Source organism: Girardinichthys multiradiatus, chromosome 24 (genome assembly GCF_021462225.1).
Source record: "Girardinichthys multiradiatus isolate DD_20200921_A chromosome 24, DD_fGirMul_XY1, whole genome shotgun sequence".
Taxonomy (NCBI): Eukaryota; Metazoa; Chordata; class Actinopteri; order Cyprinodontiformes; family Goodeidae; genus Girardinichthys; species Girardinichthys multiradiatus.
This window is the reverse complement of record NC_061816.1, coordinates 9,281,131-9,340,088: the sequence shown is the minus strand read 5'-3', so window position 1 is coordinate 9,340,088 and position 58,958 is coordinate 9,281,131. Positions and strand designations below refer to the sequence as shown.

General features: G+C 40.6%; 2 protein-coding genes across 3 annotated transcripts; both read right to left on the bottom strand.

Annotated features, from left to right (window-relative positions):
• Positions 1 to 42,261: 42,261 nt before the first annotated feature.
• On the bottom strand, positions 42,262 to 44,574 carry LOC124861626 (thymosin beta-12). The gene is made up of 3 exons (XM_047355500.1): positions 44,435 to 44,574; positions 43,231 to 43,343; positions 42,262 to 43,147 (listed from the first exon to the last, which is right to left on the bottom strand). The coding sequence occupies exons 2-3, from the start codon at positions 43,328 to 43,330 to the stop codon at positions 43,119 to 43,121; spliced, it is 129 nt and encodes a 42-aa protein (XP_047211456.1). The 5' UTR covers positions 43,331 to 43,343; positions 44,435 to 44,574; the 3' UTR covers positions 42,262 to 43,118.
• Positions 44,575 to 46,516: 1,942 nt separating this feature from the next.
• Positions 46,517 to 54,861, bottom strand: LOC124861610 (ribose-phosphate pyrophosphokinase 2). Of its 2 annotated transcripts, none has more exons than XM_047355474.1 (7): positions 54,549 to 54,861; positions 50,410 to 50,593; positions 50,081 to 50,179; positions 49,131 to 49,255; positions 48,777 to 48,950; positions 48,526 to 48,685; positions 46,517 to 47,416 (listed from the first exon to the last, which is right to left on the bottom strand). In XM_047355474.1, exons 1-7 carry the CDS (start codon positions 54,668 to 54,670, stop codon positions 47,324 to 47,326), a joined length of 957 nt encoding a protein of 318 aa, XP_047211430.1. In that variant the 5' UTR covers positions 54,671 to 54,861; the 3' UTR covers positions 46,517 to 47,323. The 2 variants fall into 2 exon arrangements, with proteins under 2 accessions (XP_047211430.1, XP_047211431.1); XM_047355475.1 differs by lacking the exon at positions 54,549 to 54,861 and adding an exon at positions 51,168 to 51,432.
• Positions 54,862 to 58,958: the final 4,097 nt, after the last annotated feature.

Genomic DNA, 58,958 nt, shown 5'->3' with positions numbered 1-58,958 from the left:
TGGCAAAAACAGTTTCCATCAGTGTGGAAACGTCAATGAAGCTTTTAGCAATGACATGTGTTTGTAAAAGGCTAAACGTGATGTTAGCTTGACCTCTACCAAGGGTTAATATGAGGAAGAAGCAGTTTGGTCAAAATAGAGAGGAGAAGGTAAACAAAAACTACAACAAGAAGGTTTGTCTTAAACATGGGTCTGTTGTTTGAAAGACTCCTAAAGTGGTTCCATGTTAGTTGTTGATAAGCGAGTTGAAGGACATTTCCTGTCTGTGTTTACTGTTGGCGAAGTGGTGATGTGGAGCTGCGGGGCAGCTCTTGGTGTGTTGGAAAGTGATGATAAAATGCTACAACGTGCAGAAAATATTGATCCGGAGGGATTTTCACTCTGTTGATGTATTGATAACCCAACAACAATCTTATTGATGTTTCTTTCTATACATATAACATGTTGTGAAAAAGTATCTGCGCCCTTTTTGTCATATTTAAAAGTTTTCCCTCATTAGCAAATATTAATATCAAACAAGAACCCGAGTCAATAAAAAAGCTGTTTTTAAATTAATAATTTAATTTCTTGAGGGAAAGGGATCTCCAACCCAACCCAACCCAACTCTATTTAAAAAATAAGTAATTGCTCCCTAAGCCTAATAACTGGTGGTGTCACATTTGGCAGCAACAGCAGCATTAAGCACCAGAATAACTGGCAATTAGTCTTTTACATCACTTTAGAGGAATTTTGGCCCACTCCTCTTTGCAGAATAGTCTTAATTTAGCCAGATTTGAAGCTTTATGAGCATGCCACAGCAAATCAGTCAGATTTAGGATGAGATTTTGATGGGCCATTTCAAACCCTGCACTTTGTGTTTGTGAGCCATTCAGAGGTGGACTTGCTGATTTGTTTTGGACTTTGTCTGCTGCATAAACCAAAATCATCAGTTTTATGTCAAGAACTGATGGTCAGACATTCTAATTCATGTTTTTTTCAAATAAGTCTTGGAGATCATGAAAATGCTTTCTAGGAAACATGACATGAGCCTAGCCCATTTCTTTTCTTGTTGTTGAATCATGAACTCTGACCTTAACTGAGGTAAGTGAAGCCTGCAGAGGTTCAGGTGTTTTTTGGGGCCTCCTGGACAAGTCTTCAATTTGCTCATGGTGCTGGACTCTCCTGCGCAGGTTCACCACAGTTCCACGTTTCTCTATTTGTGGTTAATGGTTATCTGAAGTCCTAAAGCCTTAGAAATGAATATGTAACCCTTTGCAGACTGAAGATTTCAGTGAATTTGTTTCTCACCTTTATTTGTTTCTCACCGTTTATTAATTTCTTTAAATCAGGGCATAATGTGCTGCTTTTTAATATATTTTAGCCTACTTCGTGTTAGCAGACAGCTCCTATCTGAGGTATTTCTTAATTCTACATGTGTTGCAATAATCACGCCTGCATGTGGCTAGCGAAATTTAACTCAGCTTTTCAAAACATGTAGGTAATCACAGGAAATTCTTGGAGGTTATTATTGTCTGATGATAAAATTTGTTTCATGATCTGAAACATTAAAGTGGGATAATGAAGCAAAAAGAAAGTCCATAAGAGGAAATTTTCCACAGCACTGTATGCCACCACAAAGAAGGAGCTCCCTGTTATCAACCTGATTTTAGTGGTTAAGTACTTAGATAAGAGTTGAAAAGTAGATTGTCTGGAGACTGGTGGCTGGTGTGTTAATGATCAGCGTGACAGAAGGATTTTTATCCACTCTGACCCAATTCTAAGGTATGAGGTCAGGATTTCTTTTATCTTGGTTCACAGTTGGTATCATATAAAGCTGTATTCTGAAGTAAAGATAAGGTTGGACCTCTTTTGCCATATAAGAAGACAGAGTTTGTACGAGTTTGTTTTGTTTCCAAAGCAGAACAAAAGTGAAGAGGTACTTTCTGTCTTGCATGTTTCATTTATAACTCTCTGCCTCTCTGGTAATTTCCTTTGGCTGATTGAGTCCAAATTCCAGATATCCCACAGTCAAAATTCATGGGCCTGTGGTGAGCACGGACAAGGCTTTTTATAATCCCTAACTGGACTACCTTTCTATTTCCCCCTCCTGTGCATTCCATCATTTCTTTGTCCTTCATTTCCTGTTACTCAGCTTCTCCTCGTTTCTTTCAGCTCCCCCACGTTGCTGCCTCCTCTCACCACCCCCTCTTTGCCAATTTACCAGCAACATTCCTCCCCTCCCCTCCTACATCCTCCATTTCTTTCCCTTGGCGGCTGTTCACCACTTTAGCTGTCTTGATGGACACACAATTTTAAACCTGGAAATCTAAATAACTGCGTCACAGATGGAGCTCAAGGTGCTAAAGGGTGAGAAATGAAGAGAGAGACAAAGCAATGAAAGAGAATGAACACACGTTTTCCCTGGACGCTTGTGATCGTGTGCATGCTCAAACAAATTCCTGATTGGTCATGTGGCAGAAACAGCCAACAGAGAGTGGGAGTGACCACATGTCTCTTTCACTCTTTGAGTAATCAATAAAGGAATGCAACAACATACTGTTTTCTGTAATTTCGGTCTCATATTTCAACGATGAGAGGAGTAAAACTCACAAGATGTGATGCAAAAGTTGCTTTAATCCTCACTTTGGATTCAGCATATTTTTCTACCCAGCATATTTTCTGTGAAAAGTATGTGCCCCTTAAAATATTTCTTATATTTTTGCTTTATTGCCCCACTTTAATTCTTGAGATCATCAAGCAAATTTTGATATCTGACAAAGATAAGAGTACCGTACAAACAAAATAAAGAGAGAAAAGCTATTCAAACCAGTCTGGCCTTATGTGAAAATATTACCACTGCTGTTGTTAAATCATGAATTAACCATGATTTAACCACATATTTTCAGTTTAATTTCACCAGCAAAACCCTTGCCTGATAATTGCTAGACCCATAGAATCAAGAAATCACTTGTAAAGGACCTGTCTCACAGCATGAAGTAGGGTAAAATATTTTAAAAGCGCTACATCATGCCCCAATCTAAAGAAATTCAAGAACAAATAAGAAATAAAGCCATTAACATCTATCATTGTAAAAAGGGGTTACCCCAGTGAGAGAGAGAGAGAGCAATTCTCCACAAACATAATCAGCAGACTCGGTCCTGGGAAAGCCTTGGGATTCAACAGCATGAGTTAGAGCCGAGACATGGCGTTGAAGCGGAGACACATCCAAAAGTTGCAGGACAGTGGTCCTCGAAGACCGGAGTTTGACACCTGTGAGCCAGAGATTGTCACCTTTAATAGGGATGTCTGGGTTTTATTCCTGGACCTGGGACCCTTTCATGGATGGATGATCAGATGGACAGACGGGTGGATGATGAACATAGTGCCTCGATGTGCAATGTGTCACTTCCTAAAGACAACATGGCAAAATGTCACCATTTTCTGATTTTTTTATGCAGTTAGATCATATAAAAACTGTTTTGTACCAGGCAAGTAATAACACATAACATACAAACACAACTGTTCTGTAAGTTTAATCACATTAATGACAAAGACCTACTGGATCGTTTTGGAGAACATATGAATATGTGCAAGGCCCAGTTGTTCAAAGAGGCAATTAAATGGACCATCTTGCACAAACAATAACACCCCCCAAGCATTTTACATTGTTTAGCATCAGAAATGTAAGCTTTTACTTTTGCCCAGTACCGTCAATGAGCAACACTCTTTCTCAACCTTTCTAATGCTTTCAGCTAAAGATTTAGATATCTGCATACCCACCAAACATTCAGTGAGCAGTTGCTCATTTGGCTCCGAACACGGATTAGACAAAAGAAAAAACCCTCAGAGAGCTGCCAGTAAAACAAGTCTGAACAAATTTACTGTCACTTCTCAGATCAGAGGGATGCTTGCATATTTAACAGTCAAGTTTACTCTTGAGTAGAAAGTCTGTGAAGAAATAATAAAAGCACAACAACGTAAGCATCCATCATAGATACCCCTGGCTATATTCATTAAACATGGAATATAATTTAGGTCTGCAATTGTGCATTGAAAAGGTATTTGCACCCTTACAGATTTTTTCTGGTTTTGCTTTTTTCACACTTTAGATCATATAATTTTAATAATTTATAACAAAAAGAACCAGAGTGAATACTAAAAGCAGTGAAATAATTATTTCATTTAACCAAACCAACTTGGGGGTGTGTGATAATATTATAAACCCCTTTTTAAATTATAATAAAACAGTGACTAACTATAGTTTTAGTTCACCAGAAATACTCAGGCATCATAAATCAAAATCAGCATAAATAGAACCTGTCTGACAATACGAAGTAGGCTAATTTCTTTAGATTTAGATATTTTTTCAGTTTTAGTGCTCTTGGTCAGGCACAAGACTACAGAAAAGGGATGGAGGCATTGGGATCTCAAAAAGCAAAACATCATGTCCTGATCTGAAGAAATTTACCAGACAACAAACAAAATCACTGACACCTTCAATCTGGAGCTGAATTGAAAGCTATTTCTAAGGCTTTGGGATTGCTGTGAAACAATGTGGGGACTGTTGATCACAAATGGAGAAAACATTACTAGTAGTGACCATCCTACCAAAGTTACCCTTAGATCACATCGACAACTCATCCAGAAGATCATAAACCTACAACAACAGGAAAGCTCTGCAGGCCTCACTTGCCTCATTTAAGGTCAGCGTTCATGATTCACGGCTGCCAAAAACAAACACAAAGACCCTCCTCACAATGGCCAAAAAAATGTCCTGATGATCCAAGATCATTGAGAAAATACTCTGTGGACTGACGAGACAAAATTTAGCTTTTTAGAAGATGTGCATCTCCTTACATCTGGTGTAAAACTAACACATAATTTCAGAAAACAAACCATCATACCAAAACTGATGGAACCATAAATTCTGCTCTCTAACAAACAATCCTGAGAAAGAATGCCCTACCATTAGTTTATTATCTTAATCTTAAACCCTCTTGGGTTATACACCAGGAAATAACCCAAAGCACACCAGCAACTCCACTTCTAAATTATAAAAAAAACACTGAAAAATAACATAATAAATGTTGTTCAAGTGGCCTAGTCAATGTTAAGACTTAAATCCAATAAATGTGCTGTATGACTTTAAACAAGCCATTCAGAAACCCTCCAGTGCAGCAGAATTAAAATATATTTCCAAAAGCCCTGCGTTTCTACAGATGGCTAACTTCTGCAGCATGCTAGGAAGTGGAGGAGGTGGTCAGTCAGCTGTATTCTGAGGATTAAAGTCCTTTTTACACTTTGGGGGGGGGCATCTGAAGACACAGGGCAGGTTGTGCTCTTTAAGCCCCCCTTTGTGCTTTGAACTGTGAGCTTTTTAGCTGATCTGAGGTAAACCACAACACTCCATCTCACTTCCTGTCTTTGAGCCAAAATGTCTAATTTCAAAAAGGGAACTTAAAAGCAAGAAAAACACTCACTCTGTGCCGGATCACAGTTTTTACGGAAGTTGCACTGAACAGGAAGCTGCTGTGTGGCCCCCTGTCAAGAAGTGAGAACTATGTTTTAGTTGAACAGCAACATTCACCTGATTTGTTGAAATGATAAAAACATTTTCTGGTTTTGCTTTGAGTTGATCTGATTCACATTTTAAATAAGCAACTTTATTTCCACAAACAAAGAGTTACTGCAGGCCTCTTTCTGCTGAAGAACCTTAAAAGACGAAGGTGCATTTTATCTCTGTTTAACGACGAGCAAATGCCCATTTTAGGGCCTCAATCTACACAAAACAAAAATGTGCATAAGTGCTCACTCTGATACTGACAGTCTGTGAAACGTAGCAGCTGTGGCCAGCGGTGGATAAGGGGGAAACATCTCCACGTGCCGCAGAGGTTCAGAGTCTGGCACCTCTGACGAAGTTACATAACGGCAAACATGTGAAGTAAAAATGGCAAAAGAGGTGAAGATAGAGGTGAGAACAACATAAGGGGTGAAGGAGGGAAATAAACCTGATGATGTAATGCATTTCGTAGTAAGGGACGGAGATCGAGGCTGCAAACCCACAATCTACGTTTTTTTCCCATTCTGTCATTCCCCAGAAAGACGGGGAGAGGGATAGCTGAAACGTAGGCCTCAGATTTCAGCAGATGTTGCCTTATTTGGCATCCCAGGAAGCAGGGGGAGAAGGAAGGAAGGAGGCAACGAGGACCAAAATTCCACATCAGGTTTTTATCAAAGCAAGACTGATTTGGAGTCAGCACCAGCCACTCAAGCTCTGAAAGCTGAACAATATCTGAAGGCTTTCAGAGCTGGAGTTTTGAGCTGCTTCTCTTCCCGTAGAAGATTCTTTGTGTGTCTCTGAGTTGGTGTGTGGACCTCAAAGCACAAATGGTTCATTTTGACACATAGAGGCACATTGAGCTGCTAACATCTGACAAAACAACTAACAGGAAGCCTAACAGACACCTCCTTGTCTGCTCCTCGCTCGCCTTTTTGCAGAAATAGCCGCCCCCGCTGTTATCAAGCCGGGGTCATGCTTCCTGCCTTTCTGCAAACTTGAATTAACTTACAAGGGATTCTGAGTAGAATGACGAAGCTCCAATAAGCCCCGCCTTTCTCTTTCTTTCCCCGCCCACCTGTTTAAGCAGCAGGAAGTCAGCTCTCCCACTTCCTCCTCGTTTAGGTGCAAATGCAGAAGTGTGGAGGCTTCGAGCTGGGGAAAGGTCGCTCTCAGTTCTCTATCTGAAGCTTCTCGCTGTCACCTTCCTCTTTGAAAAAGAAAACATGCTCTGAAGGGGCATTTTATGGCAGTCAAATAATCTCTACACCTCATGCAAAAAGGGCAAAGGTACAACAGTTCATATTGTAGGTTTAATGTTGGAGCTTTTGAGCAATATCCTCATGCATGGCAGCATGTAAGGCACTATGTTCATGGTGCATTATCCTGCTGGAAGTAGCCATCAAAAGATGGGTACTGGTCATAAAGCAATAAACATGGTTATTGCTAAGGGGGACCAAAGTTTGCCAAGAATATAACCCCCACATCATGACAACACCACCACCAGCATGAACCCCACTAGCAAGAGTAATCCATGCTTTCATGCTGTTTACTCCAAAGTCTGACCATACCATCTGAATGTTACTGCTGAAATCATCAGTCCAGCAGACGTTTGGTCATACTTTGGTGACTGTGTGAATTGTAGCCTTAGTTTCCTGTTTTGTGCTGACAGGAGTGGCCCCCATTGTGGTCTTCTGTCGCTGTAACCCATCTGCTTCAAAGTTCAATGTTTTTTTCCTCCAGTGGTGTTGTTCTGCTTACCTTGGTTGTAACAATTGCCTTTCTATCAGCTCCAACCAGTGTATCCATTCTACTCTGACCTCTGCCATCATTTTCATCCATAAAGCTGCCTCTCCTAAGATATTTTCTCTTCTTTGGAGCATTAGCTGTAAACCTGAAAGATGGTTGTGTGTGAAAATCCCAGTAGATCAGCAGTTTCTGATATACTGGGACTAACCCATCCGCCACCAACAACCATGCCATGCAGGTGAACAAGTGGACCTAATAAAGTGGCTAGTGAGTGTACTTATATTGATGTGAAAGAAAACATTTAACTACCAGGATCGTACGGCCTCAAAAGTTTCAAAGATCTTCAGAAAACCAAAGAATCATTGGTCAGGTCAAGGCATGGGGGTTCCAGTTACAAAACCGCTAAAGTTTTTTGAATGTATGGAGCATAGAGAAACCCAGAACTTCCCCTCCCCCACCTGTTGCTTCACTCTGCTCTTCAGCTGGCTGAAAGAAAGCTATTACACTTTTCCCTCGCATTACAACAAAGACTAATTCAGCTGTTTGGAAATAGGTAACACTCTATTTAATCAGAAGTTGCCAAGCTATGAGAGGCATGAGTCTGACTCCAGGCTGGCTGCTGGAACAGGGAGCCTGACTAACTACCTTTCTAATATAGGCTTGTATAAATAGGCAAAATATAATTGCATTGGTGGAATTAATGAGCTTATTGCATCATCTTTAAGCATACAAAAAGCAGAACAATGCCAACAAGATGTTATATGTCTTAATAAACTCACAAATCTGGCCTAGAAATTCAGCAAGAATACTGAATACTGGGTCTTCCGGATTGGCTATGAAGTGAGTGGTTTTAATCCATCTCCACAGGTTTAGATTCAATTTTGCAGGTGTGGTTGTTCCACACAAATATACATCTACAATAAATCTCCATTTTTATTTTTGTTTGTGTGCTAACAGTGGCCAGAGCATTAAAGTTGGCCCTGCAGAGGACAGTGAGGGAAGCTGAGAAGGTCACGGGAGCATTCCCTCCAGCTGTCTCGGATCTGCTTTAGAACCGCTTCAGGAACATGGCTCTGAACATGGCTCTGAACACTGAAACAAACAGTACCTCAACATCAACAGCAGAACCACCAGAATGCTACACAGCTCTCCGATGGAAACTATTAGATATTCAACAAAATCCCAGTAAATTGATCTGAATTAGGTTAAACAGAATATGTGAATATGCATGGAAATAAATGTTTGTAGGGCAAACTGTTCGATAATGTCGTTGTCTTAATAAACACAACACATACCCTCCCACATGCCTGAAACAATGGAAGCCCTCTGTGCCCAACACAGAGATCCTTCAGCTGAGGGACATTGTGGCAGGCAGAAAAAAGTCCCTCTTGGTTTGGTAACATACTGTCCTTGCACTGGGCAGGTTATCTGGCTGGTTTCAGTGTAACAGAGGAAAGGGACAGCCCACATTCTTTGGAGCTGACATCATGTGTGAAGGCCTTTATGCGCCGTTTATACACTAAAAAGTGCTAATCGGAGATGGATACTGGGTCACTGCTTACCATCTGTTGCCCTCAGGACCACTAAGTGATACTTACAAAAATGTGTGAGGTTTATTTAACTCTCTTTCTCTCTTTGTGTGTGTGTATCTATATCTATATCTATATCTATATCTATATCTACCTATATCTATCTATATCTATATCTATATCTATATCTACCTATATCTATCTATATCTATATCTATATCTATATCTATCTATATCTATATCTATATCTACCTATATCTATCTATATCTATATCTATATCTATCTATATCTATATCTATATCTATATCTATCTATATCTATCTATATCTATATCTATATCTATATCTATATCTATATCTACCTATATCTATCTATATCTATATCTATATCTATATCTACCTATATCTATCTATATCTATATCTATATCTATATCTACCTATATCTATCTATATCTATATCTATATCTATATCTACCTATATCTATCTATATCTATATCTATATCTATATCTATATCTACCTATATCTATCTATATCTATATCTATATCTATCTATATCTATATCTATATCTATATCTATCTATATCTATCTATATCTATATCTATATCTATATCTATCTATATCTATATCTATATCTATATCTACCTATATCTATCTATATCTATATCTATATCTATATCTACCTATATCTATCTATATCTATATCTATATCTATATCTATATCTACCTATATCTATCTATATCTATATCTATATCTATATCTACCTATATCTATCTATATCTATCTATATCTATATCTATATCTATATCTATATCTACCTATATCTATCTATATCTATATCTATATCTATATCTATATCTATATCTACCTATATCTATCTATATCTATATCTATCTATATCTATATCTATATCTATATCTATCTATATCTATATCTATATCTATATCTATATCTATATCTACCTATATCTATCTATATCTATATCTATATCTATCTATATCTAAATCTATATCTATATCTATATCTATATCTATATCTATATCTATATCTATATATAGATATAGATAGATATCTATATCTATATATATATCTATATCTAAATCTATATCTATATCTATATCTATATCTATATCTATATCTAAATCTATATCTATATCTATATCTATATCTATATCTATATCTAGATATAGAGATAGATATCTATATCTATATATATATATATGCTGAAAAATGAATAAAAACGGAAGTTAAGAGCTTGTAAAATTTTTATGTACATGTAACATGTATTTCTGGTGAGTAACAATTTAGGACACCCCCACATTTATTCACTTAGAATGGTGAAAATCAACCACGGGCATAAATAATTAGAAAATTACTAATAATTTCTGGAGGACAAGTGAAGGACAAAATAAATACAGGCCTGAATGTCCAGATCTGGCTGTCCAGGCAGGTTCACCCCGAAAGCAGACTACAAGATGATAAAGAAGTCTCCAAAGGCCTTAATGTGTCAATCAAGGACCTACAGCAGACGTATAATTGTTAATTTGAATTATTTTTGACAAAAAATCCTAGGACATGTGTGGGATAAACCAACTGCAGCATTCTAGGAAAACAACTGTAAAGCATGGAGGTGGAAGTGTCATGGTTTGGGGATGGTTTGCCGCAGCAGAACTTGTCCAGCTCACCATGATAGAATCCACTATGAATTTTAGCGTGTTTTAGAGGATGTTTGAGGAGAATGTGAGACTATCTGTGAGAAAAATTAAAGCTGAGGATGAATTGGACCCTGCAATACGACAATGACCCAAAACATACCAGTAAATCTACCAAGAACTGGCTTAGAATCAAGAAATGTGAGGTTCTGGGACTTGAAACAAACTGAACATGCAAGAAACCTGATTAAAAAATCTCACTGCGAAAAGTCAGAAGTAGGACAAACTTTCCTCAGAGCCATGTCAGAAATTTGTTGATAGCTACAAGAAGCATCCTAACTTCATTAGGATGCTTCTTGTTAAATCACTTATTTTCCAGAGATCACAAAAGAAAATCTAGTAGACATCAAAATGGAGATATTTCTTGTTCAGGAACTGAATATTTTTCGGGTTGTCCATTCTTTTCAAATGGCTATTGATTCAAATGTACAGACAATACTACCAGAGATTACTTATTTTTCCAGGAACAATGTTTATTATTTTCCCTGACTTACATCTGGGACACGCACTCACCTTATCATGTCACCCTGGAACACAGATTAAAGACCTGATTAAAAAATTCATGCCCTGCAAATGAGAGCATGTCCATTCTTCTCCAAATATGGCAGTATGCTGGCACTTGGCAAAACACAAAAAAACAAAGTTGAGGTAAGAGCTGCAGATTTGAGATTGTGTGTGTGAGCTGCACATGAACGAACAAGGAATTTTCAACGGCCCGCATCATGAAAATATGAGAAAAGATTTCTGAACCCAGGTGGATTCTTGGAGCGAGGACAGCTCAGACGTTGCGAAGTCTTTGGGGCACCTCCTGTGCAGCTTGTTTTCGCTCACAAAGATGTCTTCACAGAGATTTATCCAAGCGGCCTGGGAAGTCTCATGCATATGCATGTTTACCCTCTTACTTTACCTGTCACGGTTAATTCATCATCCAGCTATAGACACACACACATTTACATGGACACAAATACAAAAGCATGGTCACTAATGAGCAGCAATGTCCACAGATCAGAGAGGGGTTGGTGGGTTCCTTCAAAATAATAAAGCCCCCTTCTTGCAGCAGCTGTTTTTGCTTTTAACAGCTTCTATGCAGAGCTGTTAAAAGCAAGAGATCTTCAACAATTCCTCTTTGCACAATCTCTCAATTATCCAGAGTCCTGGGTCCTCCATGATGCTCTTCTCTCTCTTAAGTTCATCTTATGGGTTTTTCTGTAGTATTTAGGTCTGGGGACTGAGATGGCCATGAAAGTAGGTTAGTTTCACGTGTGATGAATTATTTAAACAAATGTTTTGGATCAATATCCTGATCAAAGACCCAAATGACAACCTATTTACAGTTTTCTGGCGGAACCCACAGATGTCCTGGCAAGTCAGTTAATTTAATATGATGCCCTCTACTGGGTTCCCAGGGTCAATGGAAGAGAACCAGCCCCACAGCATCATTGATCCTCTACCGTACCTAACAGTAGGCATCGGGGGCTTTTCCACATATTCCTTCTTTATTTTGCGCCTGACCCACCTTAAGTGTTTGTTCACAAAAAGCTCCATATCCCTCCATCGGTTCGCACTGATCACTTGTATGTAAGCAAACATAATATCAGTCCTGCAGTGGAAAATATCTTCTATTTTGCATCATCAGAATAACCAAATATATAAAACTAAATGGACCCCTGTGACAAAAAGGATATTTTAATGGATATGAAATGTTTTTACATTTTCATTGTGACATTGCCAATTTCCTAAGAAAATGTTGTTATATAGAAGACTTTAGGTATACCTAAAGATGTAGTTTGCCTAAAGAATATTAGTTTGACAGTAACTCTACTTCTGTGTAGAAAAATTTTAAATCTGTCGAATTAGGGTCGTCTAATAAATCGCAAATCTGTCATTAACGCAATATCACTGAATGCAATATCAATAACGCGAAAACTGCTTGGACTGCAATAATTATCTGCCAATTACATAAGTGTCATGCCTTCAGGCTCTCTTTGCCATTAATATATGTGGGGATGTTTGTTGTTTAATGGAGTCTAAGCTGTTTTACGGGGACAATAACAACCATTTTTGATCATATCTCCAATATGGGAAAGTGTTGGCAAGTAGCTCTTGACTTATAGTTATTTTTTGCCTTACCTGAATCATATGTTCTCTTGTCTTTCATATTTTGAAAAGTACTAGACTATTGCTTGTAAGTTTCTGGTTATTCTGATCAACATATTAAAACTTCAGTCGCATTTGTTTTATTGGAACTGTTCTAAAAATTGTGGCAGCTGTGATTTTTATAAAAACAATTATTACTAATAAGGATTTTTGTCACCACTGTGTTCAAATTAACGGTTGGCTTTTTCTCTTTTTTTAATGTGGGATTATACTACTGCAATAAAAAAATATTTATTTTAAGGTTTTTCTAGCTTTACATTGTGAGCAAATAAGTGTGAAGGGCTCTTTGATGCCATAAAGAGTTGAAATGTTGTGCAATTAAAAACTGCATCCTGTTATTACTGCTTTCAGGTGACATTTTGAGGCAAACTTGTAGCGCTTTTTGATAACGGCCAAAGGAGCAGCTGCCCAGGGTGGCCTCAGAAAGGGGGCACACAAGCACCAGATAATTAAAATAATATAACTTATCTTTCAAAGGTTTTTATTGCTTTTACACATGTCCAGTGTAGTAGTCCACTGCTTGCTGCTGGGAACAAAGAGACAAAGCTATGTGGTTTATGAGAGACTGTATTGCATCCGATAATTTGCTGTATTTTAATTGGTTGAATTGCAGCAAAGGGAGGGGCATAACCCACTGGCTGGATGCAAGCATTGTTCCTGCTTTTAAAAACTTTGAAATATTTTTTTAAATATCCTAATCAACAATTTAATAAGCAATAATGTTACTTGTTTAATATATTTTTACCCACTTATTTACTAGCATGTGCTTTATTTGTTTACCTGCCTATGCTAGTTGTACATTAACAGTATTTTATGTGCTGTTAATGTTTGTTGCTATCATTTTTTAGATGTCTCCTATTGTGGGGATTTAAACAATAAAGTTGAGCTGTTTCTGTTGCAGGTGGAGCAATGCAGCTGGTGTCTGGCACAATTTAACATGCATACATGTTATACAGGTCATAAAAAACAGGATGCAGGATCTCTCTGCCAGCATATTTGACATTTCTTTTGAGGACTGTAATGATGCAGCCACAAACATCTGACCAAACGGAGCTGACACAGCTTCACTGAAAATGTTGGCACATTGTTTTAAGTGGTAGGGAAAAAAAACCGCAGGGAAAAACTGTCCTTCTGCTGAAAGCATATAAACACAAAGAATGAGGAGCATGGAGAGAAAGAATCTATTAAACAATTTTACTACTAAATCCCCCCCACTGTTTAACAGATGCTGCACAGGCGGACTGCAAAAAAAAAATCTTCTTTCATAGCATCTCAAACATTCAGAGACTTAAACATCACCTTACAATACCCACACAATGTGTGTGATGACATAAGTGCAACAGCAGCGATTGCAGTAATTCCCATCTGCTCCCTGGGCTCAGTCTAATGTCTGAGGGATGTACAGTGGGAGCCACTGGCCTGGAGGAGGAGGAATGTTCACAATTAGAGCTGGTCAAGCTGGACGTCTCAGAGAGCAATATCTGAAAGAACAAAGGAAGAGATATCTTCAGGGCCAATCTGAATAAAACAGGTTTTAAATGTGGTGTATCTGTGTAGGGTTTGTCTGCCCTCGCAGTACCTCTATATGAATGCAGGGATTACATAATATGAGGCCTGATTGGCTGCTTCAAAGCATGATAACTGCTCTGGCCTCCATGGATGCATCACAGTGGATTAGGGGGAATATTGAAAAGTTGCACTGAGGGCAGACGGTCTGTCTGGCTACGGGCTTTCCCTGTCGCACAGGGCTGCATTGACATTAATTCTCAAATAAATAAAGTGAAAGCATAATGGGGATGAAGCAAGGACATTTTTGAAGGTATAAAATACAAACAAAACAGTGAATATGACAGAAGTTTCTTGCAAAAGCCTTCATACTGTCACGTAACAATCATAAATTTGCATTGGACAACACAAAGGTGGAAGGAAAAAGTCTGAAAAGTGGGGCATGCATTTTTATTCAGCCTCATTTACTCTGATACCCTTAAATAAAATCTGGATTGCATTACAAGGCCTCAGAGCTTTGGTAGATAGAGAGCATATGTGAACAGCATTATGAAGGACCAAGGAACAAAATGGTGATGGGTAAAGGTGTAGGTACAGAGAGTTTGGCTATAAAAAATATCCCAAGCTCTAAACATCTCACGGAGGACATCCTCTAAATTGACAGGTGAAGCATTACTCACAGAAACTTCCCAGAGGTCTATTGTAACTCTGGAAGAGCTGTAGAGATCCACACCTCAGGTGGGAGCATATGTTGATGGGATAACCATCATTCATGCATTCTAAAAATCTGATCTTTATGGAAAAGTGACAAAAAGAAAGCAATAAGAAGTCCTGTAGGGAACAGCGAACATGTGGATGAAGGTGATCTGGTCAGATGAACCTAAAATCAAACTTTTTGGCCTTTATGCAAAACACTATGAACAGACCATCCATCCCCAGTGGGGTGAAACATGGTGGTGGCAGCATCATGCTATGGGGATGCTTTGCTTTAACAGGGACATGGAAGCTAATCAGAGTTGATGGGAAGAAGGATGGAGCTAAATCCAGGACAATCCTGGAAGAAAACCTGTTAGAGGCTTCAAACCATTTGAGCAGGACAACGCCCATAAACATACAGTTGGAGACATACAACAAAAGACTTGCAGCTGTAATTGCAGCAAAAGGTCGCTCTACAAACTGTTGACTCAGGGTTGTGCATATAAATGCACAACACAGCTTTCAGGTTTGTGTTTGTGCAAAAAGTGAAAAACCATCCAACATTTCCTTCCGCTTTAAAAACAAATATCCTCTGTGTTGTACTATCTCATCAAATTCCAGTAACATCCACTGAATTTCAACAGGCTCGATTACTTTTGCAGGGAACTGTATATAAAGTTCACATGCTCGGGTTTTTTAGCATTTCTAAAGGCTTCAGCATTTCAGCAGACAAAATTTTCAAAACTCAGGACTCTGTTTTGCACCCCGGATCCAGGAAAAGTGGCACCTTTTCAGGGAATTTCTGATGAGTCTCAGCCGCAAGCATAAAGAAGACAACAAACCTACGGGGCAGGCCCGAGCAGGCTTGACCTGTCTTACACTGCGACTCACACACCCACTCCTAACCAGTGCAACACAAGCTGAGCACAAACCCTCTTTTCCCATGGGTCTGAGGCAAATCAGTGGATCAGCTAGTTTGGGTCGTAGCCATTGATTTTCTCAAGCCATCTGCTCAGATTTGGCTCTGGCAAACATTTCCATGACAACGCGGTGTTAAAAATTAGTCTTGTTTAAGTCTGCCTTCTGCTCATGTGCTGGATGTAAATCAACAATTCCACGAAGAAAAACATAAACACATAAGCAATAATAAGTCTCAGGAAATCTTTAGAATAAAAACCCCACCAAACCAATCTCAGATTAAAGAAAACCATATTTCAGTGTGATTCAGATTTAGAGGAAGTGTACACAGGGGTTCTGAATGTGCAAACTCAGGCCAAACAAACAAAACTGAACATCCCCGTTGCCTCTCATGTTCCCATAAAAACAAGCCTCTCAACTTTTCTCTGTGAACAGATCCGCTTTCCTGTGACCTTTTCTCTTCCATTTTAACTACCAGTTTTCAATTCCTCAGAGCTTCGTGCAGACAATGTGCCATTGCTTAAAAAGCATCTGACATCTGACTAGTTTTGTAAGATAAGGTGTTGTTTAAAAGATTGCGAAACACTCTGTAAGATGCACAGACAATGAACAGCAGGGGTGAGGTGTGTCTCCTGTTCAATTGCAAGCAGAACTAATAGTGGGCTTCAGTAACATATTGTAATATTGTTACAGGAGATACAAATCCAACAGCTCCCAGTGTTAGCTGCCATTGAGCTTCTTCACAGTCCGGGCTTCTTCTGAACTTTCAAGCTACAATATTATTATTATTATTATTATTATTATTATTATTATTATTATTGGTGATGCTGCAGAGAGCGTAGACCTGGCTGAAGTTTTCATAAGCAAACAGTAGATGGCATGACCAAAGGCATCAACAAGCCTTGGGTTGAATGTTTTCATGCTAAGTTAATTTCCTGCTAGAAAGCCTTGCAAAGACCCTCTAGTAGAAGATTAACTTGATAAAGGTGAAGAACATTTGCAAACTTACCAAACCATGGCCAACTGACAGGCGGTGCAAGGAGAGTATTAATCAGGTAAGAATCCAGGTAGCTCATGGTAACTCTGGAGGTGCTTTAGATATCCAAAACTCGGGAGGGTGAGTGTTGACATAATAAGTGTTTGTCATGCACTTAAAAAGCTGGCCATTAAGGAAGAAGCAAGTCACAGGAAGCCCAGTTTGCTGTTTACTTCATTTCATCCAGAGGACACAGGAACCATGTAGAAGAAGGTGCTTTGGAAAACCTTTAAGCCTACATGCACAACGCCATAACAGTTAACACAGCACATCATCCTGCACACACCATCCCCCAAGGTGGTGGCAACACAAAGTTTTCAATGTGCCACAATCTTTTCATTTGGCTGCTTTATGCCACTAAAACAGAAAAAGAGAAAACGCAAAGAAAAGACGAACACATGCTTGTCAATTGGCACTGCATAGATTGAAGAATGCAGTTTTATTATGCGTTATGTTATAACTCAGAAGCTGCCATTTTCAAGTTCGAAGTTGGAAAAGTTGGCTGAAACTTCCCTAAAAACACTGGAAATAGAGTGGAAAGACTAATAGCAGGCCTGTCCTCAAAATCCAGCACGACTACCTTGCTACAATAGCTTTTTATGTGCAATACTGACAATTTGCATCTTGCTAAACCAGTCAAATAATATATAACATGCTTAGTGGACATACTGCTAAAGTGTTTGAAAGTACAAAAATCAAGAGAAATCCATTTTTTGTTAGCTTATGTTGGTAATAGTTAGGATTTTGATCTTGGAGTTGAACCAATTTAAGATGGGTTTGATTTTCTTCACCCAATCCAAGTTTTTCAACTTTAGCACTTGTTTCTGGGTTACCATTATCTACCACATAACAGTTAATACCTTAATATGTACCTTAAAAATAAACAATGTAAACATTTCTTCTGAGCTTCATAAAAGGAAGCCCGAGAACCAGCAGTGGTACTTGGGGAACCAGGGAAGCGAACGTGAAAGCTTTCCATCTATAAACTGTAACTGCATGTGTTTCCCCTCACAATATCTTTTTTATGTCCTTGCTGTAACACCGGCCTGTTAATGCAGCCTCTATGTCAGTGGGTGAGGGACTCAGATAAATAAAAACTATGGGTGATCTGTGTCAGCCTCATCTCAGGAAGTAAAAACGTTACGTTATATACCCTTGAGGCACCTCAACCCTCATTACTGTGACTGTCTTTCTGACTGTCAGTCGTTAGTTATACACGATCCCTCCAAAGGCTGCACACACACAGGGAAATAAACGTATATGCCTGACAGGACCTGTATGTCTGCCTGAAGAATCTGGCTACAACCTTCTCAGTATGCTCATCATCGTTTCAGGTTGGATTGGTTTACCATAGTGTGCTGGTGTGTTTTCTTTCACACGCTGGTGGCTGTCTGTGGAGTCAGAACAAACCTGCCCAATAGGTTCAGCTATTATACAAGGTGCTTTCAAGAATTATTGACACACCCAGAATATATAACTAAGTGATGTTGTTGGAGTAGCATAATTTCACAGTCTAACAAGCTTTAAGGGCTGTTCAAAGAGAATCACGACCACATCATTGCAGGTCCTCCACCATATTTAAAAGTGGGCATTGAGGGGTTATCTAATTATTCATCAGAATCATTCAGAATACTGCTGAAAAGCTCAATCTTTGTCACATCTGACCAAAACAAGACACAGCTTCAGTTAAAAGGCCTTTATCCTTTATTTCAGAGCTAGAAAACCTATGAATCTTAAAAACATGTAATATAAATAAAACTAAGTCGACCTCTCTGAGCAGGGAGCGAACGACCAGACCAACTGTCAATGTTGTCTATGAGCATAAAGTTTTTAAGGTGAGAAAACTGGTTGAACCACTTTGGGAAACATTGGCTGTAACACAATAATTTGCTGCCGTCAAATGAAGGTGAGAACATTTGACTGCAGATACCAACTGGATATTTTAACTTTCCAAAAAACCACGATGTGTAGGATTACCTTGAAGTGATGTCATAGAGCCTCAGGAAGTGCTGTTGTATGAAAACTATCTGATGACTAAGTTATACGGTTTGAGTCGTAAGACAGATGGGGTGCTAGGAATATCACTGTGGCAGCTACATCACTGACATTAAAGCCTATGGGTATCAAATTATAATGTCTACCTGAATATCTGCCAGAATTGCTGTGTTTTCTCACAGCAATTCCCCCAATTACCCCATGAGGAAAATTACAGGTAGACTGGGTTTACCACAAAGGGCTTTTAAATACATCTGTTGGTTGATGGTTTGTAAGCTCCCCAGGCTACAGATCTCAGGGAACATTTTTCCTCACTTCCTTCTCCTCACTGCCATATACATCTTAATATTGAAAAGTCAAATTTGACACAAAAACTATACTATCACTGCTATTACCTTAGCTGGTGTAATGCATTGATGCAATTCTGCCTTTGTCATGTCTCTGAAATGTTTCGGCTGTGTTCTCAGCTGACTTGTGTAAAACAAACTGCTGATATATTTCCTTAAAAATTATACATTTGTCATACATACATTTGTGGTGTGATGGTTGTGCTGGACAGAAAATGATTTTTTTCTGGCATCGCTCCCACAACTGTTGATGTAGCGTCAACTGGTCGTTATGGAGACCCAAAACTGCAACTTACTGCAAATCAGTGAGCATTGTGATTTTTTTTAGCCCTTTTGCCATTGCCATCATGTAGTGTCATTGTTGCTACAAGCCCCAGTTGTCCTACTTATCGGCACGTAGCCTGCCTCTGAGACCCACTGAACCATACCACCCTTCTGGCAAATAGCCACTCCTGTCACCCAGTATGGCAGAGCGCTGAAATGGCACGCTTGTGCAAAAATGACAACCCATTTTGCCGTGGCGTTCATGCCCTTGTGCGAAGTGATTAGTTTGTGATGGCTAGGAGGAGCCTGTGAGCCTGCATGACTGGTGGGAGTAGGAATGTTCGAGGCCGTCAGTTTCCAATTGTCTTCATATCAGATGATAAAAAAGAATACAGATGCTACATTGTTGGAAAACTTGAGGTTTGGCTGGATCCGCATCTAATCTCATCAAGCTGTTAACTCAGAGGAATGATTAAAACTGTTTGTCTTCACTGACTCAGACAGTGTCAACACACTTATTCAATGTCTGATCATATTTTCTTCATCAGGACCAGGCTTGTTTGTCACAAACTCACATATAAACATCCCAAAAATAAGCATAGGTATTTATAATATTTGACTTAAAGTGGAGGTTAATTACTTCAGGCAGGATCAGGCAATAAACCCTTTTTAACCCGCAGCTTGTACCAGTTTGGGAAAAGGAAGAGTATAAAAACCACAATACCCTCCCACACTAAATTAGACAGGTAGATTAGATATGAAAGAGTACTTGCACCATCACAGATTTCTGTTGTTTCAGGTTTTTGTCACTTAAATGTTTTCGATCAAACAAATGGTAATATTGTAGAAAGATATCTAGAGTAAATACAAAATGCGGATTTAAAATATCGATTTCATCTATTAATGACTAAAAGCTATCCACACCAATCTGGCTGTGTGTGAAACTGGTTTTAGCTATAACTGACATGAATCATTTGCATTAACATATATTCAGTCATTTCCATTGCAGTGGAGGAGTTGTAGCCCATTCTTCTTTGCTTAATTGTTTTATTTGAGCCAAATTGGAGGGTTTCTCAGCAAAACCACAGTCTGTTTAAGGTCATGTGACAACATCTTAATTGGATGTAGTCTACACTTTGACTAGGCCATTTTAAAACCTTAATTTCTTTTTTCCCATTCAGATGTGGACTTGCTGTTGTGCTTTGGATCATTGTCCTGCTCCATTACTGTTTGAACTCAAGCGGCCACAAGCTGACCATCAAACTACTACCACCATGTTTGACATTGTGAAATAGTGTGTGTGCACCGGATTTAACCGGACACACACCTCCCAAAGAGCTCCACTTTTGTCAAGTTAGTCCACAGAATATTTTCCCAAAGGTTTTGGGGATCAACTAGATGTTTTTTTTTTTGGTTAATGTGAGACAGATCGTTGTGTTCTTTGCAGTCAGTTGTGGATTTGGTCTTGTAACTGTTGTATTAATCTCTTGGATTAGTTGTTAATGCTCTCTTGGAGTAATTTTTGTAGGTCAACCACTTCTAGAAGGTTCTGGAAACCCTAAAGCCTTAGAAATTGCTTTTTAACCCATTCCAGTTTGATAGGTGTCAGTGACTTTGTTCCTGACAACCACATATTTTAGTCTACTTCATGTTGTCAGATAGGTTCTGTTTGAGTGATTTCTTGATTCTACAGCTCTGGTAGTAATCAAGAATGGGCACGGCCAGTGAAGTTGAGCCACAAATTTGGTTAATCACAATTAATTCATGATTTAGTGAGAGTCAGTTATTAAATCAGGTTGGTTTGGGCCGCCTTTTTTTCCATAAAAAATTACATAAGTGCTTGATAACCGTATTATTATTGTTTTTAATCAGGTTATCTTTATCTGAAAGAGAAGATATGTACAAGTGGTAAAATGCTCTTTCACAGTACTTTATATGTTATATTTAAAGAGAGAAAATAAAATGTTCAGCTCTCCAACCCACGGTTACAGCAATTTATCCCATCAGAAAATTGGCTTTACCAAATATATGACCTCAAGTATAATTTAATCCAAAAGACTATCTGGGCCACTGTTGGTCCTTAATTGCAAGAATGTAGCCGTAATGAAAGTGTGTCCACGAGGCATTCAGATGAAAAAAAGAAGTATTTCAGCAATGAAAAGAGGGCGTGTTGGCTCAAGTACTGGTAAAGCAATGAAACACAATCCATGCAATTTGCTTGGAAAAAAATGCAGCAGATCCCTGACATATTTAAAGGACAATGAAATGCCAAAACACAGCTGTTTGCAATATGAGGCAGGTTTTTACAACATGGAGATATAAATGGCTTTCCTGACTGACAGGAGCTGCAGCCTACAAAAAAAAAAATTTTTTTTTGCATTATTTAACCATACTTGAGGGCAGTTATGCCAGTTTGAATAGAGTTGGAATCAAACGTTTATATCTTTTTTCACAATATTTAATAGGAGAAATAACTTAAATGACTTCTACTTAGTCACCTTTATTTTCTAAACTAATAATTTTATATTGGACTTAAACTGCAGGAACTTTGAGTTGTCATTAATACCTGCTAAGTGGGTTCTTTTAATGCATTCAGGAGCCAGATCTACCAAACAAAGCTGATTATGCATATTACAGCAATACATTTGTATTTTTTGGTCTTTGCCTGTAAAGATTTTAATGATTTACACTTTTGAGAAATCCTAATAGTTTATACAATATTTTTATCTCAGTTATCCCGCCTGAATTAGAGTCCGCGTTTAAGACGACTCCCAAAAAGCCTGCTATCTCATGATTGGACAATTTCAGGAAGCCTGCAAAATGTTTTCCAGCACTACTGTCTGTATTTTGAGAGCATATTGTACTTTTAATAGACTGCTATATAAAGAGAACATGTTACATGTCAGAGAACTGTGTACTAGGTAGTCAACATGAACTTTAAGCTCACCAAATTCAGATTTACTATACATTTACAGTCACATGTTTCCTTTATAAAACAGTTTCTAGACTGTATTAATGAATGGATAAATATAATAAAGTTTAAACTTGTAAAAGTATCTAAGTGCATTGAGTTTTTTTAACTTTTTCATCATGTTACAACCACAAACTTGCATGTGTTTAAGATGGATTTTATGTGGTGCACGAACACAAAGCAGTGCCTGATTGAGAAGTGGAAGGAAACTTATATGTGGTGTTCCAAGATTTTCCAGATAAAATAAATCAAACGAAATAAAAACAGAAAAAAGCATGCCTGTGTGTAACTTAATCTCTGTATAAATTCAGATGTTCTCTGAGGATTTTTGGACAACATTATTAGACAAACAGCAATGGGTTAATCCTTGAAGAAAGACTGTTAGAGTCTGCAAAAGACTTGAGGCTGGGTCAGAGGTTCCCCTTCCAGCCAGAGCTACAACATAATGGTTAGCATCAAAGCATATCCATGTGTTATAATGACCTAGTCAAAGTCCAGGTCCAAATCCAATTAAAAATCTGTTGCAAATCTTGAAAATTGCTGCTCAAAGATGCTCACCATCCAATCTGAGAGAATTTTACCTATTTTGCAATAAGAATGGGCAAATGTTTCCCTCTCTAGATGTACAAAGCTGGAAGAGACAAAATCCAAATCATCTGCAGTTGTAACTGCAGTGAAAAGTTATTTTTGTTGGTCTAAAAAGTATTGAGGGGTTCTGAATACACTTGGCCTGCAAGATGTTTCAGATTTTCCAAACATTTGAAGATAATGTATCCCGTTCCTTCATATTTATAATTATGTATCACTTGATGTTGATCTATTACATAGAATCTGAATAAAATATGTTAATTTTGTGAATGTAACATGTTAAAGAATTCATGTACTTGCAATATTTTTTCAGTTTCTGTATCGGATATGAGTTGTAGCCAGTTGACAGCTGGAGATAATCAGAAGTTCCCCCCACAAACCTGCCGAGACAAGTTGGAACAAACAGAAGAATGATGGATGGATGCATGGATGGATGGATGGATGAATGGATGGATGGATGGATGGATGGATGGATAACATATTGGTTGAAAACCATCATTTTAAAGTGTGTGTCATACTCTTAGCCACAGAGTAGTATGCAACGAAAGCCAGAAAACACACATTATATTCTTTCTGAAGCATTAGGAATCCCATACAACGCTATCAGCCGCACAGTTTTTTTTAGCTACCAGTACTGTGGGTCCTTTTTTATTTGAGGATTTGTTTTGGAAAGACAGAAATCGAGGGAGGGCCTCTTTCTGGGAAATAACCCCACTCTGACCTCTGAGGAGGAGCAACAAGAGGGGGAGGGTCAATGAAGGCGGGGAAAGAAGAGGATTCTTTATTATTCCCACTAAAATGTCCCCCTGTTTTTTCTTATGTTAATCCATGCCTGTTTTGTCAAAAAATTTCCCATCGACTCTCTGGCCAAAGTTGTGCTCATCCCAAGCCACAGCTTGGAGGAATACTCACGCTTGATCAAATGAAAACAAGGTCATGATCGAGTGGGATTCACTCGGTTGGCTCTTGCTTGTGAATATTTTGACTGCAGCTAAGAGCCAATTTCATGTAATATACACATCCTCAAACTCCTCAAATTTTTAAACAACATTCCTACAAAAGAAATCACCTAAGTCCTGAAGGAATTTGCTTCCCTGTTCCTTAAAACAACCTTTTGGAGCAACCATCATTAATAACACTCCTATGTTATTCTCGCAGCATGCTCTGGCAGCCCCGTTAGCATTCCCTCCCTTAAATTTTCTTGCCTACGTCTTGCAGAGACCAGGCTTCATCCGTGTGATAATCATCAATGTGAAAGATGGTCTCCAACTCATGCTTTCCAGGCCAATCCAAACATTTACATTCTGATGAGGGCTCTTTCAGAAGATCAGCCTGGTATGTGTTTGTTTGCTTCTTTATTGGACCTCTTCATTTTTATTGCACACAGACCCACACTGCTCATACTAATAAATGCAACAGTAAAAAAAATCTCTGAGTTTTGTTCTCCTGCAGAAATAGCTGACATTTAATGCTTCATTGGATTTTGTTGTTTGTAGTTAAGGATGGTGTAGTTATCCTCTCCATCATGTGGTTTTAGTTTAATAATTTGTGTGTTAAAAGGTTGAATTGTAGTTTTTAAATGCTTCAGGGCGGTACAACTGGTTTTAGCTTAACTCCAGGACTGGGCTTTTTCAGGGGATGAAATACAGTCCCGGTGAGACATTTATATCCAGTCATTATGGGAAAAGATATCATTAGTGTCGGGAATTTAAACAAGCATCTCCATTTATTTTTGTAAAGTAGAATTGGATGCTTAACTTTGAATTTGTTGTAAATTTTCACCAGTCAGAGTTAAAATTGCAATACAGTCTCAGATATAAACATATACCCCACTTTTATTTAGATAAACGTCTTCTACCTAGTTTTACAGAAACTGCAGACTATAGGTTTGCTAGTTGATACACTCAGTGACCAAGCTAACTATTATTAGCAATAGAAGCCAATAACTGTATTTATCTGCATTTTACTGCAGCATTATGTTCACTAAATGCAGTTGTATAGCACTGTGTGCCGATTTAATGAAATCAAAACTGTAAAAAGCACAAAAACATTTGTTTTTGTTCTCCTATCACTACATTTTATTCATACGGCAGCCATATTGGATGTGGAGGCTGGGGTTGGCAAGGGACCTCTGTTAACTTCAGCTGAACTTTCAGGTATTTTTTCCTTTTATGAAACTACGAACTTTCTACTTTTGAGTATAAACTGAACACAAAATTGAACCGCACCTCCCGACCAACCAGGCAGACCAACCTTAACACAGCTCACTGAGAAAGTCCCTATCCTACTTTTTTGTCATTCAGTACCATAGAATTTGGAAAACTTTTGCTCTGGTACTTGCTCTAAAAAGCTTGAACAACTATTATGACCGATTTCGTTCCTCTGAGAGAGACAGTTCGAGCAAACTGTTTGAAATTAGAACACAGTTGGGAGTTCCAGCAAGGCAAATGTTCAAAACACATATTAAACCTGATTTTGGAAAGGATAAACCAGGCCAAAATTCAGCTTTTGGGATGGTTCTGATCACATTGAAAATTCACTGAAAATGCTTAAAAGATAAGTCCATGCCAAAAAACCAACCACTTTAAATTAACGCCGTCAGATATTCAGTCAGAATAGTGCCAGGCCCTTCCTTGGGGCCACAAAAAGGTGTCTTAGCATATTTGCAACTTTCTTGGGGACATTTGTTCAAATATCAGTTGGAGCGCAGGAATATATTTGATCCTCCATGCATAATTTTGACTTAACTCACTTTTGATTCTGGATAAGAAAAAAATTCACAATAACTCAAGCTTCTGCTCCCAGTTCTGTGTTTAACACGCTGCTTTCATTACATTCGGGTCATTTTAGAAAGGGAAGCATGTCTTAATTTAGCGACCCTTAGAGACAAATGGCAACATAAGGCTGGGGTAAATAAGGCGGTTACAGCACAGCACTTACGCTATGATTGTGGTCGCACCCAGCTTGGCGGCGTGCCTACCCTTAAGCGCGGGGAGATTTTTAAGGGGCAAAACATGGCACTGGGGAATAATGGGGGCGCGGGTGCCGTTTGGAGCTTGGCCCATCGTCATAGCTGCCAGAGCTGCTCATGTGCCTGATCGACAGACAAAGAGGCCAAGTCGGTGCTCATCTGGGCAGGAGTCCAGTCCAACTTGGGACGGTAGAGGATTGTGGAGGGGGGTGGGAGAGAATGTAGGCACACGTCTGACCAAAGCTTTTATGTAAGAAGGGGGCCTCAACGGACAAAAAGACACAGGGACCGGCTGTTTCTCTGGAGGGGCACTCTGGCATCTGGGATTCTTTTCACAAAGCAACGGCTCAGTGTTGCAAAGTGAGCAACTGGGGAAGTGAGGCTTGCAGGAAGTGCAAGTCAAGCAGCACTGGCCACGTGTACTTCATAAAATCATGGATCCTCTTTACACCCTCATTGTTAATCATGTGTAACTTCGGCACAATTTTCCCCTCATGCATGGCTTGTTTTCATAGGAAGTTTCATCTACAACAAGCAAGCCTTCTGCCCTCAAACTTCCATAATTCATTAACTGAGAACAAAACAGTTACACCTTTGATACTCACTTGGCAAAAGGGAGTGCAGCTGAGGCAAAGACTCGCACCCGAAAACAGGAAGAGAAATAACCTCCTTCACTTCCTTGTATGCTCATGCCAGAAGAAAACCTGCAAGCGCAAACATAACTTTACTGTGCTGTACTACAGCTTCAAGAGCAGTCACCCACTGTACTTTTGTGTTCACAATCTACAGGACACCTTTTACAGTATGTATACCCCACCCCGTAAGCCTTTTCCCATTAGTTTTTCCAATGTCACTACAATGTATTTCATTAGGATTTAATCTAAAAAAAAGAGATTTTAAGTAAATAAAATCAAGGGCAACCACATGCCTTCAGAAGTTATCTTCTTCCACAGCAAGTGTGTGAAAGAAGATGCTCTGATCAGATGAGAACTTTTTGGCCTACATTTAAAATACTAAATATGGCAGAAAAATCACACCCTGAGAACACCATTTCCTCTGTGAAAGATGACGATGACAGCATCGTGCAGTGAGGATGTTTTTCTTAAGCTAACCTCAGGACAATTCTAGAAGAATACCTGTTAGTGGCAGCAAAATACTTGAGATAGGGTCAGAAGTCCTCCCTCCAGATGGACAAAAAGCTTAAACATTCAACAAGAGCTGCAAAGAAATGGTTTGATGAAATATTTTAAGCCTTTATTTCTTTTAATTTTGATGATTATGGCTTGCAGAGAATGAAAACCCACAATTTAGTGTCTCAGAAAAAGAAATATTACATAAAAACAATAAAAATGATATTATAAAAAGAAATGTCAGGCTTCTGAAGAGTATTCATTTCTATGCTCTTCATAAATGCTTGGGGCTCCTTGTGCATTAATTACTGCAGCAATGCAGTGTGGCATGGAGGAGTCTGTGGTTAGCCTGTGGTTCTGCTGAGGTGTAATAGAGGCCCAGATTGCTTTCATAGCGACCTTCAGGTCATCTGGATCATTGGTTCTGGTGTCTGTCATTTTCCTCTTGACAATCCTCCACAGATTCTCTGTGGGGTTCAGATCTGGCCAGTTTGATGGCCAATCTAGCACAGCAACACCATGTTTATTGAACCAGCTTTTGGTACCTTCGACAGTGTGGGCCAGCACCAAGTCCTGATGGAAAATTAAATCAGCTTCTCCATAAAACTTGTCAGCAGAAGGAAGCATGAGTTTCTCTAAACTTTCATGGAAGATAGCTGCGTTGACTGTGGACTTCAGAAAACTCAGTGGACCAGAACCAGCACATGACATGTTTATCCCTGTTGCAGCTCTTCCTACCACACTTTTTGTTACACTCAACGTTCTATGAATACAGCACTCTGAACAACCAGCTTCTTCAGCAATGACCTAACTAATTAGGGTGTGACACCATGGGTTTCCAATATTTTACTTTTTCACAATATTCTAATTTTCTCAGACACTGAATATTGGGTTTTCTTTATAAGTAAGCCATAATTATCAAAATTACAAGAAACAAAGGCTTAAATTATTTCACTCTATCTGTAATGGGTCTATATAATATATGAGTTTTACTTTCTGAAATGAGTGAAAACAAATATTCAACTATTTTACCTTATTCAAAGTTTTCGACATCTAGGTGTATTTATCCGAATGGACCAGACAAAATCCAGACCTAACTCAGTTGTATTAAATGGCAAAAAATGCAATGAGGTTTGAGGTCAGAATATGAAACGCGTGAAAAAGGTCAAAGTATGAATACTGTATGTTCACTTGAAGAAAATCATGTCTTATCTTTATTAATTGGGTGTTGACCTGCATTCCTCACACACTATCAGAGAGTCAGTCTGGGACTATACATGATTCAGTACAAAGGACACTGTGTCTGTGGCCGTTACTTTTACAATGACAAAGCAGTAAACAGTTGGCCTGAAACGTGCAAGACGATCAAACAAGCAACAGGCTGCACAGAAAGCCAAGCTGAAACCATTATCATACCAGTTTCCCCTCTAATATTTGAAATGTGTTTACTCTTTAGACAGGCTCAAAATCGTGTTTGTTTCCGTATCAAATCATGGTGCAACTTCCCTGTTCTCATCAGCAGTAAAATAACTTTTTATATGACTTCTTGTAAGATTTAAAATAAGCAGTGGTGTATTGAACAGGCTGATTCTGATCATTTGCTTCCAGAAATATTAAGTGAGAAGAATTGAAGCCCTTCTCCTTTTGAGCTGACTGAGAACACAAAAGGCCTTTTCATAAACCACATGCCGAGTGTTGAAAGGCCTGCTGGGGCATTCAGGAGGCCAGAGAAACTGAGCTTCAATCTTGGCTGCAGTCAAGACTGATGGCAGTCAAATTTTAATCTCTAGATCAGTTTTCTGAACTCTTATAAGGGTAATAAATCTCATGGTTATGTTGATTTCTGTTGGGAAGCACAGCAAGGTCAAAGGTTAGGCAATGATCCAAGAGGTCTGAATAATTCAAAAGCTTTTAATTCCCACGCTGATCAAGGCAGTAATCTCCTTAGAGATTCCACAGGGCATGGAAGCCACTTTTACAGCTTTTTCAAAAGCCATGCAAGATATCCTTATTGAAGTCAGGTGAAGAGGATAGTAGCTCATACTCATATAACTATTAATAGTTGTATAATCTGCGTTTCTGTCCGGAAGGAGATTTCTAAAAAGAAAAAAAAAAAAAAAAAGCTAAGTGAGACACAACAAAATTCAACGCATGCCAGAGAAACTGATGAATCCAGGTTTTTGAAAAGATCAGGTTTATGTGTGTTACTGTATGCATAATAAGCCTTTTTGTTAAAAAGATAAATGTACAAAAACAAGCAGTATTAATGGAATACAATAAAATAAAAAATTGTTTGTACAATAAGTAGTGGAGGCGATTGTGCTAAAGTGACAATGATTGCAAGTATTTACAACAGAGGTTATTATACGTGTTTGAACAGTCTGGCAGCGGTGGGGATGAAGGACCTGCGGTAGCGCTCCTTCCTGCACTGAGGGTGTCTGGGTTGGCCTCTAAAGGAGCTGCTACAGTAAGTTACAGTAACTGTTTTTTATGTTTTCTAACTGCTTATTTAGGCTCAAATATATGTTTTTATTGTCCAATTCTCAGATTTTCATTGTGATGTGCAGTACAAAAAAGATATTCAGATTAAGACTCCATTTACATACAATGGATTATGACCCCTGATCAAACCGTCTGCTGCTGGATACGATTTGCTGCAGTCGTAAATCCAGATTTTTTTTTTTGTCAAAGTCTAAAGGTTGCTTATAGAATATTACTTTAAATCACTAGTAGACAGTGTGGGTAGACAGTAGACAGTGTTTGATCAATACAAAATGCCTATGGGTAGATAGAGTATCCGAGGTTTTTGGGAACAATCAGACCAAAACCGCAAATGTACTAAACAGGAACAGAAATGATCAACAATTGACAAAAATAGTGTTTTTGTTGGTAACTAATAGCAGCTGTAGTAATTATTCTGGCAGCATAAACATACTGAGGATAATCTTTGTGAACGTTTATTGAATTTAGCAGGGAAACTATTGCTAACAGGGCTGCACGGTGCGCAGTTGGTAGCACTGTTGCCTTGTGGCAAGAAGGTCCTGGGTTCGATTCCCGGCCGGGGGTCTTTCTGCATGGAGTTTGCATGTTCTCCCCGTGCACGCGTGGGTTCTCACCGGGTACTCCGGCTTCCTCCCACAGTCCAAAGACATGACCTGTTAGGTTAATTGGTCACTCTAAATTGCCCTTAGGTGTGTGCTTGGTTGTTTGTGTGTTGCCCTGCGATTGACTGGCGACCTGTCCAGGGTGTACCCCGCCTCTCGCCAATAGACTGCTGGAGATAAGCACCAGCTCCTCCGTGACCCACTATGGAATAAGTGGTAGAAAATGACTGACTATTGCTAAAAGCCTACAGGTGATGACATGAGGACCTGTGTTTATGACTCCAGTCTACTTGTTTTGTAAGTATGCTACATAGCTGCTGTTGACACTGTCTAGCTACCATTGGCCCTGGATGACTCACTACCATGAAGACAAGTGTTATCACCTCCAACTTGACCTTGCCAACAAGCTAAACACAATGCCAAACAAATAGGAGTCTGGATTTTAAGGAGAGTTTGGTCTCGTTAACTGAAAACACATTTCAAACATCTGTCTGCACTTCTCCCAACATTTAGCATGGGTCATGAAAGTGTATTGTGATAACAGGCTTGTACATTTCAGACACCAAGTTCTCTAGGTTAAAATTTCCTCATTATGATGTAAGATAATGAGGAAGTTTTAATCTAGAGAACAATAAAATGGTGTGAGCAGTGAGTTAGACTACCTTGAATAGTGATGAGTAACATTAACCCCGGGCCTTCAAACAATTAATTGCATATCTTTCATGCTTTTCATGTGTGCAATAATAAATACTCCTTTAGGCCATGTACAGAGGAGAACAGAGAGGTACTGTTAGCAAGTAGGAAGGCACTGGCATTAATTTATCACTGCAACTCCACCCTGATAACAGAAAGAAACTGGCAACTCTACTGAGAAACAGTTCATTCCTGGTTTAATGTGTAAACAGCAGCAGCAGCATGAGGCAAGACCCCTGCAGTGTTCTGTGATTACAGCATGTGAGGATCTGCTGAAATCAGGACAAAGCAAAAGCAAACATAAACAAAAAAATATGCAGGTTCCTTTCCAAATCTAAATTATCAACCTGCACTTGCAGGGGTTGGACAATGAAACTGAAACACCTGTCATTTTAGTGTGGGAGGTTTCATGGCTAAATCGGACCAGCCTGGTGGCCAGTCTTCATTGATTGCACATTGCACCAGTAAGAGCAGAGTGTGAAGGTTCAATTAGCAGGGTAAGAGCACAGTTTTGCTCAAAATATTGAAATGCACACATTATGGGTGACATACCAGAGTTCAAAAGAGGACTAATTGTTGGTGCACGTCTTGCTGACGCATCTGTGACCAAGACAGCAAGTCTTTGTGATGTATCAAGAGCCACGGTATCCAGGGTAATGTCAGCATACCACCAAGAAGGACGAACCACATCTAACAGGATTAACTGTGGACGCAAGAGGAAGCTCTCTGAAAGGGATGTTTGGGTTCTAACCCGGATGGTATCCAAAAAACATAAAACCACGGCTGTCCAAATCACGGCAGAAGTAAATGTGCACCTCAACTCTCCTGTTTCCACCAGAACTGTCAATATACACGGCCGGGCTGCTATAGCCAAACCTTTGGTCACTCATGCCAATGCCAAACGTTGGTTTCAATGGTGCAAGGAGCGCAAATCTTGGGCTGTGGACAATGTGAAACATGTATTGTTCTCTGATGAGTCCACCTTTACTGTTTTCCCCACATCCGGGAGAGTTACGGTGTGGAGAAGCCCCGAAGAAGCGTACCACCCACACTGTTGCATGCCCAGAGTGAAGCATGGGGGTGGATCAGTGATGGTTTGGGATGCCATATCATGGCATTCCCTTGGCCCAATACCTGTGCTAGATGGGCAAGTCACTGCCAAGGACTACCAAACCATTCTTGAGGACCATGTGCATCCAATGGTTCAAACATTGTATCCTGAAAGCGGTGCCGTATATCAGGATGACAATGCACCAATACACACAGCAAGACTGGTGAAAGATTGGTTTGATGAACATGAAAGTGAAGTTGAACATCTCCCATGGCCTGCACAGTCACCAGATCAAAATATTATTGAGCCACTTTGGGGTGTTTTGGAGGAGCGAGTCAGGAAACATTTTCCTCCACCAGTATCACGTAGTGACCTGGCAACTATCCTGCAAGAAGAATGGCTTAAAATCCCTCTGACCACTGTGCAGGACTTGTATATGTCATTCCCAAGATGCATTGACGCTGTATTGGCTGCAAAAAGAGGCCCTACACCATACTAATAAATTATTGTGGTCTAAAACCAGGTGTTTCAGTTTCATTGTCCAACCCCTGTGTGCAACACAAACATTCTGAGCTAAAATGTGTCCTGAGGTGTTTCACCTGCATAGGCAAAGCTCCAAGAAGACCATACAGAAGATCAGAGTTTTAATTTCATTTGATCCTGCAAGGTGTAGCAGACTGAGACACATTTGAAAGTCCATTCACCATCCCTTCAATCTGTCCATCCATCATTTCATTGAATCCATGCATCCATCAGCTGAAACATCCATCCATCCACCCAACTGCTTAACTGGGTGCATCCATCCATCCATCCTCCTTCTGGCCTTCTATGAGATGTAGATGTAGGACACCCGCCGAGTCAACAAAAGTTCAAAAATTTACAAAAAAAAGAACAATGGCATTCCTGGTAAACAGAAGGATCTGATAAGGGGTGAAGTAACCCAACTGGTTTTAAACTACTGGGGAGGTGATCAGACCCCAAAGAACCAGGTCCAGAACCAGAGCCTTAATAAACAGAATGCTTGACAGCCGAATGGTAACTTGAACTGGGCCAACTAAGGTAGAATGGACACAGAATGCGTACAAAGGGATCTGGGAGGAATACATGAATATAACGGAACAGAAAAGGGAACAGTAAAAGATATAACTCACAACAAAAATTATTAACCTAATGCAAGGGAACCATTAGGACATCTCCAACCATCCATTTAATCTACTATCTTCTGAATATATCCACTCATTGATCCATCAATTCATCCTCTCAAGTCAGTGTGGTTTACTTTAATTATGTCATACCAGTTCACAGCAATATACACCGAGGACAAAAATGCGTTAAAGCAAACAGGTCCAACTCTGCTAAACAGTCCAACCCTGTGTCCTCCCAATGAAATTCAGATTTCTTAAAGACTAATTTGAACAAAACATAAATAGTAAATGCTAGTAAATGCTAAAATGCCCAGCACAAGTTAGCCAGAAAAATCCATCACAGCAACCCACACCTTGTCCCTCTTAACTTACACCCTGCAGTATGTACATTATCTTGTTGTGAAGTAGGGAGAATGTCTTACAACAGTCCTGTTAGGCTCCAAAACCTAAAAACCAAAAGAAGATCCAAAGCAAGACTCCCGCTTGTCATAATATCTTTAAATTAATTGCGCTCAGTGTTGTTCCACACAACACACCATTCCAGTTTGAACATGAACTCTCAAATGCTTGCTATGACATGCCAAGAAGATGGGTGTGTAAGATAACCAAAACCCCTCGAACCAAGCAAAATGACCATTATGTTGTCAGTAAATCTAAACTACACTGACAGGAGTTCCTACGTGTTTCTAGATTGAAGTCAAATTTTCCTATTTGTAACACGAATGGATTTGACACTTTTAACCGAAGGCACAAGTTACTACACAGAGCCATTTGAGACGTCTGGGCAGTGAGCAAGTTGGAGAAGGCAGACATGTTCAAAAGATACATACATGTGCATCCCAAATGAGAATATAAGCAAAAAGTGAATTAATCTCAATAATTTAATTGAAAAATGTATATTATTTATAAAATCCATAAATTATTTATAGATTTAAAAACAACAGCGTGATATATACAGGTCCTTCTCAAAATATTAGCATATTGTGATAAAGTTCATTATTTTCCATAATGTCATGATGAAAATTTAACATTCATATATTTTAGATTCATTGCACACTAACTGAAATATTTCAGGTCTTTTATTGTCTTAATACAGATGATTTTGACATACAGCTCATGAAAACCCAAAATTACTATCTCACAAAATTAGCATATCATTAAAAGGGTCTCTAAACGAGCTATGAACCTAATCATCTGAATCAACGAGTTAACTCTAAACACCTGCAAAAGATTCCTGAGGCCTTTAAAACTCCCAGCCTGGTTCATCACTCAAAACCCCAATCATGGGTAAGACTGCCGACCTGACTGCTGTCCAGAAGGCCACTATTGACACCCTCAAGCAAGAGGGTAAGACACAGAAAGAAATTTCTGAACGAATAGGCTGTTCCCAGAGTGCTGTATCAAGGCACCTCAGTGGGAAGTCTGTGGGAAGGAAAAAGTGTGGCAGAAAACGCTGCACAACGAGAAGAGGTGACCGGACCCTGAGGAAGATTGTGGAGAAGGGCCGATTCCACACCTTGGGGGACCTGCGGAAGCAGTGGACTGAGTCTGGAGTAGAAACATCCAGAGCCACCGTGCACAGGCGTGTGCAGGAAATGGGCTACAGGTGCCGCATTCCCCAGTCCTGGGCTACAGAGAAGCAGCACTGGACTGTTGCTCAGTGGTCCAAAGTACTTTTTTCGGATGAAAGCAAATTCTGCATGTCATTCGGAAATCAAGGTGCCAGAGTCTGGAGGAAGACTGGGGAGAAGGAAATGCCAAAATGCCAGAAGTCCAGTGTCAAGTACCCACAGTCAGTGATGGTCTGGGGTGCCGTGTCAGCTGCTGGTGTTGGTCCACTGTGTTTTATCAAGGGCAGGGTCAATGCAGCTAGCTATCAGGAGATTTTGGAGCACTTCATGCTTCCATCTGCTGAAAAGCTTTATGGAGATGAAGATTTCATTTTTCAGCACAACCTGGCACCTGCTCACAGTGCCAAAACCACTGGTAAACGGTTTACTGACCATGGTATCACTGTGCTCAATTGGCCTGCCAACTCTCCTGACCTGAACCCCATAGAGAATCTGTGGGATATTGTGAAGAGAACGTTGAGAGACTCAAGACCCAACACTCTGGATGAGCTAAAGGCCGCTATTGAAGCATCCTGGGCCTCCATAAGACCTCAGCAGTGCCACAGGCTGATTGCCTCCATGCCACGCCGCATTGAAGCAGTCATTTCTGCAAAAGGATTCCCGACCAAGTATTGAGTGCATAACTGTACATGATTATTTGAAGGTTGACGTTTTTTGTATTAAAAACACTTTTCTTTTATTGGTCAGATGAAATATGCTAATTTTGTGAGATAGGAATTTTGGGTTTTCATGAGCTGTATGCCAAAATCATCCGTATTAAGACAATAAAAGACCTGAAATATTTCAGTTAGTGTGCAATGAATCTAAAATATATGAATGTTAAATTTTCATCATGACATTATGGAAAATAATGAACTTTATCACAATATGCTAATATTTTGAGAAGGACCTGTATATGAGCTTGCTTATATACAACACTCTGTAAAAGGCTAGCTTCTTTAGCAGTGACCTTTTGTGGCTGACCTTCCTTGTAGAAGGTGCCAACAACTGTGAATTTTGGAACTGAATTACTGATAAACCTAACTTTCATATGAGAGTACAATTTACTGAAATGCATAAGGTAATCCATCAAAAAAGGCCTAAAACTGCTGCCTTTCAAGGCATAAGGCTAGGACATTAACTGTCATCACACAACACTGGGGACCTTTGAGGAAATCCTCTTTTTTTCTCCTCATTTCTCAGTGGAAATCACTCTTCATTACGAAGCACCAGCCAGTGGGGGTGCATCTAAAGCTGTGCGGGTGCTTTGTCAAAAGACGAGTTTAAATGTGTCTTTGCAGGGTTTCCATTGACCGTCTGCTTCACACTGATGCATGACACTCTCTGGTTGATTAGGAAAACCTGAATAAGGTCATGGGATGGCAAAGCTTGTTATTACCTACGGGTAGTAATTAAGCAGCTCTCTCCTGGGATTACTCGGGTAATTAACACTCACGATCAACATTCCTGCAGCCAGGGAATCAGCCCTGAAAAGAATGCTGCTGCACTCTTTGTCCACCTTGTATTTCAAAAAGCTGAGATGTTTTTTTGTATTGTTTGTGTTTATTTTTCTGGAAAGTGCTTCACAAACACCTTAAGCGTGCCAGAAAGCATTCACGCTTAGCCTGTAAATCTCGTTAGTCCGTTATTGTGCAGATTGGTCCCAGTTTTGCTCCCAGTTTTGTTCTGACTAGGCTCTGGAACTTGAACTTGTGAACAACATTTTTTCTACTGTTGAAACATATGTCAAGATCTTAAAATAAACAAAACACATTTGTAAATTTAAACCTAATTCTTCTGTTTTTGCTTATAGTCACAGTTATGTTTCAGATCATGAGGCAAAAGGTTGAACTCAGAAACAAAACTACCAAAACTAATCTGAGTCAGTAGAAAAGCAGTTTTTAAAGTATGATTTTATTTATCGAGGGTGAAAAGCTGTTCCTATGGGAAAAATTATGAATTAAATGTGATTTAAAACAGTAAAAATCTGGACTGTAATCCAACTGAGATGCTGTTGCATGGCCTTAAACAGGCTGTTCATGTTAAAAGCCCTCCAATGTGACTGAATTAAAACAATTCTGCAAAGAAGAGTTGGTAAAAAATCCTCCACAAGGATGTGACAGACCCATTGCTAATTATTGCAAACCATGAAGGCTGTTGTTTTGTTCGTCCTTATAAATGAGATCATCATTTGAACAACTGGATTTGCTCTGGTTATCTTTGTCAGATATTAAAATATGTTTTGGTGATCTCACAAATTTAAGTATGACAAAAACCATTTGACAGCATTGAATGTGCTTGTGTGAAAAAAAAAAAGTACCAATGTGAAGTTCCTCCAGTTGAGTTTAAGCAGACATCCCCCTCTGTCTAGTGTGGTAAACAGAAAGCAAAAGTTGTATCTGCTGCAGCAGCATCTGCAGCGAGGAGGAAGAGGAGGCCCTGATCTGTGGCTGTGGGACGGCATCAAGGCTGTCGCTCAGTGTGAGCCCTCAGGAGAGCAGTCACTAAGAGATCTGCCTGTTTGAACCTTACAGGTCCAATGAGGCGATGCACACACATCAGCTCATGTGCTCAACCTTCTCATATGCAGCTTGGCCAGCCCCAGGGGTAAAACCAACTCCTTTTGTTCATCATCATTCTTGAGAGTTGATATTTTTCTCTCAACAAGTCAGAGTGAGTCAGGGTGACACGTGATGAGCTCTGCTGTCTCTGCAGCTGCATCGATTCCTGTGCAATGCTTTGGCTAATGCATTTACAAGCAATGGGGAATATTGTTCAGACGACATTGATCGGGGTTCCACCTGGGGCCAGACTAATAGAGCATGTCCAGGATAATCAAGCCCAGCTATAGACATGCAGCTCTGTCTGAAACATGGGCTCACATCTGCTTTTTGCTCGGTTAATTCTTACTATTACAGCCAGGCTTCAGTTTACCAGTTTGATGTTGAAATCAGCCATCGCGCAACTGTTCAACAGAATTTCAACAGCCCACAAGATCTGATGTAATTGCTATTTATGCAACTCCATTTAGTGCTCCATTTAAAGATGAAGAGGGGATATCTAGCTGTTTCTCTGCTTCCTCTATGCCTTCTTGCAGCTAAAAACTGCTCTCAGAGAGTGTTTTTCTCACCTGTTAATTCATGTCAGAACAATTTGTGTCCTTGTTCAAACAAGCAGCAGTAAAAGGCAGTTCCTGCTTTGCTGTAAAGTCCGGATGTGGAGCGACACTTATCTGTAAACACCTTGCACAAAAAAGGACACAACTGGCGAAACGTTCTGCAGACCTGTTTTATTGCAGGAGACACTGCATTTGATTCCAGAAACGGCTGATTTAAGAATCCATGAATTGGTGGTGCACTTTTATATTGTTGTGTTGGAGCTGAAAAGGATTAAAACAAAGCCTTCTTGGTCATTAACGGTTTCGTTCTCCTTGAAGTGTTTGACATCTTGTCATGTTGCAACCACAAAACTTGAATGTATTTTATTTGGATTTTATGTGATAGACAAACATAACGTAGCTCCATAATTGTAAAGTGGAAAGAAAATGAAAAGAATAACATGAATAAAATCCAAAGCAAACAACTGCCTTTAGAGTTCAGCTAATAAAATAAATAAGTCATGTGGCGGCTAGTTTAATCTCAGTATCAACGAAGGCCTCGTAGGTTGATTAGACCTGCCTGTTCTCCTAAACCAACAGGTGCAAAAATAGGCAAGGCCCATGGTAATTCTGGAGGAGCTGCTGAGATCCACAGCTCGGGTATCCCTTTATGGAAGAGTCGCAGGCGGAAAGTCTTAAGAGGTCCTGTTTTAAATGTGCTACAAGCCATGTTGGGGGACATGGTAAACATGTGGAAGAAGGTGTTCTGGTCAGGTGAGACCAAATTTGAACTTATCTGCCTATGTACATAAACTCCCACCCAGCTTCCCACAGGGAAGGATCAAGGATGGATCTTAAATCAGGACAATCCTGGAAGAAAGCCTAAGACTAGGGCGGAGGTTCACCTTCCAGAAGGACAACAACCCTAAGCACACTGCCAAAGCTACAATAGACAAAGCTACAATAGAATGGTTCAGATCAAAGCATATTCACGTGTTACAATGGCCTAGTCAAAGTCCTGACCTAATTCATACCAATAATATGCGGCAAGACATGAAAATTAATGTTCACAGACACTTTCCATCCAATCTGACTGAGCTTGATGTTCAAAGCTCATGACATACCCTAAAAGACAGCAGCTGTAGGGTGATTGTACAGCTCAGTGGGGCTAGATCAAATACATGACACACCTCTCAGATTTTTATTCTGTCTTCATCTTACCTTTTCTCTGTTATTCACTACTTTGAGTGTGTCTAGTTGAATCACAACAAAATAGGAAACAACTCCAAGAATACCTTTCCAAGGCAAAATAAAAACCATGGGCCTTTTTTCCTGATGTTTTTCCTAACTTAATGAAAAATTACCTCCAGCTCTGGTTTCAACCATGTGACTTTGTGGGAGTCCCAGTCTGCTTAAATTTCAGTCTAAAGTCTCAAGCTGAACTCATATGCTAAACATCACCATATGTCGACTAAAAAAACCACACCAGTGGGGAGCAGCTGGGTTTGATGACCTCTAACACAGCAACGGATAAAGATAGGACAAATGCTGCACAGTGGCCTCTCTTTGTGTCTTTTTTTCACGCTATAGGTCCAACGACAGCAACAGACAGAGTGAGGAAATATACTTAAAACATTATGCCAAAAATAATGGCACAAACATTCATTTCCTATTAAGCCTGCTTGTATCTCTGTAAGCCATACTGGGTGGCAAAACGGGGGAGGATACTATTAATGGTAATGGCCAGGTGTTAGCATGCAGTCAGAAAACAAATGTAGCTCCTGAACAGGCGGTTGCCATGGAAATCCACAGCAGACGCAGTGTTTGTCTTTGTCAGAGAGGGATGGATAATGAATCTGAATGCAGTCCTGGTGGAAACAAGAGGAAGAGTCAGGGGATTGTTTTTAGAGATGAGGGTCACTTCATGAAGCTATACGAAAGATGGTCCTAAAAATACAAAGGATGAATATGCCGACTGTTTATCCAGTGGATAAGTGAAGTCTGTCGTACCTCTTATGATCAATTTGGATGGGATTTTCTTAATCACATTAAGATCGAAGCTATTTTGTATTCCCGAGATGGTCAAACCTTAGAGTAGTCAGGCGTGTAAAATATCTCGACATACTCGGTTATTTATTTTCATATTTCAAAATAATAAGGTTTGTGTACCTATGATATGTTTAATATTTCATTATCTCAAGACAGTGACACTTATTTGTAAATTAATCATCATGTTATCTTGAGATATCACGATGATTTTAGCTGTTTTGGCCCAGGACAACTCATTGGCAGTATAAATCCTGATTTATTGCCCTAGCAACACCTGCTAACAGCCAGTATGGCTGTCGTAACTTATAAAGCCAATAGTGGTCATGCATTTAAATTCATTTTCATTAAATTATCTCAAGATAAATAATTATTTTCTTTATATGTCAAGATAACATCTGTCTTGTCATAACAATTTAAATCTCTTGTTTTAAGTTAATGACCCTTCTTTCTGGTTTAATTATCTTGATTTTCTCAAGCTAATTAGCTATTTTGTTCTGTGTAAACTTGCTACCAGCTTAACTGTCCTGTAGATTTATTCTCTACATTTTTAAATAATGGCGGTATTTTGTTATAACAGTTAAACATATTATCTTTAGGTAAAGGTGCTTATTTCTTGATATAAAAAAATCTGTTCTTGAACTATTTTGGCAAAGGAAAATGTGTTATTAGCATGAATGTCAATGGTTTAATAGCAGACAACTGCAGCCATGTTTTAAAATGTATTTTTATGAAGTTATCTTAATAAAAAGAGTTATTTATGTCCATATTTTAGAGTGGCACGGAATGTTTTAATGATAATTATTTAGGTATCACATTATATTGGGATAATGACCATTAATTATCTCGCCTCTGATCTCTTTTACTATTATTTCTGGATTTAAGAGAAGACAAATCTCTCAAGATAATCAGATAAAGACTTGTGACATAATTAGCTCCATTATCATAGGTTGAGACAAATAATGTATCTTGAGATGACATGAAAATATATTTATAAGCATATCCTTTAAAAGAGATTCATCCAGAGGATGCTGAAATAATTAAGTATACCCAGCAAAAAATGTTCTTCACTTTGAGACAAACTAAGACATTTGTGGTCAAACAAAGTATTTTCAGTGTCAGCTTCTGTCTTATAAGAGCTGAAAGACAAAGATCCACCATCCATTAGCCGCCTGGAAATGGAGCTGCATTAGTGGAAGACTTCCCCTCAGAAACTGTTGATTGATCATGCCAGTAATAAAGAAATGCCTTCACTGGAGAAACCAGATGGACAAATACATCTAAATATAGACAAAACAGCAAAACGTGCTGCATTCATAATCTCCTGGGTGTTTAAAACACGCCAGCAGGACAGGGAGACCAGCATCCAAACAACCCCAGGCAGGCGGTGACTCAGCAGCAGCTGTTGCTATGGGTTACCAGGCAGGACACGCGTGGGGAACGGCTCAATGCTGACACATCTGACCCCCCCCCCAAACCACCTTCCTGCAGCGACTCCACCCTATCAGCTGCTACACATTTCAATCCACTTTCTCTGGAAGGCCGAGGAGAGGGGAGGGTCTAATCCAACCCAAGAGTGAGGGCCTAGCCTGGCCCTATCAGCACTTTCCCACCAACCTGCACAGCTATGCCACCCTTTCCTCCCCCATTGAGACTAATGCGTTATTAGGAGCAGCTGATTTAACAGTAATCCGCTTACAGTAACATCGAAGATTTGTTGACTAGCTTGTTTTCTAAGATCAAATGTAGTTTAAGGGATAAAAGCCATTGTGTACATTGACCAGGTCTTTAGTCTGGATTTTACTTCATGGTGTTGACAGTATCACCACTACAATCAGGCCATTTTCTCTTCTAGAGCCTAGTAATTTTAACACAACACCCAGTAAATGATACCAATATAGAGTAACTCTTAAAGCAATGCCATGCTAATGACATTAAACCTTGTAGCAGGGAGCTAATTTAGGACAAATGCCGAGTTAATCTCCTGCCGAGGCAATGCCCAGCATGCATTCTAGGTCAGGTGAGGATATAACGGCCAGTAGGCTAATGCCAACAGGTATGCCATGCAGCAGTCTTGTTTAATACAGGGGCACCAAACTCCAGCCCCGAGACCTGCAACTCTGATATGCTTAAGTAGGCCTCTGGAGAACTGAAGGGCCACCTGATGGTAGCCGACCATTTGATTCAGGTCTTGGAGAAAGAATTAATTGAAACACTACAGGATAGTAGCCCTTAGGAATAAAACTGGGCACCCCTGGTTGACGAGTTTAGTTAGCACCAATGTAACCTTCTAGCTGAAGCAAAGCAGCTTTAGCTAGAGGGTTTACACTTGTTTAGCTTCACTTAACCGCTCACAGTGAATCATGCAAGTGGGTTTGTGTGATGTAGCCAGAAGGAGCAGTCGAGAGTTCATTTTAGTAACAAATTCTTTTTATTACAACATTTCATGGTTTTCCATTATCTGGCAATGGTTTGTGGTAGAGTAACATGGCCGCTGGGAAATTTACAAAACTCCATAAGAAGTTTGATTAACAGTTCAAAGCAAACACACAGAACCAGTTACCCAAACAATTTCCTCAAGCGAGACAATTCAGAGAGATTGCAACACAAGAGCTACCCTGAATCACCCACAAAGACAAAAGGGGCCAAAGTATGTTACAATTGAACCATAAGTTATGTCCTTTTGAGCATCTCCTAGACCAAGATGGAATCCGTTATTTTAATTTGTGTATACATACAAAAACAAAAATTGTGACAGTATCAATTTTTGGGCATTACATTTTGGCCAGAGTTTGAACAAAGTTGTGCATTTCCGAAAATTAGAAGACGAACAAGAAAAAATATATATATAAAAACCCAAAACGACGCCTCAGCTTTGGCGCAAAAGCAGCCACACAGAATGCTAGGTGGTGAAGGTGGTGGTGAAGGTGCAACGATGATGAGCTTCCTGGAACGCAGGCCACGCTCCCCGTCCCTCAACCTGCAGGTCAGCGTTGGCAGTCTAGGTGGCGTTAGAAACGTGGACCAAATCAGGGCCCTGTCCCCCCCTCCTCTGTTACAGGCTGACAGAAAGATGCATGTAGGTGGGAACCGGAGGGGGATGAGGCTGAAGAAGGCATCATCCGTCCACATGGCTGTGCAGCTTGGTTATAGTCGTCGATTCATAATTTCGGTTACAGAGTTATACAGCTAAAAGAAGTGACTGAAAACAAGGCAATGCAGGAGGAGAATGGGGTGTACAGTGCATGGTGGGAATGGAGGGGCTTCATGATGATGCCTTCTCCTGTTCAATGGCTGTAGAAGACAAAATAAGGAGATTTGGTCAGCCTTTTCTGGTGGGAAGCCCTAAAAATCACGAGTCAGAAGCTAGAACTTACTCTCTTTCGTTGGCAGGGGGTTTTTCTCCTGCGTCTCTGTCTTCTTCAGCTTGGACTTGTCGAAGCTGGTCACCTCTGAGATGTCAGGCTTGTCACTCATTGTTGCAGTTAGTCTTAAAGAAAAGAACAAATAAACGGGAGGGGCAGAAAAGGTGAATTTACAGCAAGTGCAAAAAAATCTGAATGGAGAAGTAGTTGGTTGTATGTCAATGACGCATTTTCAAATTCAACCAAAGCATCCAGTCTACCGTGGCGTTTTATCAGGAAGAGGGGTGGGGGTGGGGCGTTGCCGTAAAAAAAAAAAAAATCTCAGCCAGCAAATATTTTCTCAGTTCTCTCCCTGTAATGTGCACGAAAACGGACCGCCTCCTTTTGTTCGCCTGCGGTTCAGAAGAGCCCGATGTGACCCGCATGCATCCCCGCTGCCCTGCACACACAGCTCCGGGATGTTGCATCAGAGAGAGGGGGGGGGATACGCACAAGGACAACGGTGCCAGTCCAAGCCCACAATTTACATAACAACGGGAGTTCCCATGCAGGGTAGACTGGGGGAATATATAGGAGCGTGGAGAGGCATGCCTCATATTTTTAAATAAAGTTAAATTAAAGAGCTTTAACATTTAATGTCAAGAGCCAGGCTGGCTGCTGTGCAACATCCGCAAATTCACATATCACGTACTTCTGCCTTTGGCTCGCAGTCTGAAAGAACCACCGCCCAGATTTACATTCAGCTCCGTCACCTTAGGCTTAAAAACACAACTTCAGCTTTACTTTTCCGCCTTGGGTTTTATAACGAAAGCTAAAAACACGCCCGCCCCCCAAAACAGGATTCATAAAAAGAACAAAAACCTGCAGGGGTGAAAAGAAGCGGCTTGATAACGGGGCTGAGCGCGTGCAGCTCACGCGCACGCCAACAACAAAGAAAAGCGGCGGGTGTACGCGCGAGACAAAGCGCTCATTAAGCTTTGTTATATTACGCCACAAGGACGATATTTTACACATCTACATAAAAAAATAAAAATAAAAAAAAAAACGTGTGGAAAACCACGTTTATCAAAAATGTTTCCATTTAAATCCCGCTGTAAATTTCCAAAAATCATTCCACTGCATCGTCACCACATTCCAACATTAATCCCACTGCTTAACGCCCAGAGAGCTGCTGGAACAACATAAAAACTAAAACTATCCGATGAGAGGTGCTTACCGATGTGCTGGCTCACAGATGAGACTTCTCTGCTCGGTGGGTTGCAGCAGTAGTGCTGGGGTCTTTGCGCAAGCCTCTCATATAGTCAGAAATATGCTAATGACGTCTGACATCACCAGTCCCCCCCCCCCCGTCATTCACTCGCTGTCGCCCCCTGCTGGAGAAATGTGGAAAACGCACTCCCCCAAAAGGTCCAAAAACGAAAGCAAAGAGAATAAAAGAATTTTAGTCTGTGGATTTGTTGCGTGTTAAATTTAAATGTGACCCAAACTTCTTCATGCGACGCATGCGCACTTTATTGTATCAGTTACACTGAGGTAACTTGTCAGTGTCCTAAAATAATTGTTTGAAATGTGTTCTTCCTGATTCCTGCACGTTTGGCTCCTCTTCCTGTTAATACACAAACACTGGGCGCCCCCTGGTGGCAATGCAACCTGCCTTCTCACCAATTGTGTGCAAACTTTACACCCATGAAACTATTTTAATTTATTCAAAAACTGGGTGGGGATGCAAAAGATTTAAGAAGGCTTAACCAAAACGTAAACCCAAAAACATCCCTGAGGTTTATTTGTGTATTCCCCAGAAACCTTTTTTGCTTGTACCTGCCTTATGTGGCCAATCAAACGTTAATTGGATTTAGACTCAACTCACCCATCATAGAAGCTATTTGGGTTGAGCTCCAGTTGGAAGTGATCTCCCCTCGTTTGGAGATCAGTTGTTCTCAATCAGACTTTTATTAAAAAGGGGGAAATCAAGTTCCAGATTTGAAAAATATGCTAGTTGAAGAGCTGCATTTTAAAAGTACTACTTCTAAAACATGAGGTACAGCCTCTTATATGTGAGAAAGAAGTAGTTTGATAACATCAGATCAGTGTTAATAAGAAATAGGTTCTAGAGGAGGAATTTCAATAAACTAGGGAAACCTTCAAGGGAACAGGGTTCATATACAGACTGGGAAAATCTGAAAAACGATTTAAATATTTTCCAGTTTGGACCAATAAAATAAAATTAGGATAGGTTCTTTCCATCCATCCAACCCATGTCATGTTTAAGGCCTGTCCGCTGTAGAAATATCCATCTGTTGTCTTCTAATTATCTGAGATTAGGTTGCTGCAGTAACAGGTCCAGGGACGAAACCCACACATCCCTCTTTATCTTATTCCCATGGTTTCCCTGGCCCTGAACGGATATATAAGTTCCTGTTGCATGTTTTGGGTCTGCTCTGGGGTCTCCTCCCAGTGCCAGAAATGACCTCCAAAGGGAGACATCCAAGGTGCATGATGATCGAATCCTCCCCAACTGACTTCTATTGATGTAAGAGCAGCAGCTCTCCTCTGAGCTCCTCACACTATGCTCCTGTTCCCTCCCAACAACATACAGCCATAAACTTATAGTAAACTTTTGTGTTTACGTTTAAAAATGTGCTAAAAAGAACCGAGATCTGATGATGTGTAGGAACCAGAAGTAAATGACTAAACAAATACGTTTGAGGAGGATATGGTCATTGTTTAGCCACAGAACACAGTAGATCAACCTTCAACTATAATATAAAGGCAAATAAACAGTATTTAATTGTGTGTGCAGTAACTGGCAAATGTAGGTAGGAAGTGAATTTGCCGTTATTCATTCCTACTGTACTTGTTTCTGAGCTGCAACATTCAACCTTTATGTGAAATACTCATTGTTGGAAACTCGTTGTCTTGAAATTAACATTGCACGAGGACTCTGCCGTCCAGTTCTGTCCTTCCCTGCGGATTTCCAGTCTTTTTCCTGAAAAAGTGTCGTCTCTGCTGCCTTTCGTGTCTCAAACCCCATCTACAATGTTAGCAAGCTCTGCACCGGTGGCGACCCAATTTCCTAGCAGGTAACAAACGCTATCCAGGTGCTTGCAGGACAGTTTTACACGTTCTGTTGCCTGGATTATTCTTCTATCAAGAACTTTCCTGCATCTGGTGCCCTTTTAATGCAAATATGTCTGCAAACTTCCATGCAGCTGCAAATTCATAAAATATTCCTAAAAGGCTGATTTATCTTCTGTCCGGTAGGTCTTATTTGAAAGAGAAAAGCAGACTCAATCCGGGATCAGTTTGCAATTTTCAGAGCTTTATTAAAAGAAACAGCTTTTCCTGTGGCACATTTAAAAAAAAAATAATCTAAACATTTCTTTCTTATAATTAATTACCTTTAAAGCCACTTTCAGGCACACTGTGAAACCTGCCTTTACTGAACAACTGTAATAATGTCACCACTTTACAATAAATCATGCCTGGATTCTTAACACTATTAAAATAAAACCAAAGCTTTGGGCTCCATTACTTCTCATGACCTTTTTCAACGAGTAGGCGAAGCACCTACTACACCTTGTGTTAGTTTTGGAAACAATTTTAGCACAATTAGAAGGATTAGACCAGAGGAAAGTCATGCATTAGTTGTGGCTCATGAATAGGAAATTGATGACAGAATATCAAGTTAAAAGGTTAGAAAGATACAATCAGGAGGTGCTAAAGCAAACACTTTAGATACAGGATGCACACGGTTTGAAATACCTTTAAACCTAAAATGTTTGCATCACCTGATGGAGAGGAATGCATCGACTGAAACTGGATTTAACGAGGTAAAAGTAAGACATGATGTGGAATAATGGACCGCTTGGTTAAAGTGAAGGTCAGTCCCAGATGCAGCTGAAAAAGAAAACTAAGAGGAAACAGAATGAACTCATAAATACAAACTTGGTCTTGTTAGCTGGGTGAAAATGTCAGTGACGATGTGTGGGCGTGACCTTTAAGGAGTCACTCGAGCAAGGCCGATCGGAGCCTTGCTGCAGGACGCAAGAGGCCGGAAAGCAGCGGCCGAGTGGGAGGAGGAGGAGACGGGTGGGCTTCCTCTTCCTCACAGAGGTACGTGGCTGAAGAGATATGAAACCGATTCACCGTTGTGGGTCCTCCTGATCGCCTCGGCCAGGATCATGGAGATGTCGATGACCTGGTGGGACACGACAAGAAAGCTGGTGTGTTTTTAAACGGCTCCCTTCTGCTCTGCACACAGGTGATCATCTCATGAAGCGTCAAGCTGTTCAATGAAGCAGGAACTGGGCTGCTGCTGCAGTTTCATTGAGCTTGTTCCTTTAAACCTGATTTTACAACCTCCTCAAAACATGATTATTTCCTTCTAAAAGAAGTAAGTATTAGGGCCAGGAGCCACAGAAACAGTGGCCCCCGGGGCCATCAATCCCTCATCAGATGGCCCTGTGTGGCGACAGCCAGTCTGAGCTTCTTCCTCCACTGCATCTCTCTTTTTTATTTATTCATTTATTCAAGTAGATAAACACAAAACAATGTTGGTTCTGGGTTAAAAAAAAAACTCTAAATGCCATCAGCTGCTTGTTTTGGTTCCTCCACTGACATGTTCACTGAGGTTAGGCAGTAGGTTTTAAAACCTAAACACCCTCAGTCAGAAATCTGAAACCAGATATTTATTCACACGGTATAAAAAGACACAAAACCAGTTTATTCTCACCCCGTCTCATTAAATCAAGCTAAACCTCTCCTGTTTTAGGTCATTTAGCATTACCAAAATTACCAAGATTTCTAATTGCTTTCTTTTAAATTCAGAAGCTATCACACACTAAGACTACTCTGCTTTTAAACAATTTGGGAAAATCCAGACGGTGATGTCATAGCTTTGTACACTTCTGATAGGCTAATGGGAAGGCCATGATGAAAGGGGGAAGCTTTGAATCCTGAGAACAACATCTCCACTGTGAAGTACAGAGGTGGCAGCATCATGTTGTGTAGGTGCTACGCTGAAGGAGGGACTGGTGCACTTCACAAAGAGATGTCACCACTAGTAAAGACTATTATGTGGAAATATTGAAGGAACATCTCAAAAAAAAAAAAAATCAGCCAGGAAGTTAAAGCTTGGACTTAAATGGGTCTTCTAAATGGGCAATGACCCTAATTATGGCACAACATTACAACAAGGTTGATGTTTTGGAGTGGCCGTCACAAAGCTCTGATCTCAGTCCTACGGAAATGTAGATAAACCTCAGAATTTCCTGAATGGTTGGGAAAAAAACAACAACAAATCTCCACCTGTATTTTTGGGCACGCCTTCATCTTCTCCTCCTGTGGGATGGTGTTGGTCACCACCACGGCCTCGAACGGGGCGTTGTTGATGCGAGAGATGGCCGGGCCTGAGAATATGCCGTGTGTGAGGATGGCGTAGACCTTGGTGGCGCCGGCGTCGATCAACCTGACGGAGGGATATGAGAAGACCAGCTTTAAGACACATCTGGGGGGGCAAGCTGTGAACATCTGCAGCAAAGGATTTCAAGGGTCCTAACTTGTCGGCGGCGTGGCAGATGGTGCCGCACGTGTCAGCCATGTCGTCTACCATGATGGCCACGCGGTCCTTGACGTCCCCGACCAGAACCATACGGTCCACTTCGTTAGCCTTCTTCCTCTCCTTGTGGATGAGGGCAAAGTCCACGTTCAGACGGTCTGCGATGGACGTCACACTGAGACAACAAAAGAAAAGAGACGGAATGACCATTTAAGTTCACAAACCTCTACTGTAGACTGAGGTTTTAATAGTTAATGTTAAGAAATGATTTGCATCAGCTGTAACTACTCGACAAGCAGCAGTTTATCTGACATACCTGCCCTTTGACCCCGGGTATCTTATCGAGTTGGCTTACCGCTTTGCTCCGCCAGCATCTGGAGACACGATGATGCAATCCTTCCACTCAGGAATGTTTTCTTTGATCCACTGCAGGACAGCGGGCTCTGCGTACAGGTTGTCCACCGCAATGTCAAAAAATCCCTTCAAAATGGAAAAAAAAACCCGAAAAGAGAGACAAGGAAACAAAACTGGTCATCCTATAGAAGATAGAAAACAAGGATAGGGAGGTAGTTATATCTCTAGTAATGGGTGGCAACCTGGGGTCACCAGGTCCACACAACTAGAAGAAATCATCTACAAGCTAATTGGATGTTTGAGGTCCATGGTAAGAAAAATAAGCCGACTTGAAGGTAAACATGTTGAATTTGCTAGACTCTACCTGGAAATGAGACGATGAAGACTTGAGCTTTACTGCAGTATTTCAACCATTTATTATAATTAAACATAAAACAATCCATTAAAATGTTTATGTTTTATGTTAAAAGAATATTTCATTCTTTTGGTATATAATCATTTACTTTCATTTCTTCTTTAATCGGTCAGCCTCAGTGGGCGGGGCTAACACTGCTACAGATAAGGTGATTGGTCTGCAGTTTTCCTGCTGTGTTGGGATCTATTTGAAGAAGTTTAAATATGATGGACTGTATGAACTGAAGAATTTAATTAACAAGTTAGTTATTTATTGGATTATCATATATGTGGGGTAAAAAGGCACCTCACGTCCACTGTGAAGTATGGTAGAGGATATATTATCCTGTGGGACCTTCACTTTAAGGAATCCTGTGGGGTAGAGCTGAAGAAAGGAGTGTAAATTGCAATCTTGTGAAATGTTACAGAAGAAGAAGAAATGCTGTCTTCCAGGAAAAGAGGGCCCTACAAACTATTACGCTTGTGTTATTAAGTGTACTTGGGAAGTGTTTTTAACATTGCATCTCATTTCCACTGAGTGTGGTTCAGTTCACAGACCTGGATCTGCGACGCGTGGAGGTCCATGGTGATGATGTGGTCGGCACCGGCCACAGAGAGCATGTTTGCAACCAGTTTGGCCGATATAGGTGCTCGACTCTGCATTAGGACAGAACAGACGTTGATCAGGAAACATGCAGCTGACGGAAGGAGAAGTGGTGAAATTATTAAAAGGAGCTTTTATTGAAGACTCACTGACGCTATGCTAAAGCATGTCTGCACGAGCAAACATGTCAACCTGCAGCGCTGCAGGGAAATAACTCAACACTCTGAAGCTGCGGTAACCTGTCTGTTTGTAGCTCCCGCCTTTCTTATTCCTGCCCCCTCACCTTGTCTTTTTTGTCCTGACGGGCGTATGGGAAGCATGGGATGACGGCGGTGACGCGGGACGAGGAGGCGATCTTGCAGGCGTTGATCATAATCAACAGCTCCATTAGGTTGTCGTTGATTTCGCCGCAGCCGCTCTGTATGATGTACACGTCCTCGCCACGCACGCTTTCCCCGATTTCCACACTGTCAGAGAAGAGAAATACAATTACATAAGGAATCACGATAAATCTGGTCCAACAGATTCTCACTTGGGTTTAGGTCTGGACTATTCTGACACATCAACGAGGCTTGATCTAAACTTGTTATCCTGCTGGAAGGTGAACCGCTACTCGAAGTCCTAAGTCTTTTGCAGACTAATACGTTTTCCTGTATTTAATCCCATCCATCTCCCAATTAACTATGATGCATTTAGAAAAAAAACTATTAAGCAAACATGCTTACTTTTGCACTTTGGGACACGATCGAGAGAAAGAACATGCAAACTCCACGCAGAAAGACCCTGGCTAGGATTCAAATCCAGCACCTTCATGCTGCAAGGCAACAACTCCAGCAATTCAAGAAAAAAAAAAAAACTGTACTGCAGGCAATTTGTTGCAGAAGTTTTAATTCAGGCAAATCATAGTAAAAGGGGCGAAACACAAATGCACATTTATTGCTTTTCTGTTTGTAGGAGACTGGGAAATACAGCTCCAAAACTCAGAGACTAGTTATGTGTAAGCGTTACGAACTTGCATTCTACATGCTGGAAGATATTTACCTAAATATGTTGGGTTGTGCTGCATGATATTAGAAAATCCTGCAACGTTCCTGTAAAGATATTGGTGAATATTGCCATGATGACATCAGCTGTAATTTATGCCTATTTTCTTCTTCTTTCCTCTCTTTCTCGTCTGTGCAGCATGGCATGATCGAGCTGCTAACCCTCTTACACTGCATCCAGTTTTCCACAGCTGGACACATTTACATCCAAAGTAGCAGCAGCATGCGTGTGAAACATTCCTGAGTGGGAGATGACCAGCTCCTCTCGTCCTCAGTCACATGACCGAGGTGCAGCCAAAACAAAAGAAAAAAAACAGAAAACAGCTACATCTGTTGTTTTCTTAGTATAGTGATCTCGCCACAACTGCTGCAGTCCACCCTGAATGAAATCACAAAAAGCAAAACTGCCTTTTAACTTTAAAAGTTAAGCACTCCCACTACGTTAACTGCAGCTCCTGCAGCTGGTAGCAGGAAATTAGAGCAGAAGCATCTGTACGGTCAGAACCGGCAGACGTCAACACACCCTGACCCTTCAGACCCAATGGCATCACATCCCTCACCCCTAATGGGAAAAGTTCAAATAAGCCGAGCTGAAATAACAGAGCTTGAACATTAAAGTAGAACCTATTTTATAACATGAAAGATTCTACTGACACCAAGAGTTCAAGTCTGATCCTATTGGCCCCTGCTGCTCCATGTGTGACTCCAGTTTAGACAGTTTAGAAACTAAAGGAGCGCCACCTATCGCTCTTAGGTTAAAATTACAGCCAACTGGTCCGTTAAGCAGCAGGCTCTACCCGAGCAGAGAGCCTAACCAACCAGCTAAGGTCAGCTTATATTGCTAAATGTTCATAAATCTAAAAATTAACCAGCTCTGTTTTTCTAAACCCCTCCTGACGGACCTGCTCGAAGCAGGTCATTTCAGAACAAACATTACATGTAAACAGAACCTCCACTTGTTGACATCTAAGCCGAATTTGATGAAAAACACGATGGATCAGTATATATTAGCAATATGAGCCTCCAGACTGCTTGGGTTACTGCGCTACACAACAGTACTTAATGTTAGGCAAACAATAAACCTTTCATTTAAATTCCATCGGTGCAAAGCAAACACGGAGAAATAATGTGAGAAATCATTCCCAGGAAATCCCTCCCTCTGCTTTAGTCCTTGACCTCTGCGGTCATCTGGTAAAACCAGCGTTGCAGCTGTGTGAAGAGCTGCCAACAACAAACAGCGTGCCACGCTCACCTCCTTCTCACTGTGAGAGGATGAGAACATAATCTTTGTTTCTGCACTTTGTGTCAAACAAACACATCAGTTCCCTAGAGAGAAAACTTGCTCTGGATAATCGGAGGTTGTTTTTTTTTTTTTTTTTGGTGGGGGGAGTTGTTAGTGGAAACATTACAAGCTTGAAAAAAAAAAAAAAGAGAGAGGGATAGAGAGGTCCGGGCTTCGTTAAAAGCTCTGACCTTCCTAGATGAGAGATTATGAAACATGTCCAGCGCATGCTGTGGGCTGTGTGTGGATGGAGAGCATCAGTGAGCATCAACTTTTATCCTTGCCATTGATTCCTAATTGGATTTAAGCATGGACTTTGACTGGACTGTTCAAATAAAAAAAACATGCTTCAAACCACCCCAATCTCACGTCTCCAGCAGGTTTTCTTCCAGTTTTTCCCCACAGCATGATACTGCCACCAGCATCAGAAAACGTCTTATTCCTGCACAAATGCCCTTCTGTAGAAATGTTGCCCACAAGCTCATGCTAAAACGAAAGCTGCAGTGGAAAAACACTGCCATGATGAACCTGCATGAGGCCCAAAAATGTCATCCTTCCCACCAGACAGGTTCAAGCAATACACATGACCTGAAAAAACTGGGTTTAAAGTCCAGCTGTACATTATGAACAGCCTTGACAGAGCTATGTAAAAGAAGGCAAACAGCTCTAGACACTGGTCAGAAAAGTTGGAAATCAACACAAATTGCATGCATGTGATTTAGTGGAGAGGTTACAGCAATTAACCTCCCTGACAAAGAGTCAATGCTGCTAGATAACACTGCTGGCTTTCATCACATGTTGCTGCAGGCACTTCTGCAAGCCACCCTCCTTTAAAACTGGCAGATTAAAACAGCTCAGATCTGTAAACTTTTAAAGACTGCTGTTTCTGACTGTCCTGAACCACAATGACGGTCGTAAAATGAATGTAAGTGAATGATTACTGACTGGGAGTTTATTACTGGACGTAGCCTACCTGGCATTTTCAGCGTCGGCTCCTAACCATGAAGTTTTGCTTATAATGCCTATCAATTTCAATTATTTATTCTCGCATTTAATTATGCATTTAACAAACTAGATTTATTCCTTCATTGAACTATTTATACATTTATAAATACGTTTCTTTTTAACTATCACATATAAAAACTTAATCTACAGCGTTTTGTGGCCCTCAATACAACAAGCAGAACTATAAAATAAATCTTCAAATAATTATGTTTTTAACACTTCTTGACTCCAAATTGGGGTTAATTATTCTCATAGTTAATTATATAATTAATATGTTACTGAAAATAATTTAGCAACTACAACTACCAGTAATTAGTGAATGCTTACATTTTAATTTTCACGCATATAAACATGCATTTATTTACCAGAGTAGGAATTTATCAGGATATCAATAAATGTAATTTAGTAGATTCACAATAATTGATTATTGAAAAGATAACTGGAACATTTAACTAATCATACATAAATGTATTTATATATTTAATGTATGAGTTTCCCATTTTATTTTAGTTATCATACCTATATATTATACGTGTACTTTGCTAACGACTTGATTATGTTTTGAATTGTGGCATTTTTGTCTCTCATTACCAATTATAAAAAACAATATAAAGCATTTATTACATATATATTAAATAAAACATCAGTCAGGCTAAATAGAAGAAGACCATACGGTGTTGTGTCCAATTATGTGCCTCCCAGCAACAGACGTTAGCTTCTAAGCTAACATTGAGCACTTTAGCAGGATAGTAAGAAGATGAGACGCTAACTCTCATCACAGCTAGCAGAGAATACCTGTAACGTTGAGTCCTGATGTAAAGTTGGACCTTCTGTCCCGTCTGAACTGCACATATACCAGAAGCATCATAAAAACGATTCAATACAAGTTTTTGTCCGATAAAAGGGAACACTAACATTAGCTTGCTAACTTGCTGTGTTTACATGAGGCTACACGTTAGCTTATAGCTAAGCTACACACGTGATAACGATGATGGAGCACCATATGAGACCAAGCGGTTGTTTCCTAACATAGAAAAACGATTAAAACAAAATGAAATCGAGCATCGCGTTTAAATTAACTTATGTACTCGCCATGTCTCCTGGTTGCTGAACTTTTTGGTGATCACCTTCCCCAGCTCCAGCCCGAGCCGATCAGCCACTTTCTGGGACAGGTCATGATGGGAGCTCCCGCTGAAAAGCACGATGTTCGGCATGTCCAAAAAAACAAAAGGGTCCCGGTGCAGATGGGTTAAAAACAAAGCGACGGAGGAGATCGCGGAAGATATGAGGGGTCTCCCCACAGGGTGATGAAGACGGGGGGAAATGAAAAGTCTGTTAATGTTGCAGCTTGAGCATGGCACAGTTGCAGCGCTGAGGACAGTCGGCAGAGAGGAAATAAGAGGTCAGTATTTGCATGTTGGAAGGAAGAGCCCGCTCCTCATTGGACAGTCAAGAGAGTCACCAATACACGCACACTTATTGTTTACTCTACATGATATGGCAAGCCATTGTAACGTAGAATCAAGCCACACTGCTGTCCATGATTATTTTCACTTATTAACATGAGATAACAATAGAAATATATTAGGTTAGTAAAAATGTATTATTTTAATGTACGTAGATTGAAATAAAATGTGGCCAAATAGTATATGACAAGTGAATGTATCATTTAATTACGGATCTGCTCAATTCATAACCTCATTTCGTCCCTTCCAACTTCTGTTTCGTACCAGTAAGCGAACCATTTCATCCCCATGTACTTTTGTCAACTATGTCTATCAGTTTAGTTTTCTTTGTATTAGTGTCATGAATTATGGATGTAAGTCATAAAAATGCTGAAATCTCGTTCATAATTTGATAGAAAAATGTATTATTCTCTGAATTCTTTGTATTATACTCTATTTCCTTTTATAACAAGGGCCACGGCAGTAATTTGCCAAGTAGCACCATACGGATACACATTTTTAAACAGCAGTAAAAAAGGACTTGGATTTTAACAGTTACAAAGAAAAAGTGAATTGTTTAACTGTGAGATCTAGTTTCACTCAAAAGATGACATTTCATAAAGAAAACCTAATAATAGAAAGGCACTTTGAAGATGAAATTCCAAGTGAAAAAGTCAGAGATTTCTCTTCAACCCAGACCTCAAAATCTAACATGGCTGCCTATGTGTGATAACTGCAATAAAAAAAAATTAGACTTGTTTTCCCTATTTTGATTATTTTTAGCTAATTGAACATTTCATACATTACTAAGATACCTCATTTAGGGAACATGATGAAAAGGACCGTTAAGATTAAGCTGGACTGCCAATAGTAGTTATCCTGGTCACTGTGTGTTTCAGCTGGCAAAACCCACTGGTTTTTATTTTTGGTATTGTATGTGGGGCAGCTGGACATGCAAGAAACACATCAAACATCTCAAGGCCTACCGTGGTGGAGGGGTTTGAGTGGTCGAATGATCCTAGAGGCTATGTTGTCTGGGGCTTAAATGCCCCTCGTAGGGTCTCCCATGGCAAACAGGCTCTAGGTGACGGGGGACATAGAGCGGTTCAAGACACCTTCATGAGGACTACTAAATCGAAGCACGTGACGTCGCCCGGTACGGCGGAGCCGGGGTCCCACCCTGGAGCAAGGCCTGTGGTCGGGACTCGTTGGAGAGCGCCTGATGGCCGTGTTGCTCCTCGCGAGACCCGGGCCGGGCCAAGCCCAAACGAGAGACGCAAGGCCATCCTCCAGTGGGCCCACCACCTGCAGGGGGAACCGTGAGGGACCAATACAAAGATGATTGGGCGGCGGACAAAGGTGGAGACCTCGGTGGCCCGATCCCCGGATGCTTAAGCTGGCTCTAGGGACGTGGAATGTCAACTCGCTGGGGGGGAAGGAGCCTGAGCTTGTGTGGGAGGTCAAGAGATATCAACTAGAAATAGTCAGGCTCACCTCCACGCACAGCGTGGGCTCTGGAACCCATCTCCTCGAGAGGGGTTGGACTCTCTTCTACTGTGGAGTGGCCCACTGGGAGAGGTGACGGGCTGGGTTGGGTTTGCTTGTTGCCCCCCAGCTCAGTTGTCTCGTTTGTGTTTTACCTCAGTGGATGAGAGGGTCACATCCCTGCGCCTTCGGGTTGGGGACAGGTCTCTGACTGTCGTTTCGGCCTACAGGCCGAGCGGTAGTGCAGAGTACCCGGCCTTCTTGGCATCCCTGTTGGGGGTGCTGGATAGTGCCCCTCCCGGGGACTCCATTATTCTGCTGGGGGACTTCAACGCCCACGTGGGAAACGACAGTGACACCTGGAGAGGCGTGATTGGGAGGATTGGCCTCCCTGATCTGAATCCAAGTGGTGTTTCATTATTGGACTTCTGTGCTAGTCATGGATTGTCCATAATGAACACCATGTTCAAACATAAGGGTGTCCATCAGTGCACTTGGCACTGGGACACCCTAGGCAGGAGGTCAATGATTGACTTTGTTGTCGTATCATCACACCTCCGGCCGCATGTTTTGGACACTCAGGTGTAGAGAGGGGCTGAGGTGTCCACTGATCACCACCTGGTGGTGAGTTAGATCTGCTGTAAGAGGAGAAAGCCAAACAGACTTGGCAGGCCCAAGCGCACAGTGAGGGTCTGCTGGGAACGTCTGGCAGAGCCATCAGCCAGGGATGTATTCAACTCCCACCTACGGGGGAGCTATGACCAGATTCCGGGGGATGTTGGAGACATAGAGTCCGAGTGGACCATGTTCTCCGCATCTATTGTCAATGCTGCTGCCCGTAGCTGCGGCCGTAAGGTCTGCGGTACCTGTCGCGGTGGCAATCCCCGAACCCGGTGGTGGACACCGGCAGTAAGGGACACTGTCAAGCTGAAGAACGGCCTATTGGCTGTGGTTGGCTTGTGGGACTCCTGAGGCGGGGGACGGGTACCGTGAGGCCAAGCGTGCCGCGGCCCGGGCTGTGGCAGAGGCAAAAACCCGGGCCTGGGAGGAGTTCGGTGAAGCCATGAAGAAGGACTACCAGTTGGCCTCGAAGCGATTCTGGCAAACTGTCCGGCGCCTCAGGAGGGGGAAGCAGTGCTTCGCCAACACACGTTACAGTGGGGGTAGGAGGCTGCTGACCTCGACTGGAGACATTATCGGGCGGTGGAAGGAGTACTTCGAGGATCTCCTCAATCCTGCCATCACGCATTCCCTGGTGGGGGACTGGTGACCCAGGGTTGGACTCTTTCATCACCCAGGCTGAAGTCACCGAGGTGGTTAAAAAGCTCCGTGGTGGCAGGGCTTCGGGGGTGGATGAGATCTGCCCTGAGTACCTCAAGTCTCTGAATGTTGGGGCTGTCATAGTTGACATGCCTCTTCAACACTGCGTGGCGGTCGGGGACAGTGCCTCTGGACTGGCGGACTGGGGTGGTGGTCCCCCTTCATAAGAAGGGTGACCGGAGGGTGTGTTCCAGCTACAGGGGGATCACACTCCTCAGTCTCCCTGGTAAGGCCTACGCCAGGGTATTGGAGAGGAGAGTCCGGCCGATAGTCTAACCTCGGCTTCAGGAGGAGCAGTTTGGTTTTCATCCCGGCTGTGGAACACTGGACCAGCTCTATACCCTCTACAGGGTACTCGAGGGTTCATGGAAGTTTGCCCAACCGGTCCTCATGTGTTTTGTCGACCTGGAGAAGGCATTCGTCTGTGTCCATCATGATGCCCTGTGGGGGTTGCTCCAGGAGTATGGAATTGGGGGCCCTTTATTAGGGGCCATCCGATCTCTGTACAAGCGGAGCAGGAGTTTGGTCCGCATTGCCGGCACTAAGTTGGACCTGTTCCCGGTGCATGCTGGACTCTTGGAGATTTCTTAATGAAGAACTGCACATTTCATTGGGTTTTCCTAATTTTTTCATAACTCTAAGTAATGGTGCTGCATTGTAAATGGTTTATGAAACAGAAGTCGATAGTGTGCCTCATCTCTTCAGCTTTGGATCTAAGTAAAATCTATTTTTAGAAGATAGAAACCAGTGTGACAGAAGCTTTAAGTCAATAACATCACAAAGATCAAAACATACAATTGAGCAAAATTAAGTAATCTCCCTTTAGACAAATGGTATCAGAGATATCTCAAATGTTGATTTTGGATAAACTAAAAGTGTTATCTGCGCTGAAGAGCTTGTCTGTTATATGATAAAACAGCTTACCATACCTCCCTTAGGTATAAGGCTACTGAAGCCGCTTGCAGTTGATGTAAACATGTTTTATTAACATAGATCTTCGGTTAAACACTCATTCATTTGTGTTATTATATCTTAATACTATAAAGGTGTCAGTGCTCTTCAAAGCTAAAATCAAGAGTTTGTTAAAAACCCTTCAAACTTAAATGACAACTATTATTTATTAGAACACAGGCAAGCAGTTCTTTTTTAATTGATCTGTTTATTCTATATTATTAAAAGCATCTTTTTATTTTCTATTTCTGAAAATTTACAGATTTAATGACTTTGGAAAATGTATTTCACAATTTTAAAG

Excerpts from the sequence above, each read along its gene's own strand:
- LOC124861626 (XM_047355500.1), bottom strand. The coding sequence starts at position 43,330 with ATGAGTGACAAGCCTGACATCTCAGAGGTGACCAGCTTCGACAAGTCC. Across the intron at positions 43,148-43,230 it reads CCCCCTGCCAACGAAAGAGA|CCATTGAACAGGAGAAGGCA; the intron begins GTAAGTTCTAGC and ends TGTCTTCTACAG.
- LOC124861610 (XM_047355474.1), bottom strand. The coding sequence starts at position 54,670 with ATGCCGAACATCGTGCTTTTCAGCGGGAGCTCCCATCATGACCTGTCC. Across the intron at positions 50,180-50,409 it reads GTCAGGACAAAAAAGACAAG|AGTCGAGCACCTATATCGGC; the intron begins GTGAGGGGGCAG and ends GTCCTAATGCAG. Across the intron at positions 48,951-49,130 it reads GATGCTGGCGGAGCAAAGCG|TGTGACGTCCATCGCAGACC; the intron begins GTAAGCCAACTC and ends TTGTTGTCTCAG.